Source organism: Bidens hawaiensis, unplaced genomic scaffold (assembly GCF_021521415.1).
Source record: "Bidens hawaiensis isolate Kalapana, Puna unplaced genomic scaffold, B.hawaiensis_p1.1 tig00419582_1, whole genome shotgun sequence".
Taxonomy (NCBI): Eukaryota; Viridiplantae; Streptophyta; class Magnoliopsida; order Asterales; family Asteraceae; genus Bidens; species Bidens hawaiensis.
In genome coordinates, this window is record NW_027504908.1 from 106,133 (window position 1) to 178,221 (window position 72,089).

The 72,089-nt window shown below is 33.7% G+C and overlaps 2 protein-coding genes and 1 pseudogene across 3 annotated transcripts; 2 read left to right on the top strand and 1 right to left on the bottom strand.

Annotated features, from left to right (window-relative positions):
* The first annotated feature begins 21,388 nt into the window (after positions 1 to 21,388).
* Positions 21,389 to 30,226, top strand: LOC143609374 (myosin-12-like; annotated as a pseudogene). Its single transcript, XR_013149410.1, has 39 exons — positions 21,389 to 21,469; positions 21,590 to 21,718; positions 22,098 to 22,241; positions 22,330 to 22,475; positions 22,563 to 22,719; positions 22,806 to 22,864; positions 22,961 to 23,120; positions 23,222 to 23,371; positions 23,847 to 23,983; positions 24,081 to 24,227; positions 24,308 to 24,409; positions 24,493 to 24,544; positions 24,640 to 24,741; positions 24,822 to 24,874; positions 24,919 to 25,045; positions 25,128 to 25,295; positions 25,380 to 25,511; positions 25,615 to 25,721; positions 25,793 to 25,853; positions 25,942 to 26,119; positions 26,206 to 26,411; positions 26,481 to 26,600; positions 26,677 to 26,775; positions 26,863 to 27,078; positions 27,180 to 27,319; positions 27,427 to 27,528; positions 27,610 to 27,730; positions 27,804 to 27,872; positions 27,964 to 28,023; positions 28,103 to 28,273; positions 28,362 to 28,517; positions 28,605 to 28,811; positions 28,886 to 29,035; positions 29,106 to 29,176; positions 29,275 to 29,412; positions 29,486 to 29,542; positions 29,639 to 29,719; positions 29,799 to 29,881; positions 29,987 to 30,226. The product of XR_013149410.1 is annotated as a myosin-12-like (transcript).
* Positions 30,227 to 46,124: 15,898 nt separating this feature from the next.
* Positions 46,125 to 50,368, top strand: LOC143609366 (UTP--glucose-1-phosphate uridylyltransferase-like). The gene is made up of 16 exons (XM_077084134.1): positions 46,125 to 46,579; positions 47,453 to 47,641; positions 47,749 to 47,849; positions 47,935 to 48,025; positions 48,129 to 48,189; positions 48,284 to 48,361; positions 48,437 to 48,481; positions 48,562 to 48,660; positions 48,739 to 48,796; positions 48,946 to 49,030; positions 49,117 to 49,159; positions 49,248 to 49,331; positions 49,465 to 49,563; positions 49,655 to 49,759; positions 49,860 to 49,931; positions 50,013 to 50,368. Exons 1-16 carry the CDS (start codon positions 46,125 to 46,127, stop codon positions 50,043 to 50,045), a joined length of 1,698 nt encoding a protein of 565 aa, XP_076940249.1. The 3' UTR covers positions 50,046 to 50,368.
* Positions 50,369 to 58,497: 8,129 nt separating this feature from the next.
* Positions 58,498 to 61,932, bottom strand: LOC143609368 (chromo domain protein LHP1-like). The gene is made up of 6 exons (XM_077084136.1): positions 61,606 to 61,932; positions 61,480 to 61,505; positions 60,607 to 60,693; positions 59,718 to 60,509; positions 59,344 to 59,404; positions 58,498 to 58,736 (listed from the first exon to the last, which is right to left on the bottom strand). Exons 1-6 carry the CDS (start codon positions 61,930 to 61,932, stop codon positions 58,686 to 58,688), a joined length of 1,344 nt encoding a protein of 447 aa, XP_076940251.1. The 3' UTR covers positions 58,498 to 58,685.
* Positions 61,933 to 72,089: the final 10,157 nt, after the last annotated feature.

The following is a 72,089-nucleotide window of genomic DNA, read 5'->3' on the forward strand; positions in this document are numbered from 1 at the left end:
TCAAAACACTGGGAAAATTGCTAAAATAAACTAAAATATGCATGCGCAAGTCATGTAACGTTTATAACGCAAGTCCCAAAGATTCAAAACTAAGCGGGAAAATACCCCTTACCTTGGCAACCAAGTAACTATAAGACGGGTGCGGGTACAGTGTCAAGGCAAAACCCTTCACATACCTAGCACCTGCAGGGAATTGACGCCAAGAATACCTTGGAAGTAAAGTAACTATAAGACGAGCTCGGGTACAGTGTCAAGGCAAAACCCTTCACATACCTAGCACTCCGCAGGGAAATGAAACCAAGAAGGATCTTCTGGGCCATGCTTGCGAAAACGGGAATAACATCCCCGCATAGCAGGAACGTCGAGAACTAGATTGTTTGAAGCTTCAAGATGGGATTGGTGGTTTTAACATAATTGATCACTATGTTCAAAACTACCAAAACCTCATGGAGAATCCACACAACTAGGACTCAACGCTCTTGACTTGCGAGGAGGTTACAGACCTACCCGCATCATACCCAAAGATCAAGCAGGAAAGTCGGGAATTTCTGCAAGTGACATTAGGACTTCCGCGGGAAGAATCCCCATGGAAAACCTTAAAACTAAACCCTTTTCAAAAACCCTTTGCTTAAGTCCAAAAGTTCACCTCACTTTATTAAACATTCATGAGAAGAACATTGGACTGGGGGGACTTGAAGAGGTAGGTCCCAGCAGAGCCCAGTTGGACCCGTAAGACTCACCTCAAAGAGAGACGTCTGCGCAGTTGGACCCGCAAGACTCACCTCAAAGAGGGACGTCTGCGCAAAGACCAAACTCGCAAGACTTACCTCAAAGAGAGACGTTTGCGCAGAAACCAACTGGATCGGCAGGACCCACCATGCTCAGAGACGTGACGTCCTTACGCGCAGTACGCAAGCTGTTCCCGCAGGAAACGCCTCCCAATGGTTTCCAAGTACTCCGCCTGTTCCCGCAGTCACGGATACCAGCCATCAGGGAAGGCTACCCGCGCAGCAAGGCTACACGCACAAGGCTTAACTCTCATAATAATTCAGTAGTCACCTGAAGAAGGAATGAGCAAGCCGGGAATACTCCCGCCTAAATGAGCCAGTCCGTACGATACTGGAAGATCTTTTGTACTGTACCTGACGAGGTATGGGCAAAAGATCTGACCAAAGATACGACAGCTCATTGACAACAGTATGGCGAGCAGCATGCTCTTGTACTGTATGTCACAATTAGCCGCTACCTACTCACCAACTCCTGTCATACCACGTGCATAGCCTGTAGTTGGTGGAAAAGGAATAGTACACAGCAGGCCTGGTCACTGTCAGCCGCTGCCTACCCACCAACTACCAGCATGGCACGTGCGTAGGCCACAGTTGGTAGAACAGGAATACTATTCAGCCGGCTATACCTTCTTGGAAACCTACCTTCGGCTATAAATACCCCAAATGGTATGATCATCTAATCTTATCTTGTATCTTACATCTTATACCTGATATCTGCTCTAGCAATCTCTTAATATACACTTATATTCAAGAGCAATCTAGTCTGATTCTCACGCCGGAGGGTGGTCACAAGGAGGTACCCCCCCCCCTTCTCAGTGACGAGCTCACGGTGTCTGTTTTGCAGGTTATCAGAAGAACCATCTTTGCTGGGTCTAACCCCTCGTGGGAAACATCTATTTAACCCCCAGATTATCCGTAATCTGCCCGGGGTCAATTAGTGTTTCTTCAACACATCATAACGTACCTCCTTACAAATTCCAATTAATACCATTTCACATTAATGTCACCACCCCACATGCATTAACTTATTTACTTTTGCAAGTTTGTTACTCAAATTTACATAGGTGTTAAAGAGAGTAAAATCAATGACTGGTTAAACATGCTGGGTACCACTTCTGAAATGTTGTCATTAACATTTAAAAACAGTGACGTAAAATGGTCGGTATTCGTTGCTATATGTTAAGGGCTATAATTGATGATATAGACCCTCTTGCTTTTCTTAGGAAAGAATACCGAAGTCGTTGATATTCTGCTAAATAGTTAATCTTCATTGAACACTATGCACTATGGTTATATAATGTGAAAGATTATGGTTTTAGTGATAACGTGTTTGTTTTCTTAGACGTTGAGATCGACTTCCAATTTAAACGAAGCATACACGTAAATATTAAGAATTTTGGTGGTTTATTTAAGTGTGGATTCTTGTCCTTAATTTTTCTTTTTCTTTTTCCTTTTGAATGGGGGAGTTTTATTAAACCCAAAAGACTAGCAAGATATTATTAGTCGAAACAAACAGCAAATAAAACTTACAATTTGAAAATGTCATGTTTACTCCATTGCTCCCAATTGCACCAAAGAAAATTTAATGTTTTGACCTCCACAATTTTGCTGTTTTCACATACACCAAAGTGTGATACCGGACAAATAAATAAGTGTATATATATTAGATTAAAGAATTAAGAATGATAAACTAAATCATTACATAATATTTTGAAAGTCGTGTTGAAAAAAGTAATATTAAAAGCAATATAATTGTATTATTTAACAAAGGAAAGTTGACCTTAGATAAGACCCGACACTAAGTGGTTTTCCAAGCTGTCATTTGATTAAAATACTTAAGTGCACTACATTAATGTGTTTTAAACTGTCGGTGGGTTTCTAATTTTGGATTTTAATTTTCTTTTTAAACGAGTCACATAAAAAAGATAGCTAGAGCGTTTCATGTGGTGTATCTAACAACAATTTGGTGTATCTAGAAAGTAAGGAATTCGGTAGTGTATTCGAAAGGAAACCGGTTCGTATAAGAAGTACGATTGGTGAGATTAAAGCGTTAAGTTTTTTATGTAAAAAACCAGTCAAAGTAGTCTGATTTAACATGAGAAAGGTGAAATAACGGTTTTTGTTTTGATTGTATGGGTGGATATAGTGTAACTATTTACCTAGCAACTTGATACTTTGTTGGTCCCTAAAAAATAATAAAAAAAAGGACTTTTAGAAATATTAATTGTAAAATCACAAATTAAATTAAATAAAACCTCGCATTAATGATTACAATTACCTACCTACCAATCTACCATGTCAACCTATCCCTACTTCAGTGTTTTAAGGTTGAACAAAAGATGTCGTTGGGAGTCAAAACTATTGTTTTAATACAATGAGATACAACATCTCATATAAATGACTAGAATATATTTGTATATGTAATGTATTGTTAGCCTCGTCACATTATGAACTGATTTTTGTCTAGACAAGAGAAAGTTTATGGCTATAGAAAGTTAGAAACATGTAAAACAAAGTTTCAGGTAGAGGTGCACAAAATACTCAGTTTTGTACCCGACTTGGAACCGGTTCTTACCCTACCCGACTCGCGAGTACGACTAGGTATTGGGTTTCTCCTCATACCTGTACCTCGGGACAGATTCAGGCCTGGACCCGCCGGAACTAGTTCCATATTTACCCGGTCAAAACCGACTCTACCCTACCCTACCCTACCCGAAAAAAAAAACACACCCGGAAAACCCGGTCAAAATACCGGACTATGCCCGGAACTGGTTCTTACCCGGTTTTGACTTTTGTTGAGCATAACCTACCCGGTTCCGGTTTCTAAAAATACCCACTTTACCTCTAGTTTCAGGATTACAATTTGGATCATATAAGATAGTGGAATTTTTAATTTCTGAGGAGTTAAAAAAAGAAAATAATTAAAATAATAATTTAATTAATATTTGTGCATCTTTCCTTTACACACAAACAAAACAAGTGGGCTATGGCCCATTTGGTATGCTATTGAGTCCAACGTCCCTTGTAGCCCATTTAATATCATAAGCCCAACAAACGTAAGAAGATTATACGTACTGGGTACAAAAACTATCTACCAGTCTAGTAACAAAGTACTATAAGGCTATAAGCATATTTATACAAGGGATTGAAGTAAAGAATCAAAGAAACAAATTTAAAGATAAATACATATGATTTTGATAACATATTTTACTTCAAAATGTTACATGTTTGACATATATGTTTTGTCATTTCACTTCAATGTAAGATGTAGTACAAACTTTACATTAGACCTTGAAACAATTAATTTTATTTTTATCAATCTTTGGGACAAATGAATTCTTGATTTTACTAATTTTTAGGTTCGGCTTTACCTTTTATTTTTATGTTATTGATGCTAATAGTTTTTGTTTATGTGTGACCTTAACAGATGTTGGTCGTCATTAGTATATCATGATTAAATAAGCTTATATTCTATTTTTTATTCTTAAAACCAGATCAACTTCGAATATTGACCTTCTCACGTATGTTTGGACCTCATCAAAGTAATATTGTGCCATCCACATGTTGATTTTGAATCTTTTATTAAACTTTCATATATCTAGAAATATTTTTTATTTTTCTTAACTGCTAATTTGGATCATTTGGATTATTTACGGAATGAAGGACCACTGACTCACTCACTCATCTCCATTTCCCGAGTATCGTAGACCACCCTTAGGTGAGAAACCCCCTGGCTTAATCTGGAACCCTCTATTTTTTTTCTATTTTCTTTTATCATGGATAAGACTTCCTTTTTAAATTAAAGTTTTAGATGCATCACTTCAACCATTTGAGCTAGGGATCATTGTCCGTATAGTTTAACATTTAATATAAGTTATATTATAACATGTATATAGAAAATAGAATATTTATCTCGGCACAAAAAAACCTATCACATCAAACCTCCTGCTATCAATAACAATTACGAAACCCTCTTAAATGTGATGTCTCATAACTTGACCATCACCGACACCGTAGCTACTTTCACTATCATAAAACAGAATTGTAATAATAATAATATTAATAAATGATATATTATGTCTTTTTAGAGAGTATGATGATTAAAGGTCAATTATACTTGCTTTCATTTTCATGAATTACTTTGTCAAGTTTAATTTAATTTTTAAAACTAGACTTTTGTTCACAGTTTAGAACTTTAGATAGCAGTGTCATATGAAACCATAGAATATTCGATTCTAGTGAATCATATGAAGCCTAGGATGATGACTATCTTGCCCCTCATGATGTGCCACACCATGTGGCTATTATTGAGTTCGACTTGTAAAGTAAAGAAGCCTACTTGGACAAAATAGTCAATTAACTGAGAAATTTCATAATTTTGAGTACGCAAAGATGATAAAGACCAATAAAACAAGAATTTGAGACGGATATTGATAATCTCAGTCCCTTATCAAATTATAAAACAATATCTCATATTCGTCAAGCTGGACTACTGACTACTCATGACTTGTTGGTATACTCTTGGTCGATTAAAAGTTACTCACTTCCCAATGAAACTAGGAATGTAAATCCAAAAAGTAAATAGATTGATACATGCATTATCGTCCAATACAAAGAACAAAAATAGGTACATGATGTGTGTGAGTTTGTGAACCATCAATGAGAGAAAAGAAAATAGGAGATTGGAGCTCAAATCCATCAGGGCTGGCCCTAAGGGTGGCTGGGTAGTCGACGGCTACAGGCTCGACATCTTGTTAGGACCGAATATTTTTTTTTAAATTATATGTATTTTTATTAAAATAATATATATATTTAGTGTTTAAACTCAATTACATAATCACTAACTTGGTCTAATGGCAAAGGGGTATTATTCTCAACCAAAAGGTTATGGGTTCTAGTCCCATTTGAGACATTTTAATCTTATTTTTATACAAAATTTTCTACATAACCTAAATTATAATCAAGACCGCATCAAAATTAAATTGTTTAAACCCAACAAAATACTTCTTTTACTTAATGTCTAAAAACAATTTCGCCTTTGATCCAAAATTTTTTTGCTTTCTCGGAGCTGGCCCTGAAATCCATCGAACCTAAAATCTAACTTAAAAAGTTAAAATTCAAGAAAATGGAAGTATCTTAATCATGCATTAGTGATATTGAAGTTTGGTCTGTGTTTCTAACTTAAAATCTAAGTTTTTGGTTATTCTTAATTATTGATGAATGCATGGGAAATACTTGAAGATTTAAGTTCATTCATTGTTGTAACTTGTAAGTGATCTAGTTCATGTTTGTTGTTGTAGCGTTCTCTAAAACTTCTTTGTTGATATTTGAAGTTTGGAGGTGTATAGTCGGATGGGGAGTATAAATTAAACTTTTTTTTTATGGATAAATGATGATGAAATGGGCTGAAAACATCCTTGTAGACATAAATTAGTTGTTGAGTTTTATTAATGAGTAGGATAAAACTCGTGTGATATACGGGTGGTTAAAAAGTAAACAAAAAGGTTAAATTAAATAAATACATGATATCATGCCTATGGATTTATAAGATAAAATAATTTTCTAAAATACATAGATTAGTAAGAATATTTTGTATTTGCATTTTAAAAGAAATCAAAATTTGTAAGAATATTTTGTGAATTTATCAACTAAGAAAAAGAGAAGATTAACATCACTTCATGCTAGTTGAGTTGGTAAGCCATAAACATTTTAAAATTAAGGTAGTGAGTTCAATTTTCACCATATAGATGTTGAAATGAATTAAAGGCATGAAAAGGGTTAAGATTAGGAAACTTGACCTAACATGGATAAGTCGGGTATTTTTACTAATTATAATCTTAATCATCTTTGTTATGAAATATACAATGAAATAGTTCAATCTGTTAAGATTAAACTCGCACACGAAACTGAATACACACGCGAAAGCAATAAACGAACACGAGAATTTAACGTGGTTCGGTCTAAAACTGACCTACGTTCACGGGTGGCAACTAGATATTCTTTATTGGATGACAAGGGATTACAAGTACATATCGTTGTTTAAATAGAGACTAGTTTAGGGTTTGTAAATTATTAAACAAGAAATCTAAAACGGGCCGGGCTTCGATCTGGCCACCCACACCCGTCTGCCATTTGGACTTCAAATAATAAACCTGGCCTAAACAAAAAAAGGCCTACGAACCCAACAATCTCCCACTCGGAGGCCTTGAATACTCTTGTTTGCACTCCTTATCGAACTTCTGTAATCTAAACATTAAACATCTTCTAGTTGCCACCGCCTTCTCATCAATTAACCTGAAGGCCAGTTGAAGCTCCACGGAGCTCCAACACATCAATCACGGCTAAAACTTCCCCTAACCAGTTCTCTGTCCCTACCGGCTCCCACTGTAACGAACTACCGGATCCTGAGATAACCTGAGAACAAGCATTCTCCATATTCAGCAAGTAATTCACTGGAAAGACTTTTACAGCTAGAATACTGGTTTTCTTAATCCCCTGTTGACCTGAAACTGTAACTGAAACACGACCTGTGCTCCCACTGTCACGATGTTCTCTGACTGATTTAACCTTCCTAGCTCGTTCATCCTGAATCTTTACTTTGGCTCTGGGTTTGTTACTTGCAAAACGAACCTTCTTCTGCCCACGAGAATCTGTGAACCGGACTTTGTCTTTCATCGAAACTGGATCAACTCCTTCCGGTGATACGTCGACCATATATAACGATCCCCTTTTCTTACCACGAGCAACCACGATATTCCCTTTGACTACTTTCCATTGCCCATTCCCGAACTTAACATCGTAACCCTGGTCATCCAACTGCCCAACTGAAATCAAACGTTTCTTCAAACTTGGAATAACCCTCACGTCTTTCAAAGTCCAAGAAGTACCGGCTGAAGTTATCAAATCAACATCTTCCATACCCGTAACCTCTAAAATATCATCATTCGCTAGTCGAACCTTTCCAAAATCCCGAAACTTAAGATTCTTCATCGTTTCACTACAGTGAGTGGCATGAAACGATGCACCAGAATCCATCACCCAAGCATCAACGTTACTGTCAACACTACAAACCAAAGCCTCATCACAACTGACCCCGTCATCTGTGTCGTCTTCTGTAACGTTCACCTATTTCTTACCATTCGGACACTGATTCCTGAAGTGTCCCTTCTCTTTACAACCCCAGCATTCTATATCTTTACGAGTCTTAGACTGACTCCTCTTCCTGCTCCCACTGCCTCGTTGTTTTTCCTTACCTCTACCTTCTGCGACTAACATATTGCCTGATGATTCACCTGAACTTCTGCGTCTTGAATCTTCTCCCAGAATCAGGTCCCGAATCCCATCAAAGGTAATCTTTGTAGACGAACTACAAATCGCAGTCACTGTTTGCGACCAACTGTCGGGTAAAGAGGATAATAATAAAAGGCCTAGAACTTCATCATCAAACTTAATGTCGACTGACACTAAGCGGGACATGATCGAATTAAGATTATCGATATGCGTTGTAACTGACCCATCCTCTTTCATTCTAGTTGTCACTAGATCTCGGATAAGATAGACTTTATTCGCTGCCAAAGGCTTCTCATACATGTTAGATAAAGCCTCCATCATACCACGCGCTGTGGTTTCTTTCATGATGTTAAACGCCACATCTTCCGACAATGACAAAGTAATGCAAGCCCTAGCCTTCTTGTCTAACTTCTTCCAATCTGCTTCTGACATCTTTTCTGGTTTTTCATCCTCAAGCACTACATCTAAATCTTTCTAACAAAGTAGCGCCTCAATCTGCATTTTCCACCAACCAAATTTCTGTTCGTCAAACTTCTGTATCGAAACCTTACCATCTTCTGCCATCACAATGACTAAAATGAAAAAATGGATAAAAACAGAGACAGACACAGCAATAGCACGGGCCTGAACTTAACGACTGTTCTATTGAACTCTGTTAAAAAATCAACCTATTTATACGCAGCAGAATAACAAACTGAAAATCAGAAACTGAAACGATAAAACCTGACAAACATGGTTGACACTGTTCTCGGTTTCTTTAACGCTTCTTCTGATTGACAACGGTTCTTCAACAAAAATAAGATCTTGATTCAATTGTTCTTGGCTCGTACTTTGCTAAACTGGATCTCAACCCACCTATTTATTTCTTGGCTAAAACTACCAAAAAACCCAATATGCCTTAACTCCACCAAATTAACAAGTTGAGCTACGGACCAATATAGAAAAAGATTTTCTTCGCCAAGTAAATGAAAGTGTTTGGTCAATAAAGTGGAACTTGGTCAAGGGGTAAGAGCCTTATCTCTTCTTCAATCAAAAGAATTAGAAGCACTGGTTCCTTGTGACATTCGTCATTTTCCGATTCGTATTTGTATTTGTAACCCGACCCGCTGAGTCGTTTCGATGTACTATCATTAATAAAGTATTCCCGACACTTAATGTTCGACATTCGTTCATTTCTATGTTCAATTTATTTATGAAATCTCGAGGCGTATCAATAACCCAGTTAAGCGCGTAAACAATCCAAAAACCCAAAACTACATAATTTAAATATTAAAGTCCAGGGTTAAGAATGAAAATTTAAATATTAATTATCAACTTAAAAGATTCTAAAACTTCAGGGTTTATAGTGTAAATATGAATTTAAAATATAATAAAATATAAATAATAAAACCCAACCCACCCCGTCCCTTTCCCCACGACTTTCCGGTGGGCCTCCGGCGCCGGAATCCAGCGCCGGAGGTGGCCGCCACCGCCGTAAACGCGTTTTTAACACAATTTATTTATAAAAAAATGATTCTCCGTCAATATTAATCAATAACCAACTATTTAATTACGTTTATTCGTCGTATATAATCCCTTAATCATCGCCGGAAAATCCGGAAATCAAATTAATGTTATTAACGCGTATACGCTCCGATTCGTAGTAGAAATATAACCCAAATCTTCATTAGAACTTGCTCATTTCTCTTAACCCCCCTTCTAATACACGGATTTTCTGTAATTGGGAGACTTCTCTAACTTATTTTTCGGCAACCAGGTTTCGATCAAAACAACACATATTAAGGTAATTGTTATGGGTATTATAATGTCGATGAACCAATGAATAAAACCCCTAATCTAATTTCAACAAACATTGAACAGAAACTGTGAATTAAAATTAGGGTTCTTATGGTGAGGAAGATGAACCTGATGTTATATATATATATATAGACACACACACACACACACACACAAGGTTAAATACCCGTGTATACACGGGTTTGATAAACTATATTAAGAAAAAAATAAAACAATGTGATATACTTATATTAATTTAGTATTAGATGAATGAATAGGAATATGTATTGCAACGTTAAATAAAATAATTTTTTCATAAAATAAAAAAATAAAATTAGATAGTAAATTTTTATTAATCTCTAAAAATTTCTTCATATACAACATGTTTAGTTACCCTCTTCATCGAATATTAGAAGATTGATTTCATCTCTAGTTTAATCTAGAAAGCGCGACATAAATCTCTAAAAACTGTCCTTGTATATAATATTTAAACTTTATTTAATCAAACTATTCTTACTAATGACACTGACACTCGATTATTACTAACAACATAAATTATTTAGTACTATTAATTTGATATAGGGATTTATATTTTTAAGAAGAACAGTGTTTAAAAGAAAGATTGATACAAGTTTAAAATAAATACATTATATTGTAAAGCAATATAAATTGAAAAATTTTAAAACAAAGATAAGCAACACATAGGATACTAAACTGAAAATGTATTTTAAAGCATAAAAAGTATTATCTTAAACATAAAAAAACAATATCTTAAATATAAAAAACAGCTTCACTTTTTCAAAAGAAGACAACATCCCAAACAAACATGAAACCATTATAGGTTTTGGATAGTGGCGACCGTCAGATATTTTGGTTCACTTTTTCAAAGCAACACAACATCCCAAACAAACATGAAACCATTATTGGTTTTGGATAGTAGCGACCATTAGATCTTTTGGTCACACTCACATGTATTTTTCCTGAAAGGTACTTATCTAGATTTAATTCACATGAGCATGTAACATCGTATGGCCGATAATGAAAATTACCGTTGTTGGATAGCTGTCCAAAACTTATAACATTTAAACATTTGTTTTTTTATGTGAAATAAACCAATTTTAATAAAAAAAACATAGGATAGTAGGATTATATAAAAATTAGTTTTTAAACTTTTGAGCATGGTATTATTATTTTTTTATGGAATATAATAGAAGTTATAATTATAGTCAGAAAAAGACTATTATCCTTTATAAGTCATTAAATCGTAAAAAACAAAGGAATGTTATATTAAAATTTTAAAACAAATATTATAAAAGGACATCATTATGAAATAATTCTTTTTGTTAAAACTAAATATTACGGGGAAAATCATGATAGTAAGCTCAGAAGCAAAGGTGTTAAAATCCTGAAAATTGATATTAATTTTTTATTTAATAATACTTATTAAAACAAAGATAATTTAAAAAAATAGTAATAATTTTTAATTTCAAACTAAGAACTTGTAAACAAAAGAAAACAAATTTGAAAAAATATAGAAATTAAAAAAATAAAAGAAAAACAAATTTTTAAAAGAGAACATTAATTATAATATTTCAAACTAAATTTATCAAATTTTTATTACTTTAAAAAACAATTAAGGTAATTAAATGATATTTTGCCAAGTGACACAAAGGTGGGCCAAATAGGTGCCACTTGGCACAACAACATTTTTGTTTATTATAATAGTAGATATATATATATAATCTTTTTCAAGCTCAAAGTGAATGAACACTTGGACCAACTTGTTAACTTCACTGCGTTATAAACATCATACCTGGGTTTGAAACCTGGGTCAAGCATTGTCTTTTTCTTTTTAACTGTTACTAATAATAATATTATTATTAATACTATATAACTTTAAAATTAATAATATATATAATAATAATCAAGACCTTAACGAATACGAGATCCAGACTAGTTGGTTAAGACCCTGCACATTCACTGCCAAGACCCGGGTTCGAAACCCGTGTCAAACATCACTTTTTTTTATTATTATTAATATTATTAATTTATATTATATTAACTTAACTAATCATTATAAAATCATAAAAACCTTTTTAAATTAAATAAAAATTATGCAAATTAAATATAACATATATCTCACTATTTTACATTTAAAAACCAAGTTTCTCATTTTCGTAAACCATCATTAAAAATCGTTATTAAATGTAACGTAAACTTTAATGTTCTAAAATCGTCTCGTTAAAGCAATAATTACGTTTTCAACTTATAAACAATAGTTCAAGTATTTCTAATGTTTAAACTTCATAATTCTCACCGTTAAACTATTTATATCTTATTAATAAACAAGTTACCGTTAAACATGAATAATAATATAATAATCAAAGAGCCATAAGATTTGTAATAAAATTATAATAAAATAATAACTAACTTCTAAAATTATTCCTGCAATTAATCAACCTTAAGATCCCGTTAGAATAGTCATTAAAAGTCGTGTTTATTCTTATTTATAGTTCGTACGGATTGACCGCTTCGATTTCCTTTGACACCTTCGAGTTATTCTTATTCCTTTTTCACTTCAATTACTAAGGTGAGTTTTCACAACCCCCTTTTTAAATGTTTTAATGTTTTGGGGTGGCATATGTATCCATTATAAAATTCAAGTATTATTACTTCGATTACTTACAAACTACAATTCAATCATGGACTTGTGTGCATATTTGTTTAATTGTTATATACGTGGAATTCAAGTGGTTGCCTCATTAAGTATGATCATACGCCCCCCCTTTGCACTCAGGTCCATTTGTATCGAGTGGAAAAGGGACCTCATTATCCAAGTATGTTGGTAGCCTCAACTGGAAAGGACCTTCGTTTGTTCTTTACACTCAGGTCCATTGCATCGAGTATAAAGAACCCTTATGTGCTTTTCACAAGTTTTCATGGAATTGTATGGATTTTACGTAGTATATAAACTGTAGAATCTCACCAGCTATATTTATAATTGACCGTATTTTATACATATGTTACATGTACCTTGATTAGAGGATGAAGGACTAGAAGACGCTTAGAATACCGAGGATATTTAATAAACGAGGCATTTGTTTTTATTGTGTAAGGCCCCGAACCCGGTGGCCCTACTTTCTTGTCGGATTTACTCATAAACACAGTCCTTCAAATCAGAGTTTATTAAAACTTTTCGCGGAATATAAAACTTTCATAAAACATTACATATCAATTCATAATCACGTCTTAAAACATTCCTCTTGTCTTTCAAAATCAAAACATAACTTATAAAACATATCAGATCTTCAGATGCCAGGCTTTAGTCTTCTGCCATGTGTCCTCCACTCAAGCCAGCTGTCTCATCCTACTCACCTGCGTGCATACTAAAAGTCAGCTACGCTGAGTAAGTTCTAGTTAATCATACAATACCATACAATACCTTATTACATACATACGTACTTAACCTCATAACTTTCTTTCCTACACACATAAGTACTCATACCTTCATTCTTACTTACATACTTTCTTTCTTACTTACATACTTTCTTTACATTCATAATCATACGTTTTAAAGAGCCTTTCGCCCTATAACCTCACAGATATTATAAGGGTCTGGTCCCTAACATCACAGATATTATAAGGGTCTGGTCCCTAACATCACAGATATTATGAGGGTCTGGTCCTTATCCTCACAGATATTGTAAGGGTCTGGTCCCTAACATCACAGATATTATGAGGGTCTGGTCCCTATCCTCACAGATATTGTAAGGGTCTGGTCCCTAACATCACAGATATTATAAGGGTCTGGTCCCTATCCTCACAGATATTGTAAGGGTCTGGTCCCTAACATCACAGGTATTATAAGGGTCTGGTCCCTAACATCACAGATATTATAAGGGTCTGGTCCCTAACATCACAGATATTATGAGGGTCTGGTCCCTAACATCACAGATATTATAAGGGTCTGGTCCCTTGTTTTCGAATATTAGTAGGGTTCGATTCCCTCTTCGTTACCATACAACCATACATCATACCTCGAGTATTATTAGGGCTCGGTACCCTTTTCGTAACCATACAACCATACAACCGTCATTTCCTTCTTTTATTAGCTTTATTACGTTCATACACATAAACGTACATATCATACTTACCATATTTATAACATTACAACCTGACAGTACGTGCAATATCCGAAGATCGTTCACGTACCATCAAGCAATCATTCATACATATCACATATATCACATATGGCATACACTTATCACTTAGGATAAATGTATTAACAACACATCAAGTATGCACACAGCCCCGAAAACATAACAAGGAATGGGGCTAGAAACTCACCTGAACTCTGCTTCTTTTTCTGATAGCTGTAAATCCCTTCTCTATCTGAGCTCGGCTGACTGTACAAGTTACACGTATCAATACTCGTCTGATCTAATCTGGTGGCCTAGTATTAGCTTACTTTAACTTATCGCTTTATAAATTATTTTCTAATCAAACTTGGCTTTAGCCGAAGTTAACCCTCGGGCGAACTTGGCTTCAGGCGAAGTTAAACCTCGGGCGAACTTGGCTTCAGGCGAAGTTAAACCTCGGGCGAACTTGGCTTCAGGCGAAGTTAAACCTCTGGCGAACTTGGCTTCAGGCGAAGTTAAACCTCGGGCGAACTTGGCTTCAGGCGAAGTTAAACCTCTGGCGAACTTGGCTTCAGGCGAAGTTATCCTTAGGCGAACTTGGCCATAGGCGAAGTTACGCTTGAAGGCGAAGTTACGCTTGAAGGCGAAGTTCATCAGGCGAACTTAATCTTGCAGGCGAAGTTATCGCGCTGCAGATCTGTTTGCCCATAACTCCTTCGTTTCTTAGCCAAATAACTCGATTTTGGTACCCACGGAATCGTATGATCGGCGCCTACAAATCCCAACCATCAAATCGGCCTAAAATCGACGTTTTAGGGGTCCGATTTGGGCAGTTTGGGTTTCGGGTCCGGTTAACCCCTCCAATCCTAACCATTTACAGTAATATAAGCTTTGTTGGATTTGTTCTTACCTTACCAACTCAGATCTACCAACAAAATCTCGGGTCTCGGCTTCGAATCTTGATCGGTTAGAATGTGTGTGTTTTGAGTGTGTTAGGAGTTTTAGGGTGTAGGGTGAGAATGAAGATATTTTGGGTTTAGGGGATATTTATATCCCTTAAATCCCATTCTCATTTAACCCATCTCAAATAATCCAAGTCCACAACCCGCATCCATTACCCAACACTAGCCCGATTCATACCAACTCCTATTCTGTTATTTATTTCCTGATAACCCGAGTAAACTTTCCATCTATTATTAAATAATATAATTAATATTATCTTGAAATTTCGGGATGTTACATATTGTGATTTGATTTCATTTTGTATTCTCATTTGAACTTGTGTTACATGATGCTTTAATGAAATAATGTTATTATGGTCACAAAAAAAATGTCACGTGTGCTTGAGCAATCTGTACGTCACACTCGGGCGTTTCTGTTTTAGCCGGAGTGTTACATTCCTTCCAACTGACCGAGTCCCTACCACCTATGACAAAACTATCCTTCTGCTGACTAATAAAATTGATGACAAATAGCGGCCGGTCTTCCCCTTTGCTCTTGTCGGCTAGAATCTGCCGGACAAAAAAACACGCGGCTAGCGGCGATGCAGCGGCGTAAGAGATTGGTATTAAACAGGATTTCGGCACGGCGTAACCCTACACGGCGGCGGCGGAGACTGCCGGCTTCTTCGGCCCTTTCGAAACAGAACCTCCTAAAAAACGAACGTCGGTGGCCGGGAAAACTCCCTAACCAATTGTGACGGCGGCACACAGAAACTGACGGAACCCTAGCTCCGACTTCTGGTGCGGCGGCAGCGAGCGGAACTGGTTCAAGTGTTCTTCGTGTGATCCGAACCTAAGCTCTTGATACCACTTGTTAGGATTAAACTCGCACACGAAACTGAATACACACGCGAAAGCAATAAACGAACACGAGGATTTAACGTGGTTCGGTCTAAACTGACCTACGTCCACGGGTGGCAACTAGATATTCTTTATTGAGTGACAAGGAATTACAAGTACATATTGTTGTTTAAATAGAGTTTGTAAATTATTAAACAAGAAATCTAAACCGGACCGGGCTTTGGTCTGGTCACTCTATAACCGTCTGCTATTTGGACTTCAAATAATAAATCGCACCTAAACAAAAAAGGCCTACGAACCCAACACAATCATTGTGTCATTGGTGTGGATTGTTTTGTGAGAATGGTTGGGATGAAAACAAAACAATTTGTGAAATCCTAATTAATGAAATGCCTCAACTAAGAATTTTGTAAATCTGATAGATTCATACAAAAATATCAATCTATGTTGAGTTTTATATGAAGATAAATGAGCCATTATGAGCATGTTAGAAGTATTATATACTCATATGAGAATTTATATTAAAATAGTCCTGAACTCATATGCTAAGTGTGGAACATTAATTTGCAATTTATCTATATGGGTCAATCATCAGCATAGTTATTCATACCATTTGAGAGTCACATTTTAACTACGAGAACTTAACAACCTGACTCATATCAACTTATTCACTAGTGTTTTACAACATTCAGTTTTGTTATACAACCTTGTGACTTTTATCAACCACCACTAGTGAATGTTCACTACATGATACCATTAGTCATTTAGGGACTTTATATCAACAATTATTCAGCAATACCTTTTGTTTCATCGTTAATTAGACTCATAAGTTTCTTAGTTCAACTTGTAACACCTTACAAGTGTTATAAGTTTCTTAGTTCAACTTGTAACACTTGTAACACCTTTTGTTTATTTGGGCCTCCCAAAGTCCCAATGGGAAGTAGTATGAATTATGCAGAAGGCGAGCAGGAGATTATAGATAAAGTCAGAGCTAGATTATCGAATTGGAAAGCTTCGTTACCTCCATTGGCGATAGGTACACATTAATTGGAAAGCTTCGTTACTCTCCGCTAGGCGTATTATACCCTGGTTATCAGGTCCGTCTCCGAGAATCCCTTAAAAGTTTGTGGCTCTTTGTGGCTCGGGACGATCATGAAAAATGGCGTATGAAATCAAAATTTTAATTATATGATAAATAAATTGACAACTTTACAATGTAAGTTGCATTTCCAAAGCTCAATACAGACAAAAACAAAAAGTTAATAATTAAAAATTTCTAACATAGGCCATATAGAGCACAAAAGAAAGTGTTTTCGATAAAAATAAAACCACCACCCGTTATAATTGAAACCCATTACTTTTAATTCCATAGACTGCCACTCGTTCCTTTGTACTAAGAGTCTTTTTGTATACCCATGCTTTAAAACAAATTATATATAAAAAAACATATAATTTTTTTTTACAATGACGGGCATCTTAGAAAAATGAGCCTAGGTCCGTCGAGGCGTCGACCTCCTCGACCCACCTTGGGGCCGAACCTGCCGGTTATATGGAGTTATATGTTGTGTAATGTATGTGGTGATCAGTTACTCCACAAAAGATGCTAGGGGTTTATGGTATACCGCTCAACGTAAGTAGATGGTGTTGACATTTGTATGTTGAAACTAAAATTTTATGATGTTTTAAAGAACATAATTTTTTAGACCTATTTTCTAAACTAATTTTTAGTGTGGAGTCTTTAACAAATAACAAGAAGGACGAAGCTTGCTTAGTGTCCGGGGTGTCTCCGCTTACCCTCTGTGTTTTCACTTAGTAGTGTAATTTTTTGTGATTTCGTATGAAAACTTTTATAGGTATTGAGTCCGGTCACCCCTTAATACTTTTGGCCATCCCTCTGATTTAGCCCAAGTTTCGTCACTAGATGCTATAACAGATTATACTACAACCATTGTGATCACCGGTGCACCAGTATATTATAAATTTTTCTTCACATACAAAATTTGTAAATATATATATATATAGGGGAGGGATATTTTGAGAACCATATTGAGTTTTAAGAACTTAAGAACTCAATTCTTAGCCACACATTTTATTAAATAGATTGGATTGTGTGGTTGAGATTAAATCTGACTAAAAAGTCAAAGTATGAGAGAGAATAAAGTTGTAAGTGATTACACTAATTTTTACGTCCGTTACACATGTGTAATAAGTCGACTCAGCGCGTAAAAAATTCTGTAATTTTTTTACGTGTATGTAACTTACATATATTACGTATGTGTAAGAAAAATTCAAAAAAAAAATCGTTACACTGAGTTCTTTCAAGTTCTTAAAACTCAAAGGGCTTCTCATTTAAAATCTCCCATATATATATATATATACACACACGATTTATAACTTGTATAAGTACTTGTATAAAACAAGAAGCTAGAGAGAATGCATTTTTTTAATGGCAAGAGAGAATACATTTATGGTAGTGAATAATATTGTCTAATCAATATACAATACAAGTATCTTAGTTGTGATTTAAAGTGTAATAAAGCATAAATGATGGAATCTTAGATCTATACAACTTGGAAAGCATTGTGGTGGCCTTCCCTTCCAGCTTTCAAGCGACCAACTAACCATGTCTCCAAATTACAATATTATTCATTTTCTTATGAGTGTCTTTAATTAATTAAATATAATCCAACATCTTTTACTTCATTAGGAAATAGTGAAATACAACTGTCTCATTCTATATTATTTAACTAGGTTAGATCGCGTGTTCTACACAGGTGAAAATTGTAATGAAAATAAAAATTATTATATGTAATACGTAAATTCAGTTATTTCATATAATAATTTTTATTTATGACTTTTAATTTATAGTCATTCAAATCAAATTATAACTTAAAGTATTAAAATTGAATTACATGTATATAAAAAAATAAAAGATTTGTCCTGATTTTTACCATTTAATAATTTTTCAAGATTTTAGCCATTGTATTGATTTATATAGTCAAACTTTTGTCATTGATTTAAATAAATATAAAATAAAATTAATGAAGAATTTCCAAATGTAAACTGGACATTTGGAAATTAGTGAGGCAATTTTGAATAAGTTTATTAAAATTTAAAAGGATAAAAAAGTTTCCAAATGTAAACTATACTCTCATGTATAAAAAGCATTATTATCATTATGTATAAATGAAAAAAACACTAATTATGTATAATAGAAAGAGACTATGGTGTCTCACCAACTAATTCCGTCTAAATGGTTCTAGACAGAGACAACAATTAAATAATCGTCAATCAATAATAAAGGGGGGAGGGGGGGGGGGGGGGGGTTCCTCTGGATTCATTGTTGTGGCATATAAGTAACTAGGCTACGAATGGTCGTCCACCCCTAATTGTTTCATATTATTTCAAACAAAGATGAGGACAATGTATATCAAGCAGTCGTCGGCCAACAATAAAGTTGGGTTCCTTAAAATTGCAATTACTAGTGATTTCTATTTATAGTACTCTTCTATTTATTTAACAAATGTAAAAACAAGTGATAGTAAACATTAGACATTTTTGCTTTCCAAATATTTATTGTTTTTTTGTTTCTTTTAAAACATATAGCTTTATATATATTATCTGGTGAATTTGATATCGCCATAGATGTTTCAAAGCAGTAACCGAAGGAGATCAATAGTACAAGGTAAGTTCCACGTGGTTTTATGACCTATGCATGCCATAATGAGTCGCATGAGCTTCATGTAAAGGGTCCTACACTCATCATTACACACTAATAAACATTTACCCACTAATAATTAAGGGCAGATTACTTTTTTTATCATGTGGTTAAAATTACCAATGCCATTTTTTTTTATATTAGTTATGAATTTAAATGAGGAGAGGTCTCCAGAAAAAAAATACATTCACGAGTAGTAGAGAGTTATAATTTAATGGTAAACCTTTGTGTAGACTTACAAGTAGTTTACAGGACATTGAGCTAGTTATTGGAGAATTCGACATGACAAAAGTGGTGGTGGGGACACCACCCCACCATGGTAACCCCCAAAACGACACCGAAGTTGTGTGGGTGCCGAACGACTACAACTTTAGCTAAGGTTGGGTTTGGGTTACGTTTATGTCAAGTAACATGTTTAGTTATATATTTTTAAGGGTTTTATGTGAGGAACATTGTTACTTTAAGATGGTTAATGATTTTCAGGTCTAAATATGTTAAGGAGTCATTTTGGATGCTATTGGATGCAAGGCGAAGGGCAAAGAATGCAAGATAGTGAAGAATACATGTGATGTTACTTTGTGTGATAATGCGTATAAATGTTTACTTTTATCTAGTTTCATCATAACAATCAAACAACAATGAATTATTGATTAGGAAATGAATGCTTATATGTATATATATAAAATACATCATAACATTCGTTTAGACAGGTTAAATCACACACACTTTAAAATTCTACACACTTGTTCACAACAAAACTAGAACCCTCACAAATAAAGAAAAACACCTTATCATACACATAAACAGTGGACCCTAAGTCCTAACATAACATAAGTGATACATTATTCACAAGTACTATAGAAACCATTTATTTCCCATCTCCACCAATCACCATCACGGCCGACCCACCCTTTTTCAAATTGATGACTAATGGAAACTAAAATGGTAAACAATCAGAAATGGAGTGTATAAAGTCAAAGCCAACTTCCATAACAGTAAAGCCATGCACAAAACACTTAATACATTTCAAGAGTATATTTTACATTATATTTATATACTTTACATTAAATTTATTCAAAATAAAACAACGTTTTATATAGTCGGTAATCGTGTAAAATATATAGTCGGTTATTATATCTAATAAAAATACTCGATTGATTAAATAACGTTTACAAACTCAAGTAAATGCATATTGATGATCACAGGACTGGTTCTAGAGTGAGTAAACTCAAGCTATGGTTTTAAGTTTTAACCTTAACTTAAATAAGACCTTCAATTTAGAAAAAAAAAACATACTAAATGTTAAAAACAATAATTAAGTTATCTGAAAAAACAGATATATTTGTGGTTAGTTGCTTTACTTTGTAACAATAAAGTTTAAAAAATACCCTGAATTCTCATTTCATTTTGGGCCATCTAAAGGGTTGGGCCGACCCGGTCATGATCTTGTTTTTCACAACAAACAATGGCTTAATTAGCATTTTTAACCAAAGTATAAACTGAAAATATTTTTTATTTAAAACAAAACACCCTTTGAAAGTTGTCACTTGTCATCAAGATTTGATCAAGTTGTTGTAACATGTAACATACTAACAAAACATTTAATGAAATGGTTAATATAAAATATTCAATATTTAAATTGGAAATGACAGGAGGTTGGAGGGGTGGGGTGGGGTGGGGGTGGCATGACTACTTCTTCTTTTCTTTTGCTTTTGAGTTACCATCACTACCACCACCACCACCACCACCACCATCTCATCTCTCTTGTGCTTGCTTACTTTCCATTCCATTCTCTTTGACAACATTCTCTTTCACATTCTTTTCCCACTTTTCTTTTTATTATTATTTCTACAATCTACCAACCTTTCATCATATATCATTCTTTAAAACTCTCTTCATATATATTGTAATATACTTGTTTGTGTTTGATGATCTTGTAATATTCTAGGAAAGATGGTAAAGTTTTTTATTTTTATTATTTTATGATGATCATGAACTTTGAATAATATTATGTTGTGTTTTGTGAAAACAAGTTTGATGATCATATGATGAACATATGTTAAATATTGTATTTAGGGAACTCCGGTGAATATTATCGTTGGATCACACGTTTGGGTAGAGGATCCGGAAGTTGCATGGATCGACGGGGAGGTGATCGATATAAAAGGGAATGATGCTACAATTGTTACCACAAATGGGAAAACTGTAAGATTTTGTGTTCATTGGATTCTGAATGTTTATGTACAGTATAAGTTATGCTTTTGTTTAAAGTAACCACACCAAAAAGTTGTCCTAGTGTGATATGTATAATTGTGTTATTTTTAACAATCTTAATCACATATATGATTAACCGGCTGTAATAAAACGAGCAGTACTAGATGTTTGAACGCGTTTCTGCTATTTAAAGTTGTGGTAACAAGATGATCATTTACTTGAGAATTTAATAAACTTCAATAAAGCTTCAATAATTTAAGGAATTATATGAACAAAATGTTGAAACCAATATATAATCAGTTTTCCAGTGACGGGTTGTCATGGTTAATAAGAAGCATAACATTAACATAAATTACTATGTTTTTTTCAGATTAAAGCAGATATATCAAACATATATCCTAAAGACACGGAAGCACCAACAGCCGGAGTAGATGACATGACTAAATTGGCATATCTTCATGAACCTGGAGTGCTTTACAACCTTGCTGCCCGGTTTGCTCTCAATGAAATATACGTAAGTCGATTAACTATAATTATAAAATTTAAAACTATTCTGTTACTTTGATCAAAACTGATAAAACCGTTATTTGTGCTACAAACAGACTTACACGGGGAACATTCTAATAGCCATCAACCCTTTCCGACGACTACCACATTTATATGATATTCACATGATGCAACAATATAAAGGGGCCACTTTTGGAGAGTTAAGCCCGCATCTTTTCGCCATTGCAGATGACTGCTATAGGTACCGTCACACAAAATATAATACTTATTTAAAAAGTTAAGCTTTTTGAGCTGCTTCGACCGACTTGTTTGGAAACTCTCGTATCAGGGCCATGATTAACGAACACAGAAGTCAGTCAATCTTGGTGAGTGGAGAAAGTGGAGCAGGTAAAACCGAGACCACGAAAATGCTTATGAGATATCTTGCTTTCATGGGAGGTAGATCAGGTACAGAAGGAAGAACAGTTGAACAACAAGTTCTAGAGGTGTTTAATTTATAAAACTTTGATTATATTTAGTTAAAAAAGAATCATATGAGAGACTAATACTAATTAATGATATTCATTATCAGTCAAATCCAGTTTTGGAAGCCTTTGGGAATGCGAAAACTGTGAAGAACAACAATTCCAGGTTAAAAGTCAAGATTATAATGCATTCATATACATTTTTTTAGTGAATTAAAAGTTAGCTTACATAAAAGTTCACATGACCGAGTGTTTGTACCAGTCGTTTTGGTAAATTTGTAGAGATTCAATTCGATAAGCAAGGAAAGATATCGGGGGCTGCGGTTAGAACGTATCTTCTAGAAAGATCACGAGTTTGTCAGGTGTCTGATCCGGAGAGGAACTACCATTGTTTTTACATGCTCTGTGCAGCACCGCCCGAGGTGACTTTAACTGTTTTAAACACATGTGAACTGCTGCGAATGCAAAATATTGTCCCGAGTGGGATTGGTTTATGCATATAGTTATAATTATTATCTTTCAGGATGTGAAGAAGTACAAATTAGGAGACCCGAGAACGTTTCATTATTTGAATCAGACTAATTGTTATGAAGTAGCAAATATAGATGATGGAAGGGAGTATTTGGAAACACGAAATGCTATGGATATTGTGGGAATCAACCAGGACGAGCAGGTAGCGAAAATGATAAAACTGGTTGACCCGAAACGCTTTTTCATCAAAAAAGATTCAGCTTTTTAAATAGAGTTTGTGTGTAAAATAATTTAACCTTTTGAGTAAAATAATTAAGGAGGTTTTATGCACTGAAAATACGTTGTGAGAACCTTTCAGCTCTTTTGACCTGTTTCCTTTAAGCTAATTTAACCTGTTTCGAAAGTCAACCCATTCAAAATGATGAAATGGGTTGGTCGGGTCGACCCAAAACACTTTTTCACCAAAAAGTTTCAACACTTTAAAAATAGTTTGTGTGCAAAATAATTTACCTTTTCGAATAAAATGATGTAGGAGGTTTTATGCATCCAAAATACACTATGAGCGCCTTTTGGCCCGTTTGAAAAAGTGAACCAGTTTAAAAGTAAACAGATAGAAATTACTACCTGTGTATATAACCAACTTTCTAAAAGAGGAAATTTTGTATGCACTTTTGTAGGATGCGATATTCCGTGTTGTAGCAGCAATTCTTCATCTTGGAAATGTTGACTTTATCAAGGGAAAGGAGTTTGACTCTTCTAAAGTCAAAGATGAAAAATCACATTATCATCTTTGTACAGCAGCAGAGCTACTCATGTCTGAACCTAACTAACTCAATATGTTATTATGCAATTTTATAAGTCTTTAATGACATAATATGAAAATAATCTCAGTCATACATGTTTTCTTTCAGGTGTGACGCGAAAGCACTTGAACAATCATTATGTGAGCGTGTTATTGTAACTCCAGATGGAAATATTACAAAACCACTAGATCCAGAAGCTGCTGCATTGAGTCGTGATGCACTCGCAAAAACAGTTTATTCCAGACTTTTTGATTGGTAAGAAATTTAAAAAAAAAAATCCATCTTTGACCAACTTTGACTTGTTTGACCTTGTTGCCTTTTATGAACTATGACAGGATTGTGGACAAGATAAATAATTCAATCGGTCAAGATCATACTGCAAAAAGCATAATTGGAGTTCTTGTTATTTACGGCTTTGAAAGCTTTAAGGTCAACAGGTACATAATGGCAGTTGACTAGTTTCATTGACTTTTTAACAGTCAACACAAATATAACCTTATGAATTTGCTTCATGTGATAGTTTTGAGCAGCTATGCATTAATCTAACAAATGAAAAGCTCCATTTTAATCAGGTAATAATCCAAAGCACATAAAGTTTTTTTTTTTTTTAAGTTGCCAATTTTATGAATACAAATTTATAAAAATTGCAAAAAAAATATATTTACAGCATGTGTTTAAGATGGAACAAGAAGAATACACAAAGGAGGAAATCAACTGGAGCTATGTAGAATTTGTGGATAATCAAGATGTTTTAGACCTAATTGAAAAGGTATTTAAATGTTTTACAATTTTGCACCAAAGTATTACAGAGGATAAATAATTATATATTACTAATTGTGATTAATGCAGAAACCTGGTGGTATCATTGCTCTTCTTGATGAAGCCATAATCATTATTCGACAGTCCGACATGACCCGTTTTGACCCGTTTATTACTTCATCTGCAGCATGTTTCCAAAGTCAACACACGAGACATTTGCTCAGAAGATGTACCAGACATATAAATCACACAAACGGTTTAGCAAGCCGAAACTTTCTAGAACAAACTTCACAATCAACCATTATGCGGGAGATGTAAGCAGAATATTATGTCGTATTCATCGTTTATCATGCACATGATTTTAGTTTAATAATTTGCAAAGTTTCGATAATATAGGTTAGTTACCAAGCTGACCAATTTCTGGACAAGAACAAGGATTATGTTGTAGCAGAATTTCAAGCTTTGTTAAACAACTCAAAATGCTCGTTTGTAGGGAATCTTTTCCCGCCAGTGGAGGATTCATCTAAGCAATCCAAGTTTTCTTCCATTGGTACTCGCTTTAAGGTAATCCTAGTTTAAAGTTTTAAACTTTTATTTTGAAATTTAATATTATGAACTTTTGTTTATAACCACGATCGAAAAATGCAGCAACAACTTCAAGCTTTAATGGAAACACTGAGCACAACAGAGCCACATTACATTAGATGTGTAAAGCCTAATACGGTTTTGAAGCCAGGAATATTTGAAAATGACAATGTTTTGAATCAATTAAGATGTGGAGTAAGTTTCGAATATCCAACGTGATTAATAATTAGTTATACTTATGTAATGGTTTATTTAAATTTGTTAGAAACATTAAACATACATTTTTTTTTTGTGATAGGGTGTGCTAGAGGCAATTAGGATAAGTTGTGCCGGATATCCAACAAAAAGATCTTTTGATGAATTTCTGGAACGGTTTGGAATGTTGGCTCCAGATGTTCTTGATGGGTAAATATGTAATTATGTAATAATGTTTTGTGTTTAATGAAAAGAAATACTTAGCAAGGGTTAATATGCAGTTCTGATGAGAAGTCAGCATGTGTAGCAATTTGTGACCGATTTGGATTAAAGGGTTATCAGGTACTAACTTATTTAACTATAACTACTTTTATATAACTTAATAAAGGTAAAAAAAATATTCATACCAGTAAAATTTTGAACATTTCAGATAGGAAAAAGCAAGGTTTTCCTTAGGGCTGGACAGATGGCAGAACTAGATGCAAGGAGAGCCGAGGTTCTAGCAACAGCTGCAAGAAGAATTCAAAGGCAAATCAGAACGTATCTCACACGAAAAGAATTCATTATCCTTAGAAAGGCCACAATCAATATGCAAAAGAACTGGAGAGGTAATATTTTATATTGTTATGCCAAATCTATATATATGTATGATTTTTTACCAAAAGTATGAAATGAAAACTTTGCGAACATACAGCAAGACTTGCACGTAAGCTGTATGATTACTTAAGGAAGGAAGCTGCATCTATACGTATACAAAAACATACACGTGGAGGTGCTGCAAGAGAATCATACAAACTTTTACAAAAGTCTGCAATTGTTATTCAAACTGGGCTTAGAGCAATGGCTGCGAGAGATGAGTTTAGGCGGAGAAGAAGAAACAAAGCTGCAACTATACTTCAGGTATCGTATCTATCATGTTACTTAAAATATAGTTTTAATAAACTTAATCTTGGTTTTCTTGTTTTGCAGACGGAATGGAGGAGATATCATGCTCGGTCTAGTTATAAGAATAAGAAGAAAGCAACTCTTACACTTCAATGTTTGTGGAGATCAAAGGTGGCAAGGAAAGAATTAAGGATGCTTAAGATGGTGAGTGCATTTCTTTATCAGCAGAGTATAATAAATTAATAAATTAAGTGTAAAAGTTTTTAAATTTTTATTGCAGGCTGCACGAGATGCAGGGGCCCTAAGAGATGCTAAGGACAAGCTGGAGAAGCGTGTTGAAGAGTTAACATGGAGATTAGACTTTGAAAAGCATTTGAGGGTATGTGTTTTATATGTTCAATGGATAATAACATGGTAAGGCGTAATTAAAAAATGTGATATTCTAAATATTTTATTTTAATTGCAGGTTGATCTTGAAGAAGCGAAAGGACAAGAAATCACAAAGTTACAAAATGCTTTGCAAGAAATGCAAGTAAAACTGGAAGAAGCACACAATCAAATTATTCACGAGAAAGAAGCAGCAAAACTCGCCATTGAACAAGCTCCACCGGTAATCAAAGAAGTGCCGGTTATAGATAATACCAAAGTGGAGGAGTTGGAAAATCATAATCATGTACTCGAGGTATTGCCAATAATATAAAGTTTTCTATCTTGTTATTCAGATAATCTTGGTTACGTGCATGATAAATGATTTCAAAACACACACTATCGGTTTATGCGCAGGATGAAATTGTAGAACTGAAAAAGAGAGTTGAGGAGTTTGAGCAGAAGTACAATGAAGTTGAAACCGAGAGCAAAAATAGACTTAAAGAGTTGGAAGAATCACAAGCTAAAATCTCGGGACTTCAAGAGACCATTGAAAGGTAGCTAAACGACATTAATGATTAAACTCTATATATATTTAAAATATATATAAATTATTAAAGTTATGATTGTATCTTCACTATGTATTTTGTATGCGCATAAACAGGTTAGACGCAAACTTGTCCAACATGGAATCCGAAAATCAGGTTTTACGACAACAAGCATTGGTTGCTTCAACTAACGAGGAACTCAGTGAAGAAGCTGAACTGTAAGAGTACAGAAAACATTATAATTTTCTTAATAATGTTGTAATTCTTTAATAAAACATTAATGTTACACTTTATTTCAGCCTTAGAAGCAAGATTAAAGAATTAGAATCGGAGAATGAACTTCTCCGTAACCGACCAGTAGTTGTGGAGCAAGTAATCACCCCAATAAGCACCCCTGAAAAGCCATCACCGCAACTTCAGGTAAATATGACCGTGTGGATTTCCTTAAATGTGAACGGTTTACAATAGATATTGATTTAATATGACATTACAGAGTTTGGAAAATGGTCATGAAACAAAGGATGATTTTGAAACACCGCACGTGGAGCAAGAAAAGACAAAGGTAATATCGTTATCACAAACGAACGAATAAATTAGTAAAACTTATAACCATTTATGTAATATTACAATGCTGAAACAAATTATTTTTGCAGGAGTTGGACAACGGTATGTCAACTCTAACAAAACAAAAATCACTAACAGACAGACAACAGGTATGTATTTAAGAACGGTTATACTGTTTTTAAACTACAAATGAGACTGATAAATTTTATTTTTTATTGCTACAATTAGGAAAACCATGATGTTTTGATCAAATGTCTGCTGGAAGACAAACGTTTCGACAAAACCAGACCCGTTTCCGCATGTATTGTGTACAAAACATTAGTTCAATGGAGATCTTTTGAGGCCGAGAAGACACATATATTTGATAGAATTATTCACACGATTCGAGCCTCCATAGAGGTAGTATCACTATCTACTATTTTACTTAATAATATAACTTCATGTAAACCCACATTAATATTGTCAAATGCATTATTTATCATTAAAGGCTCAGGATAACATCGAAGATTTGGCATATTGGTTATCAACAACTTCAACTCTTTTGTTCCTATTACAAAGTACAATAAAAGCAAGCGGTTCACCTTACAAATCTCCACATCGTAACCGTACTTCACCGACCACGTTATTTGGTCGAATGACACAAGTATGTTCATGCTCATGTTCTTAGCTTGTTTAACCGAATACTTATTTAAAGTTTAAGAATTTATTTATCTTAATTATCGATTATCAGAGTTTGCGTACGTCTCCTATGGGAATGGGTATCTCTAGTGGGTATAGTGGAATGGAAGGCAAACCAAACACACAGTCAAAAATAGAAGCCAAGTATCCTGCACTATTGTTCAAGCAGCATTTAACCGCTTGTGTGGAAAAACTGTACGGAATGATACGTGACAGTTTGAAGAAGGAAATAAGCCCGTTTCTAAATTCATGTATTCAGGTAACATATTTGTAAAGACTTGTAAGCTGAATGATCACCAAAAACGGAATCTTGATCATCAAATACACTAACAGGCACCAAGGTCAACACGGGTCAGACCAACAAGAGGGGCGTCAAGAAATATTCTTTCGAACATTGTGGCAAAACAGCAGGCATCAATGATACACTGGCAAAGCATTGTTAACAGCTTGGATAACACTTTGGCAATTTTGTCTGAAAATTATGTGAGCAAAAAAAATTTAATTAATTTAAATTTGAAATTCAGCGTTTAATGCTGATTGTTTTCGTACTTAGGTTCCTTCAATTATCACAAGGAAAATTTTCAGTCAAGTTTTCTCATTCATAGATGTCCAGTTCTTCAATAGGTAATGTTTATGTACCTTTACTAAATACTTAAAAACTATGCTTTATTAATGCTGCTGAGAGTTAAACATTAAAATAGTGATTTTTATTTTTTTTGCAGCTTATTGCTTCGTCGTGAATGCTGCTCGTTTAGTAACGGTGAATATGTTAAGTCTGGTTTGCATGAACTTGAACAATGGTTGCTTTCTGATCATCATGGGATGAGTTACAGCACATAAGACAAGCGGTTGCATTACTTGTATGTTGTTGTATTGTTATAGCAAACCAGTAATTAAAAGATTAAAGATAGACCTAATATAATGTTCATGCAGGTATCACACCAGAAAACTCAAAAGTCGATGGAGGAGATCACAAATGAACTCTGCCCGGTAATTTAAATATTTAGATATAATCACCTAAGCATATAATATAAAACTATTAGAAAACTAATCTTTTCTTGCTTTCTCGATAACCTTTTAATGTAGGCGCTAAGCGTTCCACAAATATATCGTATCGGAACTATGTTTTGGGATGACAAGTATGGAACCCAAGGGCTATCTCAAGAGGTAAGAAATTTAATAATTTCACTAAATGTTTATACTTAACAAATTATGCATCAACTTAATAACTATTCATTTATTAAAGGTAATTGGCAAAATGAGAACATTAATGGCAGAAGATTCAATTAGCATGCCCAACAATTCTTTCTTGCTTGATGTGGATTCAAGGTGATTTAAAAAACAAACTCAAAAATATTATTTAAAATCTAAAAGACTAGCACAAAACTAACTGATTTTTTATATTTTTTTAATTATTTTTTTAACATAATGCAGCATACCGTTCTCTTTGGAAGAAATATCTCAATCTTTCCTTGACGTTGATTTATCCGATATCGACCCGCCACCACTCCTCCGCCAAAGATCAGATTTCCATTTCCTGCTACAACAAATAGATTGAAAAATCTTCAGTTACACACGAAAACTAGCAGGTAAAAAAACAAAATTTCTGCTGTAATTATTATATTATGATTGCAAGTCCCATTTTGTATCCAAGGGAGCTACAGATGAGTGCTAAGAATGTGACTTTTATTTTTTGTTCATTCTTTGTTCAGTTCAAACTTGGGTGTTTGGATTGAAATTTTTTGATTTGTTGCAGAGTATTATTGGTAGTGTGATTTGGAAGTGATTTTTGTAAAGAATACAAAAAGAGCTTGTATTTTTTTTTACGATAAGTGCGCGATATGTAAATCGTGTTTTTTGCAAGATGAACAAGAGATTTTGTTTTTGTATATGGCATTGAAGATTTGTATCTGTTTTTGATATTTAAGATGGTTTGTTGTTGTATCCGTACTTAATTTGTTTAAAATCAAATTTATAACGAATTTCTCAGTGTTGTAAAATCATTCCTGGGCGCCGAATTAATTAAAAATCGGACTATATAATCGCTAGTCGGTCAAAGTCGGACCTAATCGGTCCAAATCGTTTCTAGGTGGCCCAATGGATTTTGCCGTGCATGTGTATTCGATGAAATCCAGTCAAAGTCAGTCAAATCCAACTATTAATCACTAGTCGGTCAAAGTCGAACCTCAATCAATCATACCCAGTATAAAATCTCACCAATAGCAAAGCTATAAGTAGGGTCTGGGGAGGGTGGGATGTAGCCACACCGTACCTCTATTCAATAGAATAGAGAGGTGGCTTCCAGAGAGACCCTCAGCTCTAAAAATCATATGTATGGGAGAATATAAAAGCAATCAAAATTCAACAGTAATATAATTAATAATAACACTTAGTAATAATAATGATAATAATATATAGATATACTGAAATAATAATAATAAAAATAAAAAACAACAAAGAAACTACATAATATATGAAAAGAAAATAACATAATGGCGTGTGAACAAAAACAAGGTAAAGAGAAGCCCCCTAAGGTATTACTTTCTCCCTAAAAATCATTAAAATCACAATCCTATCCTACGTCTCCAAGAATTCCTATCCTCAACCATGTCCTCAGAGAGGTTTAGTTTTAGTCCTCTCATCCCAAGTCAATTTTGGTCAGCCTCTGCCCCTCCCGGTCAAAGTCGAACCTAATCAGCCCAAATCGTTCCTATGGATATTCGATGAAATCCGGTCAAAATCGGTCATATTTGATCAAAACTCAATTACTTATAAAATCGCAATCCTATTATTAATCCCCTCATAATCGGTACCCCACCGCCCAACTACGCACCTAGGGAGTTCTACAAACAATGAATTCTGACTATGCAGCCGATATCGCCGATATATCAGTGATATATCGGTTATCAGTCCCTTGGAAATATCAGTCAAAATATTGGTACCGACCGATAATATCAGCGATATTGACTGATATTTGACCCATATATCACCGTATTCCCGATATCAGTGTTTTAAGTCTTAATTATCAATTTTTAGTGTTTAAAGTCGTAATCAATTCTTACTTGCCACGATTGTTAGTGTTTTGCAAGTTACAAAAGGTTAATTCGTTAATGGTAGGAGACTAAACTGAATTATTGGTGTTAAATTGTTATATATATGAATTTTAAATGATATTAAAATAACCGATATCCCAATCTCACTCCGCATTAACTGCTTAGGAATTCTCATAATTTGAACACTAGCATTTGCTCAAATAACATATCACTCGTTATGATTTTAACCGCAGTTCAATTGATTCAAATCTCAACTATCTACAATGCGTTTGCTACCAAATCAAAGCAAAAACTAGAGAAAAATAGACACGTCGAATTGCAAAAAGTAATGGAAACCCTAGACAAAGCATACAAATTAAACTAACAGATTGTATTATACATAGAAAAATTGAGTGGTTGGTTACCTGCAACAATTGCCTCACAGGAGCCGCTCATTAAAAGCTAATATGAAACGGAGCTTAAACAAGTTTGAGCTCGAGCTGCTTTTATTAAGGCTCATTCACTTAATAATACCCAAGCTTCGCATATTAAGTGTGAGCCAGCTTTCGAGCTTAAATAAGTTTTCGCTTATATTTTGTTCGAACGGCTTTTAAAATATAGAAAACATAAAATAAACTTTTTAGTTATAGGGTAAAGTAAAAACATAAGGGAGACGGAAATGTGAAAATGATTTGTGGTTATACAAAAAATAATTCAAAAAAAAAATAGTTAAATAATCACAACTCAAAATATAAATAAAAAACGAAAAAAATTTAAAAATCAAAATGTTTTCCCTCGTTATTCCCGTACCAAAAAAAACCGACGAAAAGACACAATCCTGAAAAAAAAAAGACACGATGATGAAAATTAAAAAAAAGACACAATTATAAATAAAAAAAGACACAATAGATCGCAAAATATAGCACGATGTCAAACAAAATATAACATAATATAAAACAATATCAAGAAAAAAAAAAAGAAACAATGTCAAGAAAAAAAGACAAAATCAATGACGAAACTAAATAAAAAACACTTTGATAAACAAAAAGACACAATGATCTTTTTAAATTACTAAACTTTAACTCAAATATATACGATGAATACGCTGCAACTAATCACATAGTATTCCATCATAATAACCCATTCCAATCACCCGAATTCAAAAAAAAAATAGAAGGTGACGACAATGTTCCCAAATTACCCGTTCCTACATGGGTTTACCTAAAACCGCCCCCACCTCCCTTACAAATAAATACACATTAACAAAAACTTTTAAATTACTAAACTTTAACTCAAGTATATCGTATCGGAACTATGTTTTATGATGGTATTACAAATTGATGTGGATTCAAGGTAATTTAAAAAACAAACTTAAAAATATTATTTAAAATCTAAAAGAGTAGCACACAACTGACTTACTTTTTATATTTTTTATTTATTTTTTAATAACATAATTCAGAATACCGTTCTCATTGGAAGAAATACATTCAAGCTGGTTTGTTATTATATTTATATCCAAATTAGTTTGTTCCGGTATCAAATTTAAAAACCTTTTTTTCATTAATTGGACAACAACATTTGTTCAATTGGCATCTATATAAAACCATAATGTACTAATGGCAAACTTTATGGTTAGAATATTAATCGGGCAAAATCATAGCATTATGGTTATGTTGTAATGCATTCGAGTATGGCATTACAAATAGTTTAGGCTTAACAAGTTTTGTGTCTTGAACACACCATTAGTTTAAGAGCATGTTTGCGATTGAGTTTGAAAAATACTTATTGGCTTATTGTTGTTTTCAAAAAGCAATAAGTTAAATGTGTGTTGGCAATCACAATTTTTTTTTTATTTTAGCTATTTGAAAATGTTAAAAAACAGTTTTTCAAAAGCCCCAAATCTTGACTTTTCAAAATGGCTTTTTGAAAAAACCAATAAGTCAATAAACATTTTTCAAACTCAATCCCAAGCATGCTCTAAAACCTATTTGAATTTGTGTATGAACATGTTAAACATCTGTTAATAATGTTCATACCTATTTATATTTTTTAATTCTTTTTTTTTTTGGAAAATTGAATTCTAATAATCCAAATTATAATATTAATCTCAACTAATAATCTAACTAGTAGTAGTCCTAACTTTCAGTTTTGTTATCAATAACAATCTCGGTCTAACATATAGTTAAGTCCGTTTATTTTTTCTTATATGGCATGTGATTTGACAATTAGGTGGCAATGGTTTATTTGTTTCTGATGCCCGGCCGCCAAACCCCATCTCTGGCCACTACCTTCCACCCACACACCATACACTCTCCGTCTCTCTACACTTTAAACTAATTTTTTACGTCTAATTTGGGCTGTGGGATTTGGTTTGGATTATATTTTTGAATGCCACGTCACTCACATTGCCATCTAATTGTCATATCACATGCCACATAAGAAAAATAAATTGAGTTAACTACTGAAAGTCGGGACACCCACTAGTTAGATTATTAGTTGGGGTTAATATTGGCTAATAGTTAATAGTTTGGATTATTAGAATTCAATTTTCTTTTTCTTTTTTTTTTTTTAAATATATGCTCTACCTACGGACTTTTGTAACTTTTTGTTTCACTATGCATGTGATATTTATCATGTCCTTAAACTGGTCGAGTCGGGTAACCCGTTTCTAAAGAACTTCGTTTTGAAAAAAAAATAGCACAATTAGTTACTGTGCCGCTTTCGTGTCTAGTATCACAAGTAATCTTGTCATTTCTAACCTATCATGCCAATCCTAATTGAAAAATAATTACAACGGTCCCAGTACCGAGTACACATGCTGTCCAATATAAAGTTATAAATAATGAAATATACATAAAAAACAAAAATGTCTAAATCAACTTTTACTGTGAATACGGTATTCACAACTGAAAGTGCGGAGAAAAAAGTTAGTATGAAAAGAAAATATAATAATCCAAGTAATTAGACCGGCTTATTATAACTTCAAAACACATTTGTTTCACATATGTTAATACATTATAAACACATTTTATTTTATACATTCTCAATATTAAATATAACCACTTATAATTGATAAATGATCAATCACATTATTAAACTTTGTGACTTAATACTCAAAGAGAGGTGGGTGCAATCCGAAAAACCTAAATTACTTAAATTTTTCAACCAGTCACATGAATATAACTCAAAACTACCCAAATGAACCTAAATTGGTGGAGGCGTGTATACCGAAATTACCTGAATACGCCGCAACTAATCACATAGTGTTCCATCACAATAACCCATTCCAACCACCCGAATTCAAAAAGAAAATAGAAGGTGCGATAGTGTTCCCAAATTACCCGGTTCCCGCATGGGTTTACCCAATACAGCCCCCACCTCCCTTACAAATAAATACACATTAACAAAAACTTTTAAAATACTAAACTTTAACCCAAATATATCTAATCGGAACTATGTTTTGGGTTGGCATTACAAATTGACGTGGATTCAAGGTAATTTAAAAAACAAACTTAAAAATATTATTTAAAATCTAAAAGACTAGCACACAACTAACTGATTTTTTTTATATTTTTTATAACGTAATTCAGCATACCGTTCTCATTGGAAGAAATATATTCAAGCTGGTTTGTTATTATATTTATATCCAAATTAGCTTGTTCCGGTATCAAATTTAAACACTTTTTTTTTCATGATTTGGACAACAATAATTGTTCAATTGGCATCTATATGAAACCGTAATGTAGTAATGGCAAACTTTATTGTTAGAATATTAATCGGGCAAAATCATAGCATTATGGTTATGTTGTAATGCATTCGAGTATGGCATTAAAAATAGTCTAGGCTTAACAAGTTTTGTGTCTTGGAATACACCATTAGTTTAAATCCTATTTAAATTTGTGTCTGAAGACGCTAAACATCTGTTAATAATGTTCATACCTATTTATATTTTTTAATTCTTTTTTTTTTTGGAAAATTAAATTCTAATAATCCAAATATAATATTAATTTTAACTAATAATCTAACTAGTAGTAGTCATAACTTTCAGTTTTGTTATCAATAACAATCTTGGTCTAACAGATAGGTAATTCCGTTTATTTTTTCTTATGTGGCATGTGATTTGACAATTAGGTGGCAATGGTTTATTTGTTTCTGATGCCCGGCCGCCAACCCCATCTCTGGCCACTACCTTCCACCCGCACACCATACAATCTCCGTCTCTCTATAAACTAATTTTTTTTACAAAATCGTCTAATAGGGGCTGTGGGATTTGATTTGGATTATATTTTGAATGCCACGTCACTCACATTGCCATATAATTGTCATATCACATGACACATAAGAAAAATAAATGGAGTTAACTATCCGTTAGACCAACAAAACTGAAACTCGGGACCGCCACTAGTTAGATTATTAGTTGGTGTTAATATTGGCTAATAGTTAATGGGAATAGTTAATAGTTTGGATTATTAGAATTTAATTTTCCTTTTTTGCGTTTTTTAAATATATGCTCTACTTACGGACTTTTGTAACTTTTTGTTTCACTATACATGTGATATTCATGTCCTTAAACTGGTCGAGTCGAGTAACAAATAAACATCCAAGATCATATAATAGTGGAACAAGCTTTTGAAGCATGTCTCGTCTATGGCACCATAATGTTGCATCAAACTATGGTGGACCGGTCGTAGCATTTTCTGAGATAGAATAATACGCAACACGTAAATAATACCTTAGTAGTTGAGCAAGGCCGGAGCCATATATGGGAGAGTGACGAGTGTAGTAAGCGTAAAATAAAAAGACCGGCATGTAGTTTAAGTCTATCGCTCCTTGGTGGGTTTATAGGGCGGAAAGGGCCCAATAGACCAACCAATCTAGTACAAAACCAAACATGAAACCCTAAACGTAAATCACTCAAAGCACAATCCAGAAGTGAACCTCAATGATTTAGTAAACATCGAAGGCTACATGAAATTGTCTATACTATATATATATTGATGGTTACACGAACTAGGGCTATTCACGAGCCAAGCGGCCTAGCCAAACCAAGTTCGGCTTGGTTTTGAACTCGAGCTGAACTTTGAGCTTGGTTTAAAAACTTAATTAATACATTACAATTATTTAGTAAACATCAGAGGCTACATGAACTTGTTTATACTACAATACTATATATTGATGGTTACACGAACTAGGTTGTTCACGAGCCGAGCCAAACCTAACCAAGCTTGGACTTTTGCCACCAAAGTTTCATAACTTTACATGTTGGTCCTCAACTTTGGTCTTTGAACCTTTGACACCAAGTATGAGTCTTTCGATCAATGTTAACATCTTCACAACTAATTTTAATTTAGCATTTATGACGTCTATGCTTTATAATTTAGAATTCACAGTGTCTATGTTTGTTTCTATTAATAGGTAGTCAGAAGAATTAGCTGAATTGGTTTGTTAATAATCTTGCATTTGGCTTAAAGTGGCACCATCAATTCAACCCGGGTCAAAAATGATTCTATGAGCAGCCACTACGGTATGGTGAAACAAGAACAAAAGTAAACGATTATGCAGTTCACTGAAAATCGTCAAATTCCATCAAAGAAAATCACAGATCATTTGAAAGGCGTATCGTCTTAGAAGCTTATCACACTCAAGCCAACCTAGGTGAACTTCTTCAAATTAAGAAAAACATTTGTTTATGGTTTTGTATCATTTCAAGTGTTTGCAAAGTATTTGCATATATGTGTGTAACAACTATGGCCCATATTATTATTATTTGACTTCCGATTGGTATCTTTTAACACCGTTGAGTTATTCAAATATTTAACGGGATAACACCATTTAAGTAATCATAATCAATGCATCAGTTAACTTTAGAATAGTTATGAAAATGGACAAGAAAGTAAGTTTCGGGTTAGCACGGGCCACTCCTAAAAAAAGTTATGTACCCTTGTTCCAACTATAATATATATATGGTGTCGACTCATAAGGGGTTGATAGAAGTATGCAACATGCTTATATAGTGACTTCATATTGTGACTTATTTAAAACACACAAATTGTTGTTAACAAAAATGAATGTCAAAACCATAACATATAGTTAAAACCATTTGCCCTTTCAAATTATGTAAAATTAATGGTGTTGTTCAACCGTATAAATTCATTCGGTATTTATTCGGTTCGTTAATGTACTATTATGATAAGGATGTTCATTGTAGCAACCGAATTGAAAATACCTAGAAAATTAAAATGCTAGGGATGCAAACAAGTTGAGTCGATCATGAGCTACTAGAGATTGGATCGGTTATATAATTTGGATTAAAAAAGGTACCATCCTCTAGCAACAAGTCTGGTTCGTGGTTTTTGGTGTTCAAAAAATCCTTTAGAATTAATTATTAATTATACATGACAAAATCAAACCAACCCAAACCAACCAGCACATAATCAACCAAATTAAAATACCAATCACCAAAATCAATTTCCTAAGTCAACCAAGAATAGACACGATTAGTAGCCGGGGTCAAGATCATAAGTAGTCAGCACTCCATCTTTCTTAAAAGGATCCAACATTTGACTTGTCACATAAGCAAAAGCAGAGTCAATTCTCTCCAATATTTTGTAACCATTGTCAGCGAACGAATATTCCCAAAACAAAAGAATCGAGCATAGAAGGTCGAGCAATTAAACAACACAAAGCATGAACAAGTCATCTTAACAGCCTTCATTTGCTTGCCTTTTGAATTTTGAAATAACTTTTCTTTAAAGATCCAGGCTCTCTTCTCCCACTTATCACTTTCCATCACTGCAAACATTTTTCCCGGTGAAAAAATTGTCACTTTATGTTTTGGTGAATAAATTTTAATGCATTGGTAGATGTATTTTCACGTTGTATTTTGTTTGTTATAATTGTAAAGTCTTTTTTGTCTCACTGTCACCAAGTTGTTCAAATAGTAAAAAAAATAATTACAAAAATACAACCAATCAAACTAAGTGGGGAAGGGGCACTAGTGTGGGTAAGGGGCACTAGTGTGGGTAAGGCTTATGGGTAGTTTATCACATGACAAACTCACCCCTAACTATGTGGGTAGATTGCCAAATTGCAATTCATGGCAAACCTTTGCCATGAAGAATATATAACAATTGGAAAAATAAATGAGTAATTAATTATTATTATAAAAAACAAAAACACAAAAAAGTTCTAGGGTACTTGTGGGTAGATGCCGCCGGTGAATTTGTAGTTTGTGGGTACATAAGGGTAGAAATGATATGGCATTACGGGATTGACCGGTGCATGGGTAATACCCATGAGTGTCCCTTCCCCTTGGTAGATGTACATTGGTTCGGTACAGTCCTAGTACCGAGTACACATGTTGCCCAATATAAAGTTATAAACGGTGAAATATACACAAAAAAACAAAAATGTCTAAATCAACTTTTACTGTGAATACGGTATTCACAACTGAAAGTGAAAGAGAAAGAAAGTTAGTATGAAAGAAAATATAAAGTTGAAACATGTTTTAAAACAAAAGTGTATAAAAAATACTTGCGAGCCTCACAATTCGTGTAATCAGGTAATTATTTATAATATATTATTCAGCTTCAACAATATATTTTTCATTTATTTATAATTATTGTTTTTTACCGCTATATATAAATATAAGTTTAATAACTTGGGGCCCATTTTATACCTCGTACATGGTCCATAAAGACCATCGAACTCTCAGAGACAGCCCTAATCTCATTAACAGATGCTTCTAACCTTTTAACCATTTATAAGATTTGAAGCTCATGAGGTTAATTCTTAGTAGTTGTAGAGGTACCATCCTAAAAGTGGCTCAGGTCCAACGTGGTATGCACAATCACGTATACTAATCTTGCCAAGCCCAAAATTTGAGGAAGACCCGTTATGGTTACATTCACTTCTCACCTATAAATGCTCTATTTACTCCACAACATGAGACATTCCATCTTCCTCCACAAAAAAACTCACCTTTCTCTATATATACTTTGATAAACATTTATACATCTACGGCTTTGAATCGAATACTGAGTTGAGCATCGAAGGTGGTCAGAGACCCTGGTCTCCGACCACTTCTAAAGGATTGAGCTGAGCTAAGCCTTTAGGCCTGAGCATGACTCTGTTAACGTAAAATGGCTCAAGCTCGAATCATAAGTAGTTTTTCAAGCTCGAGCTCAGCTTGTTTGTTATAGTTATTCAACACACACACACACACACACATATATATATATATATGATTTTAATTTACAAATGATATAATATATATTGCTTAATTACTTTTAATCATAATTGTATATATCATAAAAGTTATTAAATATATGTGTTAAATAAAACTATATAAATGAAAAGTTTGCTTAGGTTCGCAAGCCAGCTCGAGCTCTATACTCGCTTGACACGTTATGGAGCGTGTTGTCAAATTCTTTGCTAACTCAGCTTTGTGACGAACCATCTAATGATGAGACGGTCAGTCTCATCCTAAACTTCGTCGATAAAATTGCCTTGAGACCGGGTGTCTCAAATAGTAGGCGACTTATACAATTCGTTTCAATAATATCTTAAATGGATAAGCCATGGTTGATACGAACCGTCAAACGATGAGACGATATGTCTCGTATAAGTTTAGCCTAATTTCAGTTAGGTCCCTAACTTTAAGTTTGTCTAAATGGCCAAATGGTCCCTCAACTTCTAAAGTTGTCAAAATTGAAACAAATGTTTTCATGGTGTTACACAACGTCCGTCGTAGTCTTGTTGCGTGTCATGACAAAACTTGGGGTCGTGACATCAAGCTTCATTTTGGGGTTGGTAACTTGTCTTCTAACATTATTAAGTAAGTATTTTGACCATTCATTAATTTGTTTTGGTTAGGTTTTAGTTTATGTAAATGCTTGTGCCGAGTGCTTTTAGCTATCTAAGTGGTTCATGAGTGCTTTTAGATATCTAAGTGGTTCATATGTTTATGATGTATAGATATTTTTTGTTTAGGTTTTAGCAATCTATGCTTGTATAAGTGTTTTACTTGCTGTTGGTTTGTTGTTTTTTTTAACTCTAATTTCTAGCTTAAACCCTTGGTGGCTAGGTGTTTTGTTCAATCTACTTGCCATTACTTGCATTAAATCCCTAATTTCATTGTTGGTTCTATATTATAGTTTAATTGATAATATGATATGGTGGTTTTGTTTTAAGAACTTTCGAAATGTTAGTGTGATAGAGGATGGTTTGATTGTTTTAAACCCTAATTTGCAGGCAAGTTATGCTTGATTAGGTACTCTTTTCGAGTTTTCCGTTTGAATTATTGTTGATCCATGCTTTTTTCGGTGGTTCTATATGCTTGTTTCTTCATGGATCTTGTGCTGCTGCCCTTGTTTAGGTTTAGAAACATGTTATTGACACTGGCATAAATCCCTAATTTCAGGTCCTTCCTCCTAGACTCTTTTTTTCCAGCCTTCCTCCCTGCCTCAACATCAACCTTCTTCATCCTATTCTCCATGAAAACATCAAGCAGACGGTTTCCGTGACGGGCGGGGTGAAGAACCTTAGAGTTCCCATGAGAAAGCGTAAGCACATGGAAACCAGGGACCTGAAAAAGCAATTTCAAAAATAATATATATGTATAAATTAGTCAAAACAGAAGATGGAAAGCCTATCTAACGGTAGAATACTTGCAGATAAAGGTCGAACACCTTATCATCGCAGGAGGCCAGGATGAAAGGATTAGAGTATGAGTTGTCCACCAGGTCCTCCAAGCACAAACTAGAGGTTTTGAGGTGCTTAAAGTGTAGATAGGAATGCAACGACATTTCCTCAAGGCAGGAAACAACATCAGTCAAACCAATAGCACGGACTTCAGCAGCGACACACCTTTCACAACAAAAAGTTAAAAAAGGCAGCGATGAAAATAAACAAATAATTTGTTTTACCTGGTTGCGGTGAAGGCAACCTCATCAACACCAAAAATCAAGAGTATGTCTCGGTGGTGTTTGCATCAGGGTTTGAAAGCCTGAATGTAGGTCGGGTCACAAAGCAGCCTGAATGAAAAAATCTCGCTTCAGACAACAAGAACAAACATAACTCCTAGCCACTAGAATTTAATGCTAGAAATTAGGGGCTATAAGCAAACAAACCAGCGTATAGAACCTCAACAAGCATACAGATTCAACAATTGGCAGATTCTAATATGTGTTCTTAGATATTTTGGGTTTTGAGTTTGTTGACATGTTGGTTTTTTGATTTTAGGTTTTAAGTTTAATGGCATTTTGGTTTCTCCAGGTTCATATTGGCATTGTGTTTTTCTTTTTTGATTTTGATAATCATGAAATAAAAATTAATTAGGACATAATCAACTTTGGTATTTGAAATATGGTCGTCCAAAGTTTCATATCTTTACACTTAAGACCCTCAACTTTTATTCTTCAATTAATTGCTCCCATAGTTTCCCACACTGGCCCCACAACTTTGGCCCAAAAAGCCTAGACATAAAACTTTTAGCTTTCCACTTTAGCCGACCCGACTTGTTAAGTTACCAACGGTAAGTGGAAATGGAGGATTAAAAGTGATTCTAACTTGGCATTGTCCGCAATTTCAATAATTAGCTATGGAATTATTAGTCTAGTGGCATGTTGCTTGCATCTGCATTTGGCTTAAAGTGGTACCATCAATTCAACCCGGGTCAAAAATGATTCTATGAACAACCACTTCAATATGGCGAAACAAGAACAAAAGTAAACGATTATGCAGTTCATTAAAAATCGTCAAATTCACAGATCATTTGAAAGGCGTATCGTCTTAGAAGCTTATCACACTCAAGCCAACCTAGGTGAACTTCTTCAAAGTAAGAAAAACATGTGTTTATGGTTTTGTATCATTTGAAGTGTTTGCAAGGTATTTTTCATATATGTTGTAACTACGGTCCATATTATAATTATTATTTGACTTCTACTAGGTTTGATTGTTATCTTTTAACAAGGGTAAGCTGTCGTTTTTATTCAAATGCTTAAAGGGATAACACCGTTTAAGTAATCATAATCAATGCATCAATTAACTTTAGAATAGTTATGAAAATGGACAAGAAAGTAAGTTTCGGGTTAGCCCGGGCCACTCCTACGAAAAAAAGAAGTCATTTACTGTTTTTTCCAACTATTATATATATATATATATATATATATATATATATGTATGGTGTCGACTCATAAGGGGTTGATAGAAGTATGCAACATGCTTATATGAACTACCATGGTGTTTCGGTCCTGTCGTCATGATCATATTAGCATCAAGAATTCCTATTTATTCAATGAAGCACCGCAACAGGTGTTTTTTTAGCTGTAAACCTTAAAATGTCATGCCACATAAAGAGTAGAGTGGATTGAAAACCCCATAACGGCCAAGATGTTCAAATAGTGAAAAATAATTACAAGGTAGATGTACGGTTCAGTACCGAGTACTTGGTATCAGATGTTCATCCATACTTTTGATGCTTTATACAGGTTGTCCAGTTGTAAATGATGAAATATACACATAAAAACAAAGATGTATAAATCAACTTTTGCTGTGAATACTATATTCACAACTGAAAATACAGAGAAAAAAGTTGGTAAATTATTTACAAGGAACTTAATATAAGGTAAAACATGTTTTTAAAACAAAAGTGTAAAAAAAAAAATACTAGGTAGGCTTTACAATTCGTGTGATCGGGTAACTACTATAATATATCATTCAGTTTCAATAGCATTTTAATTTTCTTCATTTGTTTATAGTTATTGTTTTATTATCGACTATTATAAATACAAGTTTAATACTTTGGGGCTCATTTTTTAACTCGTATATGGTCCATGAAGGCCATTTTATAACTCGTACATTTATAAATTATGATAGGTTGGTGATAATCAAAAAAGACAATTTATGAGAAAAAAAACATATTGTTGGCTACAAAACACAAAATGGGGGTGTTGGTGGTCCCAAACATATACGGGAATATTTCTATATATAAATTTCTTTACAGAAAGAGATTCAGAGATTCCAAGTTTGTCTCTTCTAATTAAAGTTTTCAGTTTTGTCCTTTACGTATCTCATCATTGGGCGATTTGTTAGGGAATGCCGCTGATGAGTTAATAAACCAATCAGATAACAACGTGTGGGGGTGGAATACGCATGGTTGCCGACGCGCTAATTTATGGTTGACGAGGTGTTAAGTGTTAACTTATGGTTGACGACGTGTTAATTTATGGTTGACGAGGCGTTAAGTGTTAACTTATGGTTGACGATGCATTAAGTATTAATTTATGGTTTTTATGCGTTATACTTATGAAACCAGGAAAAAGCGTTAACTTATGCTCCGAAACAAGAATAACATGCTTGAAATGTATAAGGAAAAAGCGTTTGAGGTTGGAGGCGGTGAGGAAAAGAAGGGCTAGAGGGTCTCAATGAAACCAAGAAGGAAGTAGAGAAAGCCAACTTTTGAGTTGTTTTGATACATATTATCTGTGCTTAGTTTACAATTTCTATTATCTGTGCTTAGTTTACAATTTCTATTGAGTTATTTCACTATCTGTAGACACCAAGCCCATCTTATCAATGTTTGGCTTATACGAATGGTTTGGTTTTATAAGAATGGTTTTTTGTTATGATCTGTGTACTAAACCGTTTGCTAGGGTTTGGAAAGTTTGAAACCTACTGATCAAGTTTAGTATAATCATTTATCAAATGACATATTTGTATTATGTGTTTTAATTTATCAGAAAGAAATAAAGGAAAGAGAAAAACCCAAAAGTCTGGATAACCCTATAAAATAACAAAAATTTGGTGGGAAGTTTGTGAACATGAACAAAATTTTGTATTTACTTAATCAAAGGAAGGAAAATAAACAAATGTTTCGTTAGTTCATTTATGCTTGCTTACACATTGACTTCTCATATTAAAACCCAAATCAATCTCTAACAAAAAAAACTAACTTTATTTTTTATTCATCTACACACTCCGCCCTACTAAACCAAATTTTACGCGCTCATTCAGAAACTAAACCAAAATTTTTTAATTTAATCTTGACTTACAATTACTTTTACAATATTAAAAATAATAGTAATTATTTTTTTTTGTGGGCCATTCTAATCCTAGCAATTTTAAGTTGAATCAAAACTGCAGAACTTATATCAATTTCTATCAAGAGTGTGAACCATGAAGTTGATTAGATCAAAAGTGGACAAAGAAATGTACGTTTTGTAACTTCAAAAGTGGAAAATAAAAACGATCATGTCTAATTGGACCGGCCTGTGTCTTGCTCTCGATCAATTCCAAATGGCTTATGAAAACCTTGGCTTATATTTGTGATGATAAGCTTTGTGACCTCATACTTTACAAACACTAACAAAAACTTTTAAAACACTAAACTTTAACTTAGGGGTGTGAAAATTACGGTTCGCTTCAGTTATCACTCTTAACCATAAGCATAACCATTAGCTTTGGTTATGAGATTTCCATAACCATAACCGAACTTCGATTTTGGTTAAACGGTTATGATACTCAGTTATAGTTTGGTTAACTTCAGTTAACTAACCAAGCCAACTTTGAACTAATTTGAACTAAATGAATGTGAAAATCGGTAACACCAAATTATAATAACATGAAGGTTAATGTATACATATAGAGATTTTTCGTTACAGCATTTGCACATACCTGAAGTACCTGATACCCGAGAAAAGACCAACCCGAACATAATCGGAGTAATTCGGCTTGGTTCTTGGTTCTGATTTATGGATTTCTAGTCAACCGAAAAACCCGAATAAACTTTTAGTTTTAAAACCAAACATATTTTAGGTACACTAGCCTAAGCCTTAGCCACCAAAGTTATTAAAATCCACCTTAATCGACTATTGTCATTCCACCTATTATGGATCGACTGTTTATTGTTAATATACGTTTTCTGTTTATGACTAATAGCAACAACAATCGACCGTTGTCATTCCACCTATTATAAACCGATTGTTTATTCTTAATATATGTTTCCCGTTTATGACTAATAGCAACAACAATCGAACAACCAAATCACGCCTGATTGAAGATGATTATAGTTAAACTATATTTTACTATTATTTTGAATTGTTTTATCAAGTTATGTTGGTTTATTATCTTGTTTATTTACATTACAAACAAAGAAGAATATGTTGTTTTAATTTTAACAATGTAGTTTTTTTTTAAATTGTTTATTAGGATACTCGAAATCCGATTAACCCAACCCGAAAACACCCCAACCCAAAAACCCGTGAGAGACTGAGTTGCGTTTCAGATCAAAATTGAAAATTTTGAAGCCCGAAAAACAAACCCGGAGAACAAATGTTAAGGTCCAACTGAAAGAAATCAAACCCAAAGGACGAAAAACGTAAATACCCCCCACCGTAACCCAAAACACCTTCATTTCCAACCACCACCGTTCACGCCTCCCTCCGCCGTACCACCACCACACACCACCACCACTAACCTACTTCAACCGGAGCTCCGAACATCAACCGGTTCATTCGTTTAACATCCAATTCAACCAGAAAATGACGATCCACTCAGCCGTAATCCAAAACCTCCTCCGTACAAACGCACACTTAGGCCGTCGAGTCGCCGAGAACCACTTCAAAATCTACACCTACGGCTCGCGTAACGGCATGACTATTATCGACTCGGATAAAACCCTAGTTTGCATCCGCAGCGCGTGTAACTTCATCGGCAATCTCGCTAGGTTAGACGCTAGGTTTTTATTCGTTAACACGAATCCATTAGTCGATGATATCATTGATCAGATGATTAAGGCCACTGGATGCCGGAATGATAACTCGTGGAGGCTCGGAGGGTTTTTGACTAATAGTTTGAGTCCGAAGAGGTTTAAGTCTAGGAACCAGAAGTTTAATTTGACTGCGGTGAATCGGCCGGACTGCGTGGTGATATTTGATATGGAACGGAAGAGTTCGGTGGTGTTGGAAGCGACTAGGCTGCAGATTCCGATTGTAGGGTTAGTGTTTTTGTTTGGTTAGTATTTGATGATTGTTGTAGGCGTGTGAACGTGTTCGTTCGTTTAAGTTTAAACAAACACGAACGTGAGGAGTTAGTTGAAGAAATGTTTGTGTTTGTGTTTGTTCGTTAACATCTAAACGAATAGTTCATGAACGTAAATGGAGATAATTGAACGAACATATGTGAAGCGTGAACAAACGAATACAAACACAAACATGAACAGGCCTGTGTTAGTGTTCGTGTTCGTTCATTTAACTTTAAACGAACACAAACAGTTAATTGAAGAAATATTTGTGTTCATGTTGTGAACAAATGTAAACAAACACAAGCAAACATAAGTGAACACGAACAAATACATATAAAACAGTAAGTACATGATTAACATATATGGTTTCTTATTTACATAACTGTTTATTTGTTTTTAAAATCTATAAAATTACATAGTTAAATGGGTTAAACAAACATAAACGAATGAATGCAAGACAAACATATATGGAACGGACATAAACTGATTAAGCATAAAGAAATACAGTAAGTACATGATTAACGTATATGGTTTCTTATTTACATAACATATTAATTTGTTTTTTAAATCTATAAAATTACATAGTTAAATGGGTTAAACGAACATAAACGAATGAACGCAAGACTAACATTTATGAACGAACGAGGCATGGTGTTCATGTTCGTTCGTTTATTTAATTGAATAAAAAAATTTGTCCGTGTTTGTTCGTTTATTAAGTTGGTGAACATAAACGACCTTCACAAACGGTTCACTGGATGTTCGGTTCGTTTACAGGACTAAGATGAATGTATGAACTCTGAATTTAGTTGTAGAGTTGAATATTGTGACTTTTAATTTTAATTTCAGACTGGTGGATCCGAGTATGCCATTGGACACGTTTAAGAAGATCACATATCCTATTCCAGCAAATGATTCAGTGCAGTTTGTGTATTTGTTCTGTAATTTGATTACAAAGACTATTCAATATGAGAAAAAGAAGCTTGCAGAAGCTAAAGGAATAGTGCTTTATGAAGAAGAAAACGAGCCGGAAATTGGGTAAGAAAATGTGTTGATGTAATGTTTTATGTTATTTTGAGTTTTGTTTGAGATGAGTAGCAATAAGTCAATAACAACTTTTGTTGTGGATGAATTATGGATTGAAGTGAGGTTGCTCTACTACCACCGGCTGATAAGATTAAGATAGATGGTGTAGATGATGAATTGTCGGTTCTACCATATGAAGGCTTGTCCCCTTTTTCTGACGGTAATCGTTTAATCTGATTCAGTTTTTTCACTTAATAGTTGATTATGGTCATCTTTATATAGTTGTAATGGTTTTCTGAATGCAGATCCTTTAGAAATCAAGGAGCTTCTGGAAAAACTTGTTGTTGTTAAGATCAACGACAATGAAGGGACCAAGATAGGTTTTAATGGGCCAAAGTATGGATTTTACTTTTAGCATGACTATCAATTTCTGCATTTTCATAGTTCTTATGTTATTGATATTAAATTTTACTGATGTATTCTCATGTACTTCATTCAGGTCTGCCATTGAGATTTTTAATGGAGTGACATCTTTAGACTTACTCGCTAATTATATTAAGGTCAGATTTTAAATTTTTTACTTTGCCTACCATTTTGTAGATTTTACTGTAGATTTATATTTGGTTCAAAATTTATATTTAGAATTGTTTGTAGTCTCTGAATTCAATGTGCGGTTGCAATGTCCCTCTGCTTGTTATGAATGATGCCAGTACACACGATGAGACTTTGAAGGTAGCTGAACTTTTTTATTCTCATTATTCTGCATTTACATGCTGTCTAACAAATTTATGTTTTTCTATTGTATAGATTGTGGAGAAACAATCTAACAAAAACATAACCTGTTTAGTCAAGGTTTGTTTTTTTAATCTTTTACAGCAGCTTCTTTTGCTATTCTCTTATCTTGTATCTCACAATGAGATTATGCTTGATAGGATCAACATCAAGATGATGATGTCAAAATTGCGTTTGACCAAAAGGAAGCCTTGCTTTCTTTAAAGAAGAGTGGCAAACTCGATGATTTATTATGGCAGGTGATATCTGTTGAATTTTTTTTCTACATTTGTTATTACTTTTGTAGATTACAGGATAACCTTGATTTTTTTTTTCAGGGAAAAGAGTTCATACTGATGCTGAACTCGAATAATTTGGCTGAAGTTGTGGACCTAAGTATCCTTGTCATTTTTATCTTTTAAAAATGCATGAGTTATGATCTTATGAAGCTGAAATATACTAATATATCATATGCTTATGAACCTAATCAGTAGCCAAATTTATTATTAATTTATTATGATTTGGGGTCCTTATATTTGTGCCAGATATTCTAAATCATCTGATCAAAAATAAGGTCAAGTATTGTATGGAGATAGAAGAGAGGTTTAGGGTTGCCACTGCAATGAATACGTGAGTATTGGATTTATCTAATGTCTTTTTATCTGATTCAACTTTTTATCTTTTTTTATAATAATTATTTCTCCTAACTTTTACAGGTGGGTAAACATTAATTCTATTGCGAATCATCCGGAAACAAGGGTATACATTTACATGTTTATGTATTTGTTATGCAATTATTTTCGTTGTTAGATACTGACTTAACAATTGCTTATTCTTTATCTTCCAGATATTTGGGCCTCCCATTGCTGTAACTGTTCCTAAATCTAAAAATCTTCCACTGGAGGAAACATCAGATTTACTCATCTTTAAGGTTAACATTGTGACATTATTTTTATAGTTGACAATTTCGACCCATTTACTTATGAATGGGTCGCTTCGTGTTATATTTTTTCTCTAGCTTATTTCGAAAGATATGCTCTTACTACAATATTATCTTGCTGCAGTCTGATTTGTACAACTGTGACAAAGGCGTTCTCACACGCAATGAGGCTAGAACAAACCCTGTTAATCCCATCATAGAATTAGGCCCCGAATTTGAAAAGGTGACATTTGCAGTCAGTAAATCACCTATTAATCCATTTTATTGGATACTTTTTGATTCAATTTTACAGTTAATTCTTTTTTTCCTTCTAGATAGCAGACTTTGAAAGTCGTTTTAAGTCGATTCCAAGCATCGTTGATCTTGATAGATTGACGGTTTCGGGTGACGTCTGGTTTGGAAGTGGTGTCATTCTCAAGGTACAATTTATAACCATGTAATTTATTGAGTGTTTGTATAAAAATATTGGTATCTTTCTCAGTTCTCTGTGACATTACTTTTTTATCATCACTTTCATAGGGGTTAGTTAGCATTAATGCAAGACCGGGCGAGAAAATTGTAATCCCTGATGGAACTGTGCTGGATAACAAGGTGCATCTTCAAACTTTCTTCCAATCATCTGTTTCTAAGTTTTTGTTTTTTCTTTATACAACTTTTGTGCTGCATTTTCAGGCGATCAACGGCCAAGAAGATCTCTCAGAGTAAGATAACTCAAGCAAAAACAGATCCTATATTCCGTTTTCTTAAACCTACATCAACCGCAATGCAACACATGTAGAAGGTACCAGTATTATTTCCTTTTAGATAATCGCTAATAATGGTAACTTGTCACCATGATAACATATAGTCTTCACTTGTTTATTGGTGAATTTGCCCAAAGAACAGTTTTGTCCCATAGGAGTAGAGGGATAATATTTTTATTCTTTTAACTAAATTATGAGCACACTTATTTTTGTTGTGTTCTTGTGTGAATTGTGATTGGAACATGATATTGAAGATGCCCTTTAAATGTCTCAAATCGGATAAATTAGAGTCATGTGAATGATAAGACTAGCATAGTTTTGTATATAAAGTACAAGTTTAATGTATATTCACATAAGGGTAGCCATGCATATTAAGTACATTTTTTGTAATAATGGTGCATTTTTATGATGAGTTAAACGCAAAAGAATCTAAATGCAACTAATAAATTGTATAATACATGAACACATGAAGTTTATGTGATTTGTTGGATATCATGATGAGAAGAAAATTTCTGAATCGAAATCCCGCTGACCTTGGTGAATAGCTTCATAACCGTGCTCGTATGAATCAACAGATGAATTGTGGGTAGGAAAGAAGTGCATGAATTGTGGGTAGGAAAGAAGTAATGTAGGAATCATGACTAGTTTCTGTTGGATAGGACTCAAAAGTAGGAGACTAAGAACATTAACTATGAGAAAAATAACAATTGTTGCACCTTTGGTATCCATTTTGTTTCTGATGTAGTTACTTTGTGTGAATTAGATCCAATGGTTGCCTTTATATATCATAGGTTTAAGGCTTTCTGTGTGTATCTGAGCTAGGAAAAAAGACAGAATCAAGAATGTGCAAATACAGTAAATGGAATCAAGTCATTGAAACATCATGAAATGCAAAGATGTGTCTTAAAAGGGAAAAACTGTCACAATGAAGAAACCGAAAGGGTTGAGTACAAATTGTGTTTGTGGCCAACCACAAGTACTTGTATGTATTTCGACACACGAGTATAAAATGACAAATTTAATAAAACTCATGCTACCAGCACACCATTTTTTTCTGTTACACCATCTAGCATATTGCAATAGTTTATGGTTTCTAATGTAGTACTAGACTACTAACATGCCCTAGTGCTTAAATTAACTAAAACACGAATTAGTCTAGTTTCTAATCTTGGATATTGCATTTTGTTGCGCTGCTGATGGCAACTCCACACTCTCCGGCTCACATAGTCACATTACTGTGGCTGAGGACCATGCTGGTGTGTCGAGTGATTGCTAGGAGCCTGGGAAAGTAAAGCGTGTGGAGGAATCACACAGCTAGAGGAGGATGGGTCGTATGACTTGTTGGTCGGGTATCCCAGGTCATACTCGAATGCTTTAGTCTTGGGTTTTCTATAGGAGGGTTAAACTTTCCTATATGTTATATACAAGTAGAGGTGCCGGTTGACCCAACCAAAACCGAAACTGACCCAAAACCAAAAATATTGGAACTGGTTTGGAACCAAAAACAACCATAGGTTGTGGACTGGTTTGTAGTTTTAAAGCACGGACCGGTTTGAAACTGATAATCGGGAACTGGTTCGTGTACCGATTTGTGCACCTCAATATATAAGACAATAGATGAGAGGATGGTGAGAATGGCGAATGTTGAGAGGTAGGGCTATCAATCGTGGCGGGTTGGGTTCACCCAACCACTAACCATGTATTTGCTCGTATCAAGGCCTGTGATGTCGGAGACACTGTTTGGGTCGATCCGTTTAATGTTCATATGCAAACATGAATGATACCTTGTTATTGTAATGCTTTAAACAATCAATTACTCCCATTAAATAAAACCTTTGTTGGAATTTAAATGATGCATTGATGCTAAAGATTCTAAGATGGAAGTTAAGTTCAATTTTTGAAAATTAATAAATAAATAATAAAATCTAAATTGAATCTATTTGACAATTAAACTGTTAACAATTTAACTATTTATTTAAGTTTCAGATTAGTCAGGAATCGGCCTGCCAATTCATAAAAAAATAAAAAAAATGACAGGAATCAAACCTTTATAAACAAAAATACAAAAGCATTCTCCATATGCATTTTATTCAATATTTAATTAATAATTCTCGATAATCAACACACCTATCCGAATTCCGGGCCAATGATCTCAACGTAAGTGGTTGAAGTAACACTTCAAATTAAAAAGTGAGAGGGTTTTGGGTTCAAGTCTTACATATAACAAAAAAATAGGGGGTTGAAGGTTGCGACAAGGGGCTGGTATGAAGATGATCGGGTAGGTCAGTGATCCAAATGATTGTTTAAAGAAAAAAGGTATATTGGTTTTTATTAATCCCAAATATCGTCTTTTGGTCATTATCGGTCCCAACTAACGAATTGGCTACTGACGGTCCCAACTATTAACGCATTTGTTCTTAACGGTCTGCGATTAACAGAATACTAACGGCGTTAGTTTCAGGTCGCTGAAAAAACGTTTTTGGCCGGAAAACTCAAATTGTTTTTTGAAAACTCAACATTTTCGTCCCAAGCATCTTGGTAACTTTGTATCGGACCTTTAGGAACTTTTTTCCAGTAAAAGCCTCAATTATTGAGGTCGCCGGAAACTCTAGAACCATCGTCGGAATCGGTTGATGGTGCTCAAGTGGTGGTAGTTGGTTGGCGGTGAGTCAGTTGGTGGTGGTTGCGGTATTCAGGTGGTGTTTTCCGGCAAAAAATTTGAGTTTTCCAGCCAAAAAACGTTTTTTTGACGACCTGAAACTAACGACGTTAGGACTATGTTAGTCGCGGACCATTAGGAATGATACGTTAAAAGTTGGGACCGTCAGTAGTCAATTCATTAGTTGGGACCGGCTGTGACCAAAAGACAATAGTTGAGATTAATAAAAACCAATATACCAAGAAAAAAAAATATCCGAATTCCAAAGTTATTAGTACGTTTGAACCAACACATGTAAAGAAATCCAGTCTAGTGAGAGGTGACTTGTGAGTGTTCTAACACAAAAACAAAAGGTTTGGTTTTTGAAATACATATAATCATATTAGACTTAATATAAACCATCTTTTAGTTTGATAAATTATTTATTATAAGCTAAACTAGAGAAAATAGATACTCACAGTTGAGCAGAATCAAAACCATGCCACCATTGTTATACAAACTAGCACCAACATTTAGCCCAAATACTTGATTACAAGCACAAAAAAGTCCACATTAAACTTACAATAAACATGCACTTAGCCTAAACGCTTACTTGTTCAACGCGCGTTATCAAACCACATTTCACAGTCATTGATAACCAAGAATACAATACGAGCACAAGTTCATATGATTTGGCACAAAATAAGACATATAACGACCAAAAGAAACGCCCCGAATCCATATCCTGACTCTCCTTCATTCGTGGCTGGTGGCGGTGCGCCACCTCCAAGATAATTTGGATTCCAAGATGATGATGAATCTTGATGGAAGGGAAAGCAAACATAAACAAAGTATATGGCAAGCATCAATAAGAAAGGAATGGCCACCAAGTTTTCCACCATAGGACTAAAGATTATGATGGCAAAAACATTAAGCATTATGAGAGGAATAAGTGGTGATGGGCCTTTGGTTTCCATTTTCTTCAACTTAGAAGTGATCTAGGTGAGTGATCATACACCATAGGACATGATTATAATATCACTTGGTATGTGTACATATATTATCACATATGGTTTGGATTCATTTTCACCATTTAATAATTTATTGGAGGGGGCAACTACTTTTGTCCATATATGGGTTATTTTACTTATTTATGTGCTTGTATTTATGGGTTAAACATGTAAAAAAATTATTAAAGTAGTTAGAATGAAAATGTTTTTAAAAAGTAAAATATTTCATTATTTCTACTACATAGAGTTTATAATTAGGATGGTAATTCCTGAGATAACACAAAAATAATTAAAAAATAATAATCATGTTTAATAAACAATTGGATTTGAGTTGATTTAAATCGACCCGTTTAATTCATGTATTACAACCCGCTAACCTGCTTGACTTGCATAGACATTTGGGCTAAATGGGGCGTGTTCTAGACTTCTAGGTTACACGATTCTTTATGTATTGTTAGGGTTAATGTCTTTGAAATGCATAAATGTATTAGTCGTGTTTGGATTCAACAAACTTCAGTCTACTAACCCGAAACACATAACATAACATTATCTAAGCGCTTAAAATTGATTGTTAAAAATATTTTAAGTTTTGAACGCATCTTCCATCTTCTATATCTAATAATAAAACAAGGGACATGTGTTAACTTTGTAGGTCACCTAAAAGTTGGTTTTACCATCTCTTTTTTCTATTAAATATTGGATGTTACTAGTCGACTTCTGGTGAAGTCTAGATTTGGATTTTCTCACCCCTTTTTTCTATTAGATAATAGTGATTTTCTTTAATTTCATAAATAATATGATTACATCATAAATCCTATAAATTATTTTTTTTATAAAATGTGTAATATTTGACATGTAATTTAAAATAAATGCTCTTAAAAGTGTGTGTGTATATATATAATAAACAAACTTCTAACCTAGATATTTATATATATAAAATAATAAAAAACGTGTTTAGATATCAGCACAGTCGAATCATCCAGACTAAACTCTTCTTTGTTTTGACCCGATTTCTTTGCTGATCCAACCGCAGTCCTGGTTTTTAGCATAACACAATACGAAATTAAAGAAACATTTCGACACGGGACCATGTTAGTGGACGGGTTGATACCAAAAGAAACAGATGGTTTTCACAAAATGACGAGACTGGAAAGATGTGAAGAATTAAAATATAATTATTAGTTGCAGGCATGTAACTATTTTTTATTTGAGTTCATCATGTGATAAATAGAAAAAGATATTGTTCTTGTTCTTACATTTTTGTTAGTAACCCAACTTTTATGACATCATATAATTGGGGACATAGTAAGTTAATAACCTAAAGGACGAAATATTTTAGATAAGAGAAGGAAAAAAAATGTGGCGACCAAAAAAATAATAGTATAAAAGTACAAGTGGTTCAGTTCGGTTACCATAGGCTCGGTTTAGTAAATTCATTTAACCTAATCAACACTGCAAAACGAATGATTTTCGCTGATTGTGAGACCTGCCAAAAATCTGTGTTTACCGAAATACCATTTAATGTTCATTGTTATTAAAAGAATAATACTAAGGTCCTGTTCATTTCAAGGATTTGAAAGAAATGATAAGGAATGAGATTTTAAATCCCATGAATTGATATGATCGTTTCATTAAATGAAAGAATAGGAATGGAAACTAAATCCTATCAAATTCCACCTATTTTATAAGGATTCTTATGGAAAGTAAAAACCCCTCCAAAAAGAATTCTAAAAAATTAATAAAAAAAATCATAACTCAAAATATAAATAAAAAACGAAAAATGTAAAAAAACTAAAACGTTTCTGCCGTTTCCCTCGTTCTTAAAAAAAAACCGAGAATGAAGAAGATTCCAATTCCAATACATATTAACCAATCAAACACATGATAGGAATTCTCAAACATTTCGTTCCATTCCAATTCCAATTCCAATTCCAAATCCAATTCCAAATCCTTTAAAAAAAGTCCGTGAAACGACACGCCCTAAATGTAACTAAATTTCTTGGAAACTGATTATAAATTATATATGATATATAGAATTTTTATTATTATTTTACAAATATTACTATAATGGGTGATTTAGGTTTAAAAGGTCAGTGCCTATGAAAAACACTCAAGGCCGAATTTACTTTGATCATCGTTTTTTTTCAAATTGTCTTTCTAATTTTTTATTTTATTGGATTCCAACAATATTCATTTGTAATAATCAACTGATCCTAAAATCTCAACCGACCCCTGCAATATATAGCGACATTCAACTAAGAAAATTTCCGACCCTGAGAAAAGTTTCTTGGTCCGCCACTATGTTTCTAAAAACAAAGTAAAATAAAATGGTGAGATGCAATACAAGTTGCTTCATTGTATTTTAATAAGTTATATTTTGATAAATGATCCATCACTAACCTAAAAAATATTGTTGCTCTAATTCACATATTTAGGTTAACCATTACCCACTAATTTTAAAGGACAGGGTGACAAAAAGAATATAATTTAGAATTCTAGAAAACATTTTCCACAAACTATCACAATAATTCAAGTTCCTCCTCAAGTTGACTTGAAAAGACCACGTGGCTATAAATTAAGCTGTTGGGTGTAACTACATTAGTGAAAATACAAGATTAAAAAAAAATCAGTGTTAAAATTAGGTTTTTTTTTCATTAGTTCTTTAAATATACTTATTTTAATTCATATCTTTTATGTAAAAGTTCTTTTTAGAATTATGAATCTAACTTACAAATTGCAACTTAGATAGATGAAAGCCCTTTCATCATGACAAACTTTAACAAGACAATGATTCATTATATTTCTAACTTTGATTTATAACTACTAACTAAAGTCACATAACAGTCATAATATAATAAATATTCAGTTTGATAAGCTGCTACTAATTCTTCTTCATCTTCTCCTGGTAAGTCAAAAGCTACTCACACACACTTGGCTAGGGAACAAAATAGAAAACCTCGAAACTCCACGAGTCAGCCGTAAATTTTCAACCCAACATAAACATATCACAAAATTCACGGGTTTGAGTTTAGTATAGGGTATAACTAGGTTCAAGCCAATTTCGAGTTGAACTCGTGAACCTATTAATTTAGCACCCTTCTTACAGGTTAACACCAAATTTTCCGTCCCTAAACCATAATATAATAGTAGATGATCATTGTTTCCATCTTTATTGTAGAAGCATACGTGAGATTCATATCGTGCAGGTCCTCAAAGGCCACAGATAAATCCTTGAACCCGATTTTTGCAGGATACATGCTTGTGTTTTGGTAAAGTAAAATGATTATTTTGTTGTTGATAAAGTTGTGTTGTAAGTTGATATACACAAGATGTCTGGTTTAACAAGACATTATAGATGATTATAACTATTCAGTCAACATTTATAATTTAATTTATTTTGGTTAAGAACAAACAAATAAAAAAGTAGAGTTTCCTTTTTTTTAAAGCAGAATATTAGTACTAGTAGAGTAAAAGATAAGATACAACAATTAATACGAAAAAGTAGAAATAAAGTTGTTTTGTTATGTTTAATTTATATTCCCACCTGCTCAACGTTTGGTGTTTTGTACGAGATAGTATTGGTGTGTCGCAATCAATTTGAATAGTTTGTCCCTTCATATCAATTTTAAAATTTCATATAACAGATTTAAGATAAAGATATACTGTATAATGTTTAATAAGCAAGTATCAAAAAAATTTAGAGAAAATTATTTAGATAGAAATCAAGTCCCGATCGATAAACAAACACACACTAAACGAATAACTCTTTATATTAATCAAGAAATATAACTCAAAAAACTGATTACAACTCTCAAACCTTAACCCGGTTTGACTCTTCTTGACAAACCCTAACTCGGCTTGCTTCTTGATGAATATTCTCGCGTGTGTTCTATAATGACTAAGTGTCTAACCATTACTTGGTTTATATAGACTAACCTAACTTGCTAACATTACATATTATAATTACATAACAAATTTACATAACCGACTTGTCAACATCAGCCCCTCAAATTCACCGACTTGTGACTTGGAGTCCGAGATTACGTCAAACAAGAAAAGTGTATAAATGTACTCAACAGAATACTTAATTATGTTAAGCTTCTTCAAATTTCCTTCTAACCTTTTTCACTAGATCAACACTTGTAATTGGTCTTTTCATCTATGTATCGGGTGACGGGTGGGCCTGAAGATTCGATATCTTTTACCAGTTAAGAGTCATCTCGGACACCTTGTGGCTGAAAACGCAAACGACTGAATTTTTATCATAAAGATGACATTGGCATCCTGAAAATGGATCATAATGCATATAATGAGAATATGAGGTGGTAAATAAAAGAGAGTTTGTTGAACTCTTGACCTGTTATATTACTATATTTTAAAGTTGTCTAATAGGTTTTGAGCTATATATATATAACCTGTTTAACAAACGGATAGTTCATGTCATGTTCAAGTCAACCTACCAAATTGTCAACCCGTTCAACATGTTTACAACTTGATACTACACAAACGCACTTGACTTGTTTAGCTACGAGCCATGCCCGGGCACAATAGTAAATGAAAATTGCATGCAGCAAACTTTGACTATTGAAAGATTCGACTCAAACCCATTTTAACCCGCTATCTGATCTGCACCAACGCACCATTTAAATCAATGAAATCAACTGGACTCCACACATGTTTTACCATATCATTTCGATTTCGAATCATAGAGGACTATAACATACAAACCTTAAGTCTTGATTAAAATGCACTAGGGTTCACAATTTTATAAGTGAAAAATTACATGCATGCCATGATCCATATAGGTGGCATCTAATGCAAACATCATGACTTAAATAAACATAATAATAGTCTCCTACATCCATCCATAAATCCAAAAACATTACTTCTATAAATTACATCTATTTACTGTTTGCACCAACTACACCGCATCTTATATCCAAACTCTGCATCCTCATTCTGAGGGACTCGTATACTGGATATTTTGCTCATAGAAGTTAATCAACTGTCATCATTAATAAACATTGATAAGCGCAAACAATATACAATATTCATCATTTGGAGTCAATCTCGACGGTAAACGGGTCAACTTGCTAAAAACGGGCCCTACCAATCAAGCAACAACCATATTGAATTTTCAATATGTGAAATACCAGGAACAATTTTTTCTTAAAAAAAATTCGATTATTATTAAACATATCTGACATACTAGTAAATAAAAGAAGTTGGGAGAAACCATGTTTTGGGTCAACCCGATCCGTTTTAACATGCAGATAAATTATAAAATTACTGGTATTACCCGTTAACAAACCCACTAATTTAGCCAGCTTCTAATGTTTCTTCTGTAAACGGGCCTTATGAGTCAAACGGCGTCGATATTGAATTTCCAATGCACGAAACATCAGGATCTATTGTATTTTAAAAACTAAATTATTATTAAACATATTTGGCATACTAGTAAGTAGGAGAAAACATGTTTTTCAACCCGACCCATTTTTGACATGCATAAAAACTACAAGTATGACCCGTTACACCAATATAGCCAGCTTCTAATGTTTTTCAACGCGTGCATGCTATTTTTTTGGTGTGTTGAGGGGGGTAGATAACTTTACCAGGAGAGGGTAGTGAGCCTTGAGGTATCTATTATCCACCATCACTTCTTTTCCGTCCGACCTGTTTTAACCAACTTAATGTCGTTAAAGTTATGAAAACAATAACTTGTGCAATCTAGTTTAAACGCCTAAATATGGAAGTAACTTTATTCTATGTTTTTGGATTGTCGGAAATGGTATGTATGCCCCTATAATACATAATCTATATATACAAGACAGTTTGTGAATCTGTATCTAAGTTAACCAGAACTTCTAGTTCCTAATAATAGCAATCATCGTGCGCGTGCTGTGAAATGTATAGAAACTATATTAATTACACTAGCAGGTGTGATGTCACATATAAATATAGAAAAAGATAAGAGAGATGAACAAACCTAAGGACCAAAAAGGTTACCAAGATATCCTGCATATCATTAATTGTAGATATAGAATATTCAATCGGCTTGATGACTTTGGTAATTGCATACATGCTTTTTGATGTATCTACCACATTCATTACACCATAACCATTTCCTATTGGCTCATAGTTTTGCACCCTGTGTTCAGCTGCCACACCATTCCCACCGGCTAATCTTTCTGTTGCATCGTGCACGTCTTTACTGACCGTTGGATCTAAATCTTTTTTAAACCGTTTCACAGTACCAGATTTCCTTCTTTTAGCTCCACCGCTACGGTTAACCCAAACAGGGTTTTGACCGTTAACATCTGAAATCCCGTTTGAAGGACTGACTCCTTCACCAGATCGATCTTCTCGAATATGTACTGCAGCCCCGTTTATGTTTTCTTTATCAGTTGAAGACATACCTTTCAGTTCACTTAACTTCAAATTCAATTCGTCTGTCTCGCTTAACTTTTCAGAATGTCGAGACACCAATAAAGACCCGTTATCACTCAAATGTTTTGGTTTTCTAACATTTCTAATGCTTTTAGTATCGCTTTCTGACCATTTACTACAAGTCGGATCATTCCCGGTAACATTTGGCAAAGATTCTTCAATGATTCTGAGCTTTACAGAGGGCACATCATAGGTAGCAGCAGGGGAACCTTGTTGCTGCTGCTGTTGCGGATGTGGCTGCTGTTGCTTCTTCTTCTTTACTGGCGGTTGAATAGCAACTGCGTTTTTGCGCTTACGTTTCCTGCTTGATCTTTGCTTTCCTGATCGCATTCTTCAATTTCATCATACAACAACAAAGCATAGATTATCACAAAAGATTTTCCCATTAAATATTCAAATATGTGAAAAAGAGACTATAAATAGTAAACCTCTCTTCAAATGCATCAATGATATCAGAGCATGACATAAGATTCTCCACAGGCTCCCATGTGTTAGCCGCCTCTGGCCATCCACGCCTTCACAAAAACATACATTACCATGAAACAACTTTATGTGACATGAACTTGGAAACTAAAATCCAAGTTCAGAAGAAGCTCAATTACATTAACTAGGGCTAGAACCGATTCCAAAAACAATCTAATTAAATGTTGCGGAAACTGATAAATAAGTAACTGAAATTGCAAATAGAGCAAGTTAAGCTTCAAAATTAGCTTATTTAACCATTCCATTTACTCAAACCAACTGCTGCTCAAAATCTAAACTCACAATTAAGGGCATGCAAAGTCAGTTCGGTTTGGTCATGGGGATTTTAGTGCCTAACCACAACCATAGCTGAGCTTCGGTTATGAAAGATTGCTTAATCATAACATAACTTAACGGTCAGCTGACCGTCGGTTATGGGCCAGTTCAGTTAAGTTAACCGTCCAATGCATTTTTTATTTTCTTTATCCTTTTTTCCAGTTGAAAATGCTTGGTTATAGCGTCCCAAGCTTAATAATAGCGCTTCGAAGCTGTAATACGCTCTTTCCAAGCTTTGCTATAAACAGTTGCAATACAAATTTAAATGCTCGAAGCTTTAATACAGAGGCATACAATTCGGAAAAACACAAACATATTAGGTTCGGTTCGGTTTCAGTTAAAGTCAGTTAACAAATACGCATTAGCCATAACGTCGGTTTTGTTCAGTTACGTTTAATTTCGGTTAACGCCAATCACGTCTACTTACAATTATAGATATTTCCTAATTTACAACAATCCGAAACCATAACGAAAGCATACAAATTACAATAAAGCACACTTACCATTTGATGAGATACTGTATTTTACCCTGAATTCAGACACAAAAAAAAAACACCAAATTAATAAAATACATTCACAAACAACATAATAATCATATAAACAAATAATAATAATAATAAATTAGAAACCTTTCGACTTCTTTTCTTCCGTACGGATTCAATCTCATAGAAACCCTCAGCTAATTTCGGACGCTCATCACCATCATTATCATTATTATTACTATTATTAATATTAATATTATTATTAACATCAGCTTCAGGTTCATTATCTGATTGATCTTCATACTCCTCATCATACTCTTCATCTTCCTCATCCTCATACTTATCTCCACCGCCGTCATTCGACAGCGCCACCTGTTGTTGTTGTTCAACGTAGTACTCTGTCGGATCGGGATCGGTACGAGGCTGTGGTGGACGATCGGAACCGGTGGTCTTGCGTCTAGCGCCGCCTTTCATTGAGCAAAAATGTGACTGATTTGGGTTGGTAATTGAGGCCTTGATTTCAGGTGTTGGTGTTATTGAGCCCCAATTTTGAAAACCTAATTTTGTAGCATTGGATGAGAGTCTGAGACCAAGTTTCGGGAATTGCATTCAAGGGCATGTAGGTTTGGAAGTTAGTCATATTTGGAATAAAAATAATCATTATTGTATATTGATAGTGTATAAGTATGTATATACAAAATTATATATACGTACACTTGAATTTGTTGTTTTAACAGTTACTATGTTACATAATTACCATCAAGTATGGGTGCAAATGAGCGTGCCTCGTTTAGCTTATAAAGAGCTCGAGTTTGACTCGGGCTCGACTCATTTACTATTTATCAATTTTTTTATATGATTATAATTATTTTTATATATTATTTTATTATAATTTTATGTATAAAATAATATATATATATATTATTTGGTTTATTTTTTATTTATTTTCCATAACATTATATATATATATATATATATATATATATATATTAATTAATTATTATATATATATATTTTAAAAATTATATAAATAACATGCTTGTTTAGGCTCGCGAGCTGGATCGAGCTCGATAAGTGAAGCTCGGGCTCAGGCTCGTTTATTAAACAAGCTTACTTTTAGGCTTGTGCACAGGCTCAGGTTCAATTAAGCTTGGCTCGATCGAGCTTTTTAACGAGCAGATCTTGAATAGCTCGTGAGCAGCTTGGCTCGTTTGCACCCCAGGGATGGGCAATAACCAAACCGTTGATCGACGAAACTGAACTAAAATTAACCGATAACTGAATTAACTGAAAAGTGGTTATCGGTTACTTTTTGTACCTACGGTTAACAGAAACTAACCGAACCGAACCATTCACATTTTCATATATTTCCAACTTTTATATCTCCCGTCATTTCATATCTTTCATGCCTTTTACCACCATTTCATGTACTTGTAACTAAAATTTTTGCTCAAATTTGATTTTAGTTATTAACCGAATCAAAAGACAAATAACCAATTAACCAAAAACCGATTCGTTAATTTGGTTGAAGCTATTAACCGAAACAAACTGAACCGTGCACACCATACCATCAAGGAGGGTGGTTTATTTATGCTATTTTAAGTTAGTTCCATATTAACTCAATAATTCCTAATTTATTTTAAGCCACATAGCGAGGCTGATTAAACATATTCGACAAGTTTAACGCTACTAACATTATTCACTATTCACTTACAGCACATGATTTACTATAGGTACATTGTAACAAGTCACATTTTCATAAGCTACTTTTTATAATATTTCAGCTTAATACGTACTATTTTTCCCAAAATGGTTATAAGAAGTTTACATTATTTGCATCATAAGTTACCATTTAAAAAGGTGGTATAAGAGTTGATAACAACACATATTTAATAACACAAAAATATATAAATTCGTTATTCCAAAATATACGCTTGATTTTAAGGTGATCTTTCATTCGAAATTATTTACATGAAATATATTCAACTTAATTGAATTAGCGAAATCTACGTGAGTTCATGCTAACTAATAATTACTGGAACAATCCCATTTAAAATTAAACCATTTATCAAAAAAAATTGCACGTCGGCACATGCCTACATCGGCTAGTGAATGGAGTTGGAAACCGGCCTTCGGCGTATGGCTAACATAGGGCCCATACCAATAAATAATACATTATCGTAGAGATGACGTATCCGTATGGCCACACGCCCACACAGTCACCATAACACTAACCAACAGATTATGGGTACTAAATCTTTCATTTATAAGTTTTTATATAAGACTACAATTTGTCCTTCCCAACGATTTAATTTAAATATAAATATTCTTGCGATATATATATATATATATATGCATACACATCAATTGTTGTATAACATAAACCACCCATTAATTTCCACTTTCATAACATATATGTAATTATATATCACCATACTTATATATGTATTTCAATTTCCAAAGATATTAAACATTTCAAAGAATCAAGTTGACCTGAGTTTATAGACCTCATATATACTTGTGAATCTAGACTTGTTTACGAGTCAAGTTTACAACACTTTAGGTACACATGACAATCTAGACTTGAGTTCATAGACCTCATACGTTAACTTCAAATCTACAAGTCAGATTCACAACCTTCTGGTGAGATTCGTGATCTCAAAATGAACGTTCATTTGTGATACTCATTAACATCATATAGAAGGTTTCACCATATTTCCACCAACACTAAGTTCTTATGTAATAGCCACATGATCTCATAAAACTAAATCATATTCAAAACAAGTCAACAATACCTTATGTCCATACCTGCATGCTATACACATAAACATGATGGAGTTAATCACATAGATGGTCTTGTACTGGTATGACCATATTATGATATTGGTCTCTGAGTTTCAGTTAATTACATAGATGGTCTTATCATAATTAAATAAGATATTTAAAAACATATATTATCATAATTAAATATAAGCTATTTAAAAACATAGTACTTAATAATACACTACTACTTATTAATACGCTTTATAAAAACACACATTTGTGTTTCTTTTTCACAAATTTATAAACAAGCTAGTGAGAAACTAGAACACTAACCAAACACATTTGTGTTTCTTTTTCACTGCTCATTGTCCTTGACGCATTGATCGGTTGTAGGTTGTGTTATATATATGTGGTGTTCTTTGTCTTTACACTTGGCATCTCAGAACTCTTGGTAGTGTCATTTGCATTCTCAATTGCTACTTGTCATTCACATACTATGCTTTCTCTTTGCCTGTTTCTCTTTTGGTTCCACGCACACACGCTACATTTCCTTTCTCTGTGTTTGCTAGACAGAGAAAAAGAGACGGCAGAGCTTTAAGCAGTTTATTACTACATGTTTAATATAGAAATCTTTTATTTATTCTAATTTTAGTTTTTGAAATTTAATTTTAAGCATAGCATCCATCAAGAGGTTAATTTCCTATTTGTTTCCGTCATTTGCACATGGATGATTTTCATTTAATTTGTGCAGATTTTGATGTTGAGTGGAAGAGGTGTACATCTAAGCATCATCTTAATCATAAGGTTTGCTTTTAAGATGTATAGATATAATCTTAGTAATTAATATGCACGCATTATACTAAAAATAATAATTGCATAATCATTTGCTATTTGGAATTTCACGTTCTTCTGTTTTCAAGTTCATCATCTCTTCCATTCCATGGTTTCACAAACCCTTCAGCCCTCACTATAGTTCACCACTCCCTTGCCCTGTAATCAGAAAGACTACGCATAAAGGACGTCTCCTACTTACTATTGGATGAATGTGAACATACAAATTTATTGCTTGCTTTTAATAATAAGCAAAAGTAGAACAGGAATAGTTTCACATATAAAATTATGCCAATGTTATACAAACAAGATCACGCTAACTTAACTACCTATGCCATTGCAGGCTTATGCAAGTGTAAGCAAGACCCACACATTTTCATAAATTGGCAAATTAGATTAAACAAGCAAACAAACAAGTTTAAGAAGACAACACATCAAGGGGCTTTTCTTTTGAAGTTTCTATGAATTAATAACCACCTGCACCTCTATTCTTTTCAGTTAAAGTCAAAAACATGTTCTTTTATGAAAATTGATGTGATTCCAGGTAATTCCCCTTATATATACATATGTATGGGTATATACATGTAGACACAAAAAATATCTATGCAATATGTTTGACATTAAAAGACAAGATAGATACATGAATTATGTATCAAAATATAAATGAAATGTCACTGATGCGTCATGACAAATTGTAAACCATAATTTCATAGAAGGCTTTTAAAATAAAAACTGAAAAAAATAAGAAATGAATTGATTGTTTTACTTAGTTGATGTCATTGTGGTAGGATTTTGTTCTGCGCTAGAAATACAATGACTTTTGTGGTCAAACAAGGAATTAAAGGAAACTCATGTTAAATGTTGGAATTTGAATGATGGTGGTGGTGGTGGTGGTTAAGGTTGGTGTGAACTAATCCATTGCACATGTTGATCGACTCTCAAATCACCAAGATTTGAGCTTCAGTTATGATTCGGAGCTCATGGTTTCAAAAACCCCTGCAACGTAGGGGTCGAAATACTAGTATAAGACTATTAGAGAGTGATAAAAATGTTAGTTTTTAATATATATATATATATAATTTAGTTTCTACTTTTCATTTAATACTTAATTGAATTTCCCTTAATATATAATTCAAATTTATTTCTTATTATTATATAATATATTATTGTCGGTTCATATATATATATATATATATATATATAATTGAGCATTATGAGGTGAGCTAATATTATTGTTTAAAGGTACAAAAGTTGAAACATCATGTACAATATAACACAGTCTAATATTATTAACTAACTAGTATTTTGATCCCCACGTTGTGGGTGGGTGGGTGGGGTGAAGATGCATATGCTAATCGAAAGTTGTTTCATAGATAATAGATGCGTTTACGCCTTGTTTCATAGATAATAGATGCGTTTACGCCGTACCTATTGTGATTCTTCAAGCTTCTGAAATGAATCTCATTACAATAAGCCAAACTACAAGTTATCAGGCTAGTAAGCACCATAGAAATATGTAAGGAAAGTAAAAAAGAAATGTATCTGCTTGCATGACCCAGCCACTTAGTTGAGCCTTTTCAAATCTGCAAGGGAAAGGTATCCTCTCAAGTCTCATCTAACATTTTCTGCAATACATATCATTGATAGTATAAATTAACCACATACAACAAAATTTTAGTTAGGTTATAGGAAACGTTAAAAAGCCATTCAGATTTCATAAAGTTATATAAAGCTATGGAACAAATAACGAGAAATCTATCAATGGAGGATGCACTTCATAAGCAGGGGTAGCATCCGCTACCCCTCAACTTTTCGTCGGCAGCGTAATTTTTTTCTTTTTTGGGTCGGTTTTCGTATTTTGCTACCCCTGAAAATTTTTTTACGCTACCCCTATTTGTTTAAAGGCCAACCAATTTAAAAATTCAATTTAAATAAAGCCCAACCAAATTTGTAGCCAAAAGCAAATAAAAACAACAAAACTTTTTTTCTTTTGTTTGAGCGAGAAACATTAAACAGAAACAGACTCAAGTGTAAACAAGCTCAAGAGAATATCATATTTTAAAAGCTCAAATCAAATAAAGCCCAAACAGAGTTTATAGTCCAAAGCAAATAGAACTCATTTAACTTTTTTTTCCTTTTGCTTGAATGAGAAACATCATACAGAAACAAACATAATCATCATTTTTAGGTTAAAAATTTTAAAACAGTTTTGGATGTGCAAATTCAAGACTCGGAAATATATTTAGTGAGGTCTTAACTAGTTGTTAAAAAAATATGTCTGGTTTAAATCTTGAGATTCATTTTCCATGTTTGACATATCTAGGATAGTGACATTTTCGAAAATGTATCCGAATGATTTAGTAATGAAAAATATGGTGTTTCGGATGATCGTATGACCTTTTATCACACATTAAAGGAAGATGATACATTTTCAAATTTGGGTGAATGTGTGACCTTGCTCGTGTAATTGTGAAAATCGGAAAGCATGTCATGTTTTCTTTGTTTATCAGATATTGAAGCTAGCGCTGATTTTACCGGTTACAACCGCAACCGTTGAAGTATGTTTTTCTAAAATGAAACTTATCAATACAGGTTTCCGTAAGTGAATAGGTAATAAGTATTTGAATAATGCTTAAATTTGTGCAGCGAAAGTTAAATGTTTGATAAAGTAAAAGAACATGGTGTAATGGCTCAATTTTAAGCTTTAAAAAACCGTATAGGAGAAATTTACACCTCATGTATCGTGCTTCTATTTTTGTTTCCTTTACATTGTATGAAATACGGTAAATTTTTTTTTTAAACATTACTTCTAAGATTTATGTCTAGATCCGCCACTGATTAATATATCATGGTTGTAAATAAAACGGTTGCAATGTGAAGGAAACAATTGTTCCATTCACATAACCATTCGAATTGCCCTTCCAAGGTGTAGAAATCATACTTTTGCTCCGATCAGTTAGCAAGGCCGTCTTAGAGCATGTGTGGGCTACGCAATCGTGCAAGGCCCATCGAGGTTTGAGGCCCATAAGTTTTTAATTTCTTTGAATATATTTCATATATTATATGAGTTTTTAATTTATTTTAATATATTTCGAGGCCCATTTTTATAGCTCGTGCAAGACCCACGACAACCACCGTGCTCTTAGAGACGGCCCTGTCAGTTAGATATCTTAAAGCTTATCATGAGAGCCTTCTAAGTTAAAAGGTAAGCTCAACAGGCAAACTCATCTCTATTTAGAGCCCAAAATTTGCATAGAATATCGATTTCCCATAAATTTGTATCATTCTATTTGGTTTAGCAAACCAATTAAATAACACAAACCTAATAAAGATGTAAGAGTTGAATGATAATGATATTCATTCAAGTTCACAACAGAGCCACACCGCCGTAGTAGATGAACAGTGAAACCTACACATATAAAAAACAACAAAGAAGAGAGATGTAAGGCCTTACATGTCTTACTTCTGCCGCCACCATAGACGACTGTGAAGTTGCCAGCAGCAGCAGCAGCAGAGCAATGCCTCCTCAATTCTTAGTTTCTCTCTCTACCAACGGACATAGACAATCAGAAATAGCCATCGCATAATCCGGCAGCAAGACTTATCGGCCTTTTACACCGGGCGTGATGGGTGGAAAATGGAGAAATTAAGTTGTGGCACAAAGAAACTGACATGAAGTCACAATATGGTGGGAGATGGTCGAATCATAACCCAAAGAAACAATGGTACAATTGCTAATTCACACTGTACAACCTCTAAAGCAGCCAACCTCCTAAAATTGTATATATATAAAATAAAATTTATCCTTAACACCCTCAGCCCGTTCCCTAAAAACACGTGAGGAGGATTTGTAAATTTTATGGTATGGTTATGAGTGGTTGTGAGTAGAGGAGAGAGAAAATGTTATAGGGAAAAGTTAAATTTGGGGTTTCATTGTTGATACCGTATAATTTTTTAATATTTTCTAAAAGTAATTGTAAGTGAAGGAAAAAGAAAAGATAATGATAAAGATATAAAAAGTATTATTTAATTAAATAAGAGAGAGAAAAAACAATAATTTTTAGTGTAACTATATGATAAATATGGATATAAGGTAGAGAATAGGCTAGGAATGCTCTAAGCTTTTTGGCCTACTTACTTTTTATTTTTAATTTAGCCACTTACAAATTGACACGTTGACACGTGTTCCGTTTAAAAATTTGTTTATAGCTTTTAACATATATGCTTTATAGAATTTTTGTCACGCAGCCGAAGCTATGGGACACGTCAAGATTGAAATTATGGTACAAAGTATTAAATGTATATACTTTCATTAAAATTAAACTTGCTCATACAAAGCAAACATCATAATCCAGCTAAACATAGTATCAAAAACTTGATTAGTCTGAATTCAACCAAAACAAAACAAGAGAGCAATGTATTAAAGATCTGAAACATAGTGAAAATTTATACATCATATGCACATTAAAGGTTAGTTGCTAATATACGAAGTATGAAACCTTTTTTTAACAAAAAGTGTTTCATGTCCATACCAAATATTAATCGATACTAGTGAGGCCTATAGATAGGCAACACAACACAGACACAACAAAAGAAAAAAAAATGTAACAACAACCTTGACTAAAGACTATTAGCTAAAGACTATGGCTAATGACCCCATGATCTATGATTCACTTTCAGTCACGTTCGAACGGTCACTTCCTCATCCAATATTACACTTTGAATTATTCATCTAACACGATAACCTCGATGTTACCAATGTGCGTGGCTGGTTTTGTTTCATTGTTTCCTGAGGTGGAAGAGCCACCGCTTGCTTGGCGTACTCGTCTGCCTGATGCTTGTGTCCTCGCTGCAATCTTTCCATCAAACAACAAGAATGCAAAAAATTATCACATATAGTTTATTCCATTAATTATTCAAAATTTGTCTAAGGTTAATTAAACATATAGGAAGCCACTGATAGACTTCAATATTAATAGAAGTTACATATTATATATTTTGTTGGTAAATATATGGCTTAAATATTAAAACTTACTTAATTTACTCATCATGAATTGCATGCTTTATAATATGTGTTAACTTAGAGAGATTCATAACCAGTCCTTAATTAATAGAATCAGAAACAAGAAAAAACACATATATATAATAAATTGAACAAATGTTACATAGTATGCGTCAAACATCATTTTTTGGGTATTTCTGAAACTCGTGACAATAAAGGGATATTTTTATCACAGGCACAGTATGCAAGAGATATCATTAACAGAGCGTTAATGTCTACTTGCAAACCATGTAGCACCCCGGTAGACACTTCCACCAAACTAAGCTCTACCGCGGGCCCGTTACTTGAACATGGAACTCTCTATCGACAACTCGCTGGTGCGTTACAATATTTGACTTTTACCTTATGCAGTGCAACAAGTTTGTTTATCTATGCATGCACCTTGGGAACCCCATTCTGCGTTCATGAAACCCATATTCAGATATTTACAAGGCACTCTTGACGATGGTCTCCGCCTTCATGTACTCCATCCACGTCTCTCACTGCCTATTCGGACGCCGACTAGGGTGGTTGTCCGGACACTCAGACGCTCAACTTCCGGATACTGTGTATTCTTGGGGAATAACTTAATTTCTTGGTTGTCAAAACGTCAACACACCATTTCTCGGTCCAGTGCAGAAGCGGAGTATCGCGGCGTGGCTAATGCCGTTGCGCGCTGAAGCTAGTTGGTTTCGCAATCTCCTGTTAGAATCATATGTTCCGGTTACTAAAGCAACTATTGTTTTTTGTGACAACGTATCGGCTGTCTATCTCTCAAAAAACCGGTTCAACATCAGCGTACAAAACATGTCAAAATGGACATTCATTTTGTTCGGGAGAAAGTTCAACTTGGTCATGTTCGCGTTGTCACACCCCAACCTAAGGCGGAAATGCCGGGGCGTGATCCGATTGCTCACAGCTCGAAGATACTATCATATATAAAATGTGACAATATCTAATTAATTATTTAATTCAAATAATACACAATATTCAAATACACAATACAATTCAAATAAATAAATACAATCAATTGAATTTAAGTTTGTCTTCAATATAACCCTAAGGTCTTTCTAAGTGTCCATCCTTCAACTCAGGCAACCTGAGTATGCGTAGAAAATGGAGTTTTGGTCAACAACACATGTTAAGTGAGTTTACCACAAGTTTTGTAATAAAATAAGAATAATATAATAAATAAGCAAAACGTAATAAATGCGGCAATGAAATCAAACCATAAGCATGTAAGTTGTCGATTAAACCATTGCCAAGCGAATCGGGTGCTGGTAAATCAACCATAAGCATATAAGAATAAGACCGTTGCCAAGCGAATCGGCCGGTGGTCAATAGAACGAGAACCCTCTCCAAGGGGATATGCCAAACGAATGAATACAATAAAACATAAGCACGTAACAAGTAGATTTGATTAATCACACACAATTACACGTTTGCTATTTTTGATATGTATGTATATATAGATATGTATGTATAGTATGATATACGCATATGTCCCCAAAACGTTTATGAAAATCGAGTAAAATAGGGGAATGATAAAACTCACATGATGGATTAAGCCAAACGGGAATGAACACGACAAGAACGATAATCACACCATTCGAGAATTACCGACAAGGATTCTAATTAAATGATATGATGTGTGAATTATAAACGATACAATACGTATAACGATCTTAGGATTTAGATATGATTTGAGTTACAATTATGGTTTGTATGTTATGGATTGAACGATTGATCTCTACGGATTTTATTATCGTTTAATTTAAAAATCATTGTTTACCGTATAATCGAACTTACAAATAATTAGTTTAAAAAATATAAGTTGAGATCTATTATAATAATAATATTTTAAATATGTAATTATAGTAAATTTTATATCTCGGACTTCTTAACGAAAGCCGGTGGTAAAAATATATTTAATATGTTTTATCATGTTAAATACGTTTATTAGGATTTTGTTTAAAATAATAATACATAAATATAT

Excerpts from the sequence above, each read along its gene's own strand:
- LOC143609368 (XM_077084136.1), bottom strand. The coding sequence starts at position 61,932 with ATGAAAGGCGGCGCTAGACGCAAGACCACCGGTTCCGATCGTCCACCA. Across the intron at positions 61,506-61,605 it reads GGAAGAAAAGAAGTCGAAAG|GGTAAAATACAGTATCTCAT; the intron begins GTTTCTAATTTA and ends GTCTGAATTCAG. Across the intron at positions 58,737-59,343 it reads AGGCTCACTACCCTCTCCTG|TTGATTAACTTCTATGAGCA; the intron begins GTAAAGTTATCT and ends TAATGATGACAG.
- LOC143609366 (XM_077084134.1), top strand. The coding sequence starts at position 46,125 with ATGACGATCCACTCAGCCGTAATCCAAAACCTCCTCCGTACAAACGCA. Across the intron at positions 47,642-47,748 it reads GAAAACGAGCCGGAAATTGG|TGAGGTTGCTCTACTACCAC; the intron begins GTAAGAAAATGT and ends TATGGATTGAAG. Across the intron at positions 48,797-48,945 it reads GGCTGAAGTTGTGGACCTAA|ATATTCTAAATCATCTGATC; the intron begins GTATCCTTGTCA and ends TATTTGTGCCAG.